At 42.5% G+C, this 66,660-nt stretch overlaps 2 protein-coding genes across 4 annotated transcripts; both read left to right on the top strand.

Annotated features, from left to right (window-relative positions):
• Positions 1–6,629: 6,629 nt before the first annotated feature.
• tdrd12 (tudor domain containing 12) lies at positions 6,630–32,173 on the top strand. Its single transcript, XM_064929000.1, has 34 exons — positions 6,630–6,653; positions 6,803–6,970; positions 7,229–7,365; positions 7,539–7,661; positions 7,801–7,856; positions 7,989–8,074; positions 8,170–8,392; positions 8,548–8,621; positions 8,732–8,844; positions 8,965–9,036; positions 9,131–9,185; positions 9,380–9,504; positions 10,757–10,895; positions 11,075–11,182; positions 11,585–11,770; positions 12,146–12,299; positions 12,330–12,523; positions 12,991–13,182; positions 13,840–13,968; positions 14,222–14,339; positions 14,564–14,703; positions 14,939–15,159; positions 15,434–15,515; positions 15,701–15,882; positions 16,110–16,317; positions 20,901–20,993; positions 21,233–21,408; positions 21,716–22,237; positions 22,582–22,649; positions 25,316–25,394; positions 25,583–25,696; positions 25,941–26,094; positions 26,352–26,412; positions 32,106–32,173. Exons 1-34 carry the CDS (start codon positions 6,630–6,632, stop codon positions 32,171–32,173), a joined length of 4,644 nt encoding a protein of 1,547 aa, XP_064785072.1.
• An 8,939-nt stretch (positions 32,174–41,112) lies between these two features.
• On the top strand, positions 41,113–65,433 carry LOC135509070 (ankyrin repeat domain-containing protein 27-like). Of its 3 annotated transcripts, none has more exons than XM_064929390.1 (27): positions 41,113–41,241; positions 49,455–49,574; positions 50,372–50,482; positions 50,833–50,989; positions 51,112–51,266; positions 51,570–51,629; positions 51,746–51,799; positions 51,970–52,035; positions 52,144–52,220; positions 52,460–52,581; positions 53,288–53,366; positions 53,533–53,671; positions 53,941–54,033; positions 54,248–54,366; positions 54,556–54,638; positions 54,813–54,928; positions 55,140–55,232; positions 55,523–55,720; positions 57,158–57,214; positions 57,611–57,727; positions 57,969–58,133; positions 58,378–58,572; positions 58,674–58,793; positions 62,533–62,706; positions 62,783–62,876; positions 63,075–63,156; positions 63,430–65,433. In XM_064929390.1, exons 2-27 carry the CDS (start codon positions 49,473–49,475, stop codon positions 63,824–63,826), a joined length of 3,225 nt encoding a protein of 1,074 aa, XP_064785462.1. In that variant the 5' UTR covers positions 41,113–41,241; positions 49,455–49,472; the 3' UTR covers positions 63,827–65,433. The 3 variants fall into 3 exon arrangements, with proteins under 3 accessions (XP_064785462.1, XP_064785461.1, XP_064785460.1); XM_064929389.1 differs by having other exon boundaries at positions 49,459–49,574; positions 58,375–58,572; positions 63,430–65,235; XM_064929388.1 differs by having other exon boundaries at positions 58,375–58,572; positions 63,430–65,235.
• The last annotated feature ends 1,227 nt before the right edge of the window (positions 65,434–66,660 follow it).

Raw genomic sequence — 66,660 nt, 5'->3', positions numbered from 1 at the left:
GCTGAATATAAGACTGTATCATCTGCATATAAATGGATAAGAAAACTTCCTACCGCCTGAGCTATGTTGTTGATGTAAATTGTGAAGAACGTGGGGCATAGGATCAAGCCTTGGGGTACTCCCTTGGTGACAGGCAGTGGCTGATACAGCAGATGTTTTGACTTTGTACGCTGCACACTTTGAGAGAGGAAGTTAGCAAACCAGGCCCTCAGACACCAATTCTACTTAGCTGGCCCACAAGAATGTTCGCTGAGCTGGATATGGTCTACCATATCAAAAGCTTTGGCCAAGTCAATAAAAATAGCAGCACAACATTTCTTAGAATCATGGGCAATGGTGACATAATTGAGGATCTTTAAGGTTGCAGTGACGCATCCGTAACCTGAGCGGAAACCAGATTGCATACACGAGAGAATACTATAGACATCAAGAAAGCCAGTCAGTTGATTATTGACAAGTTTTCCAACACTTTTGATAAACAGGGCAAAATAGAATTAAGCCTATAACAGTTTAATTGAAGGACTAACCTTGGTTACCTTCTAAGCAATGTGAACCTCCCCAGAGAGGAAAGATAGGCTTGACGATTATAGGGGCAGCAACCTTAAAGAAGAAAGGGTCTAAACCATTTGACCCAGATGTTTTTTTGGGGTCAAGTTTAAGGAGCTCTTTTAGCACCTCAGACTCAGTGACTCAGGGTGAAACTTTATATCAGGGCAGGGGAAAAGAGGGAGGAGCATCGAGGTTAGTTGTATTAGAAGGTGTGGAAGATTAGGAAATGTTTGATGGGCAAGGAGGCATGGCTGAGCCAAATAGGAATCCTGACTTAATGAAGTGGTGATTAAAAAGCTCAGCCATGTGCTTCTTGTCAGTAACAACCACATCATCAACTTTAAGGGACAAGGGCAGCTGTGAGCTACCATGCTGTGTTGTTGACTTTGGTCTCTATTTATGTAGTGTTGTGTTGTCTGTCTTGTCATGATGTGTGTTTTGTCCTATATTTATTACAAATATATAAAATATTTGTATCCCAGCCCCCGTCCCAGCAGGAGACCTTTTGACTTTTGGTAGGCCGTCATTGTAAATAAGAAATTGTTCTTAACTGACGTGCCTAGTTAAATAAAAGTTAAATAAATACAATAAATAGCGCCATCCTGTGGACTAGCAAGTACATTGAACTGTATACTTTTTTTCTCGATCCATCACCACGTTGCGGTGGTGATGATGCGCAGTCTCGACAACTACACGCTCGCGCTCGGAATCAGTTGAAACAGGTAAGAAACATAGCTACCCAAAACCTCGGACTGAATGCGATACTGTACCAAATACTATATATATTATTGTCTAGGCTTCGTTCTTCCTCATGACAGTGATGTTGGGCAAAATAGTGTGAGCTCGATATGTTTGAACCTGAACCTCATTGATTTGACCGACCATGAATTTATGTAGTAATGACTTTCAGCTGATAAGTTCATTCAGTTTCAAAACAAGTAGCAGCTAATACCAATTGTTTGTCATGCACGACAGCCACCATGTCACTAAATGTTTGTAAGCGATCATTCAAATACCTGTTTAGAAAATTACAGTGGTCTTTGGCACTGCAAAGTTGATCATTATTAACAATGACCTTTTTGCAACTACTCAGACTGCATTTCCCGATACACTTTCAAATCATTCAGCTTTCTAGCTAAGTTAGCTTAATCAGAGAAATGCACAACTAACAACCAAAAGCAGACGTTTAAATGTGAAATAAAATGTCAATTTAAGTTGCTAGTGTAAGTAAAGTTGCTACTATAACTTAGCTAGCTAGCAGTAAATATATGCGTGTCATTGGATGGCGCGCAAGATGGCGATCAGTGCAGATGATTTGTTTGGTAGCTGAAGGAATTATTGGATTCCCTTACCCAATTATGACCATTGGATTAGTTCTACGGTCATAAAACCCTGTATGAATATGGTTTATTTATCAAAGTGATTGATTACTTTCTGCAAGTTATTCACCTCTAAAACTTAAGTTTGCGACAACACTCGCTAGCTCCAAAACTAGCTTGTCAAACGTACATGGAAACTGACACAATTTGAAAGAAACTGAGAGATCTTCAGATGGACAATTAACCACAAAAGAGAGTATGATTTTCGGTAATCCTCTTCAGAATGTAACTGTGGGGGGAAATACTGCAATGGGTGATGAAAATGTGGTGAGCACAGACAACATTGCTCACAACTTGCGCCCCTCCAGTCCCCAGCTCAGGCCTTTACCTTATGACCCCGGAACTTCACTCAAGCCCCAGGGGAAAAAGATGAGAGGCCAAGAGGGTATGTCACTTCTTGGGATACAAAACCATATCGCAATGCTTTTGACAGCAAAGATAGATGAAAGGGCAAATGTCTTGGAGGTCATGGTTAGGGAGAATACAATGAAAATTGAGGCCATTAAAAAATCTGACTATCTTTGGAGAAGTGAAAGTTATCAGCCAGGAAAATGAAAAGAAGCTGCTGAACTCAAGCAAAAGGGGAATGAGGCGGAGGACATCAAATGCAGAGTTGACATCTGTGGAGCTGTCATTCCCGACTCAAAAGCCAAACTTCAGGAAAATGTAGACATCGTTTGGGAAGACTTATGGATCAAGACAAGAGACCGAGGACAACCATCGTCCCGTTCACCAACAGATCTACACAGGGTCTTTGGAGGCGAGCTAAGAATTGTGAATTCCTCATCAACCAAAAATTGAGGTTCACGGAGGATCTGACCTCAGTAGACAACGTGACGAGAGAAACTGTGGCTCGAAAGGCAGGGAAAATTGCATTTAAAAAAAAAAAATCGGTACAAGAGTGATCATCGATGGGAAAGAAATGCGGCCAAATCAGAACATTTGAGTGAAAGCTAGAGTCTAACTCAGACAGAACTGTCAGGCCAAAAAACTGATTACCAGATGAAAAGCAGTCTTTTATTATAAAAATGTACACAAACACTTGAATGAGAAAAGGCTGACCTGAGAACTGGTCAACTAGACACTAACTATAGATGAATAACTGCTTATTGTAAAGTCTACACAATGTCTCCCCCTTGTGGGAGTAAGAATACTTTGGTAACTTCATGACCTATATTTGTTAGTTTTTTTGTTGGAGAGGTTAATAATGGGATGGAAATCCTTTTGAGTTACATATCCTTAGGAAAAGCTTGTATTAGCATAACAAGGTTGTTGGTTGAAGTTTGTCTATCTCTTTGTTCAATTAATATCAGGCGTATTTATAATTTACCCCATGGTAAGGCTATTTTCCTGTATTGCAAATGGTTTAATGCAGACTTTTACAAGAGACTCATGCTTATTCTTCCGATCTATCTTTTTGGAAAAATCAATGGGCCGATATCTGGTTATCATATGGCAACAACCACTCTGCAGGTGTAGCAGTTGTAATAGGTGCATTTAAAGGGAAGGTTATCAGTAGTAAGACTCACCACTCTGGACGTTGGTTAATTTTAACAGTAAATTTCAACAGTGAAATGTTTTTTTAGGGAATATTTATGCATCCAAACAAAACAACAGGATATTATTTCAAGAATTTGAAGAAATTAAGAGTTAGGTGTATTTCAGGATATGAAAATTACCTTAGTTGGAGATTTTATCTAATGTGATGATTGACAGATATCCCTTCCTAACAGATCCAGCATAGGTTATTAAACTCAGGATTAATTATGTCTTGGATTAGTCGATATTTGGAGATGTAAATATTCTGATAAAAAGGAATTCACTTGGCATAACAAGGACATGTCCAGACAGTCAAGAATTAACTTCTGGTTGATTTCTAATTCATTAGATAATTCTGTAGTCAATGTATCAATTGAACCATAAATTCTTACTGATCATAAAGTTATATTCTTATCTTTTTAAATATGAATGGATTTGAAGTTAAACCGACTCGAAGTTATTGGAAACTCAATAGTAGACTGTTGGAAGATGATAATTTCAAGATGGATGCCAAATATATTATACAAGACAATTGGAGGAAAGCCCAACTATTTTAGTCTTATGGAAAATATTGGGAACTAACGAAGTATGAAATAAGAAAAACAGCCATGAAGAGAGGTAAAGAAATTAATGAACTTAAAAGTTTGAGGGAAGATTAACTTATTCATAAGCTCAATATAGATGGCAAAGAAAATGAAAACCCCAAAGATGTTTCAGTATTCTATGGTAACCTTTATACCAGTAATGCCTGTCCCAAATGCATCAGCAAGTTAAAAGATAACAAATCTCCAGGGAATGATGGCATTATCAGTAAATTCTATAAATATGTTCAGGAGGATATTATTGAATTTATATTTAATGTTTTTAAGGAAGCAATTGATTTAGGAGTCCTGCCTATTTCTATGACACAGGGCCTAATTTCTGTACTAACCAAACAAAGATTCTATGATGATAGAACATTGGAGACCAATCACAATGATGGAAAGCTACTTGCATCCATCTTTGCAGAAAGACTTAAATGTTTTGACCAAATCATTGACTATACCCAGTCTGGTTTTATGAAGGGCAGACATATGTAATAATATTTGACTAGTATTGGACTTGATAGCTTTATTTTATTTGTTGACTTTTACAAGGCATTTGATACAGTTAAACATTATTTTCTTTTTGAGACTTTGATTAAAAATAAATAAAAAATTGTCAATATTTTCAAAGTGTAATTAAGACACTTTAGAATAATAGTAACAGCTCTGTTAAATTATCCCATGGAACTTCACAAAGATTCGACATTAGACGTGAAATTAAACAAAGATGCCCAATTTCTCTTTTCTTATTTTTATTGGTCACACAAGTTATGGCACTTCACATGAATAAGAATAGTTTTAGGGGTATTCAGATACAAGACAAAGAGATAAAATGTTCACAATTGGCTGACGACACCATCATTTTTTGAAAGATCATAATGAAGTCAAGAAAGCTATTGAGTGTATTAATGCCTTCACACGTGTATCAGTTTTATCTCTGAATATTAGGAAATGTGAATTATTTGCGTTGAAAAGATGTGACTTAAACTCAGTATGTAATATCCCTGTAAAAGATGTGATCACATATCTTGGCATTACAGTTAGCAAAGATCAGAAAGAAAGGGCCAACTTAAATTTCTCTCCTATTGTAGAGAAAAATGGAAAGAGATTTAACTCCTGGTTATTAAGAGATCTTTCTTTATCTGGACGTGTACTTTTATCACAATCTGAAGGTCTGTCCAGATGAGTTTACACCTCCCTTGCCTTGGATGTTCCTCTGTCAGTAACTCAAATGGTTGGTACTAAATGATTTAACTTCCTATGGAGGAATAAACCTCATTATTTAAGAAAAGCGGTAATATGTAGCACCCAAGGTGAGGGAGGGTTGAATGCTCTGGATTTTAAAACCTCTAATATAATATTTAAGATTAAATGGATAGAAAACTATTTAAGAAATAAGGATTGCATCTGGAATATCATCCCTAATTTAATAATCCAACAAATTGGTGGTCAAGAATTCTTACTCAAATGCAACTTTGATATGGGTAAAATCACTATTAAGCTTGCAAACTTTACCTCTAACTTGGAACCTCATGTACAAACACAATTTTTCAATTGTTCACAATTGTTTATTTGGGTTAAACAATTATTGAATAGTGATGGATATATGATTATCCAGAACTTATTAGAACACACAATGTTACATTCACTCCTGAGGAGTATCAAATTATTGTTAGAGCTGTCCCTAAAGGTGCTATTCTTCTTTTCGGAGAATATAACAATACTCCAAGTGCAACTGTTGAGGATTGTGTAGCCTCAATACAATTAGAAGGAATTTACATTTTAAACTATAAGTGTAATAATATGAATATAACGAAATTATGTCAATATGTTACTATTCCCTCTGCTAAAATGTACTGGAATGCAGCCCTAAGACAAGTGAACTTGAACAAAGTTTCGTTGTTATCTGGTAAATATTGTATATCCAAGGTGAAAGAAGTATCATACAAACTCATTCATAGAATCTACCCTGGAAAGATCTTTTTATTATACACAGATTTAAAATAGCTATTGTTAACAAATGTGTATTTTGTGATTGTGACCCAGAGACTTGACCATTTATTTTGGGACTATTCTTATGTCAGAAGATTTTGGAGTGAGTTAGAAGATTTAATTTTTAAAAAGACTAATGTTAATCTGAGAGACTGATATTATGTTTTATTTTGAACCAAATGATATGGACCCTGATTTAAACAAATTAACAATGAAAGTTATCTTTCATGGAAGATTCTTTGTCAATAAAATGAAGTGGGCAGAGAACAAACCCCTCTTCACATTTTTTAAGATAGAATTGATATATTATTTTGAAATGATCAGTAAATGTAAAAGCAATACGCACCATGAAAGTATTTAACAAATTGCAAATGAATCTGGATATGTAATACACCTGTCTGTTAGGTTTATGTACTCTTGTTTGTATATTTCAGGTTTTTTTGTATTTGTTGGTCATAATAAAAAATAAAAACTATATGCGTGTAGCAAATTCAGATAAATTATGTCCATTTGCTAGCTACAGTAGTTTTCTGAATTTGAACCCTATGTCTTGCAGGTGACCAAACTGTCAGTGACTGTTGAAATCATGCTTGAAATAAATTTGTTGAAAGTAAGTAGCTATCTATGTGTGCTATTCCACACAACATTGCAACTAACATATCTATCTAGATTGCCAATGGGCTGTCTTCGTTACCTTGCAAATGTGTGTTGTTGCTTTACAAATTGAAAACGGTTTCACCACCATGTTTTCTTTGACAGGTGGAGAACCCGTCCTGTCTGTGGGGTCGGTTTGTGAAGGGTCCAGGGATAGAAGCGGTCGAGAATAAAAAAGAATATGATGATCTGCAAATGAAAATGAACCTTTTCTATCATGAGGTCAACCTACATGTGCAGAAGATCAAACTCTCAACTATAGAGTCGGGACAGGTAATAATCTGTGGAGAGAGTGAAGCATGATTAGAGCTCAATGTAATCTGTGGAATGTTTGTTTTAGTATCTTGAGTTTAGGGTAATCAACTTGAGTATATGGCACATGATGAAAGACATTTCTTGTTTTTGAAATGCTTTTACAGCTCTGCCTGACTGGCATAGCTCATGAATGATAAATTAATCTTATTAGTTGACTGACTAGTTACTACACTGCTATATGAAAAAATTGAGCATCATCATTGTAGTGTTCCCCAGGTGTGTGTGGTGTACTGGTCTGCCCTAAGGAGCTGGTGCCGAGCCATCGTTGAGTCTCTTTTCCTTGGCACCGTTGGAACCCAGGCCATGTGTTTCCTAGTTGACCACGGAGAGCGCGTCATCGTCAGCTCAGATGAGTATGTCCTAATTCACTTACTCACACATCCCCATTGTGCCAGCTGATGCAAAGGGCAACCAAAAAGGCTCTCGACTTCTGACAGTCTTTGGCCATCTTCTTGGTTTTGCACTTGATTAATGTATGTCATGAAATGTAATTGGCTGATCATGGAGCCCTTCCATTCTTCCCCAGGATTCGGGCTCTGTTAGATACGTTTTTGCAGCTGCCCTTCTGGGTTAGGAAGTTTCAGCTCGCTGGTGTTCATCCCATGACGCTGCACGTGTCTGGAGACTGCCTGGAGAAAGCTGAGCTCATGTAAGGGTGGACTGCAGTGCCGAATAAATTGATGTACTAAAATATGCATCAAAATTACTGTAATTATTTTGTACTATTAAAATCACCTTTGTTAGTAGTTATTACTACTCACCCTATAGAGCTCTTGTTTTCATTCTAGACCATCAATGCAATGGGACAGCTCTGCCACACGCTATTTACACAATCTCTTACAAGGTACGTATCCTCTCCTGCAAGGTCAGTTTCAGTAGAGATCACTGAATTGAGAAAGCACAGTTCGTAGTGCTGGAGTCTCATTGCTTTATATCAGTCCTAACTGTGTTCTCTGTTCGATTCTCTGATCTGAAGCTTCTACTGAGATGGAGGCAGTGTTGTGTGAAACACAGGCAGATTGCACTGCCATTGAGCTCTACTTGACCATCAAAAATGTCAAGGTATTGTACAACATACAATCAGTGGTGATGCCTCCCATAACTAGCGATCAGTTTTTCTATACAACTTTGAAGCTAAAAGATGGTTATCTCTCTAGATCTGTGTGAACGACGATCTGGTCTCAAAGAAGTTTGCGTACTTCACAAGCCAGAAGGCCCATCAAACCAGTGGAAAAAATGGTGTTGTTGATAGATCCCCAGCCGTCTTGGCTTGTGACATCTTTTCTGAAACTCAGAACTTCCTGGCTACTGACGGCTGTACCGTACGATCACTTTCAGATTTCCGGCTCCGGCAACAGGACCCAATCTTTCATAATCAAGGTGAATGCACCTTCAGTTATTGTGAAGTCTTCATTATGAACAGTTTATTATATGTCTTTGAAAAAGTTCCCGTTGTAAAATATCACTGCATGAACTTGAGGGGGAAACTCTTAGTAAGATTTTCTTAATTGAACCTTCTTTATTGATCTCTTTAGTGTCTGATCAGTGCCAGCTAACGGCATCTGTGAAAGAGGCATCGAAGACTTCCAATGAGATATCAAATCCAAAGGTGACTGACTATTTTACCCTCAATAAGGTGCAGCAGTTGGAATCATGGCACAAACAAAAAGTTATATCCTGTGAAATCAACACTTATGTTATTTACTTGTTGTTTTACAGAAAAGCCCAGAAAATGGAAGAAATCCCTTAGAGGGAGGAAAAAAGAAGGCAGCGCAGCCGCAGAACAAGAAATTCAAGACATTTTCAGAGATTGATGGCGACGAAGTCGAGAGGTTTGTTATATAGCTTTAGTTATTGTTTTTATTGCTCAACAGGTCATTTGGCAGTGGGGCTGCCTTTTGTAGTACGATAATGTCACATTGTTGTTTTTAATCATAGTGTTCTTCTTTCAGGGACGACGGGCCCGGAGAGGAAACCGACATGTCTCTTGACTCAGAACTGTTCAGAAATCTGAATCTGTTAAGGTGAGAATGCTTTAGTCTTCTACTTTCATGCTACAGTTCTAATCTGTTTTGAATGACATTTAATAAAATTCTTACTTGTTCTGGATCTCGACAGATTCAAGAAGTTTCTGAATCCTACTTCGAGCACTCAAAGGGCTGCTATTCCCAATGTGAGTTTCTGGATGATCTCGATAGCCGTTCTTGTTTTTTTTCACTTGCACAAGAACTCTGCTTCTACATGTTTCTAAGTTGGAGATTCCATTTTGGTTCACATATGTGAACCAAAATGGAATCTCCGCAGTGAATCTTGGGTCAAAAAGAGACTTGGACTAATGCTGTAAAGCACCTTTTGTTTAATTGTCAGACTGAGCTTATTGAACAGAAGGAGGAACGTGGTGTTCAGAGGATCTCTGCGGTCCCAGAGAAAGCAGAGGAAGAGCCGGTCACTGCACCTCAACAGATCGGACAACAGACTGAAACGGCTGTATGGTATGAACACAACCCTCCTGCCACTACCACTCACTTTCTCTGTTCTAATTAGAGGACCTAATGGAAAAAAAGTATTGTGACTTTAATCCTCAACAATTTTGGCATGTGTATCTTTGCAATGTGTATTTTAAATTGTCAAATAAACTGCTGCCATCCTTTCAACCATTCTAATGCTACCTCCCTTTTCAACCATGACTTTGCCCATATGTAATTTAGTGAATTTGTCAGAGTTGTTTTTAAAGCGCCATCTACTGAATGCTTTCATAGTAACGGTGAAAGTCAACCTGTGGATCAAAAATGCAGTGAACAAAAGTATATCACATTAAAAGCTAAGACAAGTGATATGTGTGTTTTCTCACAATTAAACTTTGTTGAATTTCTTGGGTGAAAGTTTGTCTTGCTTTAAATACTGAACATAATCGGAACATGCAACAATTTTCAAAGATTTTTCTGAGTTACAGTTCATATAAGGAAATCAGTCAATTTGAAATGAAATTCATTAGGCCCTAATCTATGGATTTCACATTAATACAGATATGTATCTGTCAGTCACAGAACTTTAAATAATGAGCCTCATGATCTTGTCACAGTATTTCTGTGCATTCGAATTGCCATTGATAAAATGCAATTGTGCTTGTTGTCTGTCCATAATTTATGCCTGCCCATACTATAACCCCACCACCACCATGGGGCACTCTGTTCACACCGTTGACATCAGCAAACCGCTCAGCCACATGACGCCATGCACGTGGTCTGCGGTTGTGAGGCCAGTTGAACGTTAAACTAGTTACTGCTACATTCTCTAAAATGACATTGGAGGCGGCTTATGGTAGAGAAATGAACATTACATTCTCTGGCAACAGCTCTGGTGGACATTACTGCAGTTAGCATGCCAACTGCATGCTCTCTCAACTTGAGACATCTGTGGCATTGTCTGACACAACTGCACATTTTAGAGTAGCCTTATATTGTCCCCCAGCACGAGGTGCACCTGTGTAATGATTGTGCTGTTTAATCAGCTTCTTGATATGCCACACCTGTAAGGTGGATGGATTATCTTGACAAAAGAGAAATGCTCACTAACAGGGATGTAAACACAATTTGAGAGTAGTAAGCTTTTTGAGCATATGGAAAGTGTCTGGGATTTTTTTATTTCAGGTCATGAAACATGGAACCAACACTTCTACGTGTTTCGTTTATATTTTTGTTATTAATGTGAATGTCTGTACTAAAGTGTAATCTGTGTTTCCAGTACTCCTAGTGACCTAGTAGACCGGACACAAGAGTTTGTCTTCACAGAGCAGCCAACCATTGAGGAGGAGCTTGTCTGCGCTCGGTTGTTGCAGTTGCTAAACCCTGACCCTCTGAACACAGATGTAGGCTCATCAGAAGTCACTGTAAGTATTGAATCAACCTTAATTTATACAAAAAGTTCAAATAATCATCAATGGACTGGATGCAGATATGCTCTTCACTTCCTTGGGTAGCTGTCACCAAATGTATTGACATGTTTTGTGCACATACAATAATATCTGCTGTCCATGACTGACTTAAGTGTTCCTCATGTCAGATCGTCCATACTGATCCAAGCAGGAGTGGGATAATGGTGCATTCTGCCTTTACTCTGGACCCCTGCACCAGTCTGGCCAATGCTCCAATCACTGACACCTTCCGGAGGGTTGGTTTGCTTTCAACTATGTTCTAACTTTCAAATGGAACGTATTTTGAAGGCACTGAGCGCTGTACATTACTCTGGATAAGAGCTCCCGCTAAATGACCATAGTCGATGTATTTACAACTGTGAAAATGTAATGTTAGGAATATGATAATGGAAGTTGAGATTGTTCAGTATAAATGTAATTAGTTGAACATTTGAAATGACTGTTCAACATTTTACCCTGAAAATCTTAGGCAATAATAATGTCCTGTCGCATGGGCAGCAGGTAGCCTAGGTTAAGAGCATTGAGCCAATAACTGAAGGTTGCTGGTTCTAATCCCCAAGCTGACTAGGTGAAAAATCTGTAAATGTCTAGCCTAGTATGTCATGAAGATTGGTAATGTGCATTGTGTTTCTTTTCAGATCTTGATGAGGAATAAGTATGCCGGCCCGTCTGTGGCTGAGAGTTACTGCTGGCCGGCGGTGGCCAGGGGCTGTGACACGGTCCTCATCTCCCACAGCGGAGACCAGCCCCTCACCTACATTCCCCCGTTCCTGGCCCACATGCAGCTCTCCTCTGTCTTCAGCGCCCTCTCTGCTCGCACCGGGGTGAGTTGAGCAAGTAGAGCACTAGACAGGAATGGTGTGATTTCCAGTGTTTCTCCTGCTATTATTGTGGTGGATAACTATCTCTGTTTGCCCCCTAATAAAATTGTCTGGCTTCAATTAGACAGTTGAAAATCTTAGTTTTGGTACAGGCCTCTGCAGCTCCGTTCATGGTGATACCACTCTATGTAGACAAAGTAGTCTGTAGAAATCTGGGTGTTTAATTGTTTTTTTAGGGTTCAATGGCAAACAGCAGTAACCTACCTAATTATTTTCAGTAAGTCATGCATGGTTTTCTGCTGACAAATCTGCATTTAAAGGATCCATTTGTGTTTATTCCATTTTATCTAATACCACATTATGTGCGGTCTCCTTCAGCCCATAGCGGTGATCCTGTGCCCGGGGTGGGAGAAAGCCCAGACTGTGATTGACCTGCTGGAGGAGAGCCAGACCTTCCAAGTCCTCCACCCCATGGTCATACTGTTGGGACTGGGAAAGGACGAGGCAAAGACTGTTAAGATCCAGAACAACTGTAAGACCATTATTCACAGGATCAGGACAGTTCGGTTTGACAGACAGGAGTATTACTACATTCCTCTCCTGCTGTGTTTTGTGTGTGTCTCTCCAGGCCAGGTGGTGGTGACCACTCCGTTCAGCCTTGTGCGTCTGCTGCGTTTGCACTGTTTCCTGTTCCTGCGGCTGTGTCACCTGGCGCTGGACGAAGTGGACCTGCTCTTTTCTAGAGCCCCGGATGAGGTGAGAGACACTGACTGTTCTTCAACTGTAGTTATAAACGACTACAAAAGGAGAGAACGGGAGATACACATGGTAAAGGGGCACAGACCTGAAAATAGCCAAGATGGGACTCAAACCCCCGTCACCAGGGGGTGATACAACTAGACCAGACTCCAGTGCTTTCAACTGCTTAAAGCAGTAATCCCGGTCATCTGCGCTTCAAAGGCAACACCTCACGGCACACCGCCTCTCCCCTATTTGACCTTGATTTTTTGTGTGTATGTACTGATATGTAGGTTGTGTGTGCCATTTTTTAAATATATGTTGTTCTGTCCTTGAGCTGTTCTTGTCTATTAATGTTCTGTATTATAGTTGTGGCTTTCGCAATAGCTAATGGGGGTCCTAATAAAATACCCCTGTCTCGTCTGTTTTCCTCCCTCGCCACTGTCTCCTCAACAGTTTGTCTGACTGTTCTCCCCTTTCCTCAGATGACCATCATCCTGCAGCACTTCCAGAGGGTGACAGCCAGCGAGGAGCGTGTGTCGTGCCCCAGACAGATCATCGCAGTGGGAAAGCGCTGGAGCCGCCCCCTGGAGGGCCTGCTCCTCAACCACATGAGCAACCCCACCGTTGTCGTCACGGTGATGGAGGAGGCCGCACTCTACGGCAATGTGCACCAGGTCAGTTTTGACAGGACTGACAACAAAATAATCTGAAAACCTACAAAGGTTGGAGGGTCTCCACCATCAGAGAGCTGGTTAAAGGGATAGTTCAGGCAAAATCTATATTTAAGTGGAATTACCCTTACTTTGAGTTGTCTGAAGGCCCATAGTTACAGAATCCGCAATAATCCATTGTTTACTTCTGCCGCAGCCAGGATCAAGCATAATTAGCCTCGTCCAAATTCATGAATGTAAACAGCCGGACCGATGTTAGCAAAGCTGCATCGCAAGCAGAAACTTCCTCAAAAACACTTTAAAGTAATGGATTATTGTGGATTCTGCCACTATGTGCCTTCAGACACAACTCAAGTTAAGGGTAATTCCACTCAAATATAGATTTTGTCTGAACTATCCCTTTAAGTGTGTCGCTGTCGCTGATTTGAAGGGCCTGTTGGTTGGATTTGTGATTGATTGAAACTATGTAATGGGGCAGTAAACCTGCTTTCATCGTATCTCATTTAGACTAGTCATTACTTTTAGTAAGGGAAGAAGGGTCCAAGAGTCAAACAAGGTCTAAAAGTCTCTCAAAGCAAAGTTTCACTTATGTATATGTTCTTCAATAAAACATTTTTAAAAATAGAAAGCCTTCTCTCATCTCTCTTCTGCCTCCCCAAGATTATCCTGTTGTGTCTGGACTGCACTAAGATCTCTGTCCTGCTCGGGGCGCTGGACTTCACCCCCGACGTGGCCCAGAAGACCCTCGTCATCACCAACTCTGCTGAGGAGGCTGAAAATGTCTTCAAGGTAACTACAGCAATCTATATCTCTCTAAATCTCTTATTTTGGCAACCTTATTTTTTGACGTCCTGTCCCCTGCTGGTACGGGGTACTATAGAATGAAAAAGACATTGCTACATTTCAAAACTTGTACGATTTGCATTTTGCAACCTTATTTTGGGGCATCTTGCCACAAGTGTACAGCACTAGAAAAACAAAAAATACATTGTTCATGTATATTTAGTCAACTAAATGTTTGTTTTTTGTATCTGTCATTCAGGCTGTTTCAAACACATCAGCCTTCTCCCTGAAGGTCCACGAGGAGTTAACCTACCAGTTTGACTTTGTGACTGAGCAGTGGAAGAAGCCAATTGGACCTGGCACTCATGTCATTCTGGGTGAACTGATGCACAATTGCATTTTCTTAGGAGTTGACAGTTGCAATGAATAAAAAATATCATACATCTTTCCATTTTATGGCATAGTCTGCCAGGTCAGCTCAGTTTGCTTGATTGAAAGTAAGCTTGTCTCTATTTTTTCTCCAATTTGGCCTTTGTCCAATCTGACCTGTTTTTCTTTCTTTGTCTTTCTGTTTTTCTTTCCTTGTCTTTCTCTCTACCAGTCACCACCAATGAGTGTATGAAGTCTTTGGGTATCTGTGATGCTACGTGTGTTGTGCACTACGGCTTCCCAAGCTCACCTAAGCTGTTTGGCAGCCGTCTGTTTTGCATGTCCCAGAACTTCCAGAACCTTTCCGACAAGGTAACGTTAGGACAAACTAATATGTTCTTTCTCTTGCTCAGTCCTGGATTCAGAGCTGAGAGAAGCGTGCACAGCTCTGAGTTTAGCGGGCAGATCTCAAGTCAGAAGATGGCCCTGAGTGGTCTTCTTTTACATAATTTATTCAGATGGCACCTGTGTAAGTGTATCTTCTTTGACTGTATGAGGATAGTCTACTTTGTGAATTCCTTTTCATATTGGATTCTGTGATTGACAGGAGCGTGCTGCAGAGAGCACGTCTCACCCTGCCAAGTCAGTGCTGCTGCTATCTGAGAGGAATGCCCGTCACGTAATCGGGGTCCTGCGCTACCTAAAGCGTACTGAGGCCTCGCTGCCTCCAGAGTTGCTGCACTTCGCCCAGGGAGTCCAGCGGGCCAAGGAGGAACAGAAGTCAGACAAGCCTCTGTGCAAATACCTCAAGAGCTTTGGCTTCTGCAGGTCAGTGCAGCTCAGATGCAGACAATACTCTGTCAAGAGCATTTCTCCATGGGACAATAAAGCTAGATTTGATTTGCTGTTATGCATGTTACAATACTCAGACATGAGCTGAACCTTGAATTTGGGTACTTTGAAAGATTCGTACTTGTTCTATGCACTTAAGAATAGAACTTTATAGTTTTGTAATTCATTGCTTTGCTCAAGGGCACAGCAGCAATAGGTGGCACCTGATATTCTTTATGTAGTGCTTAATGTGACTCTTGCTGTATTGCAGGGACAGCAGTGTTTGTTCTTATCGACACAGCATCAGCCCCATAACAGACCAGCCACTGCAACCAGACTCTGGAACTATTGTGGTGAGTCAGCACATTATATGATAACACTTGTTTCGGGGGTGTAGATATCAGGCAAGAACAGATGCCAAAGTTGGACATATCCTCTCAAGCTTTTCCAATGAGATCACAGGTGTAATATAGCTTAATATGCTATCCGAATGTATTCAAATTAATATAGATATTTTTTTCACTCTTACGTTTGAAAGGTTCTGCCCCTGTTCATCAAGACTGCTTCCGTCTACTACGGACGCATTGTGAGTAAGAAGGAGGACCGTTATGAGAGCCTGGCAGCAGCAATGACTACATACTACGCCGCTGAGAAGCTGGGTGCTAAGGAGGTTCTGGAGGGAGGGCTGTACGGAGTACAAGAGGATGAGGTCTACCACAGGTCAGAAAACAAACAACATTAATTAAGTCACTTTCATAACTGATGATGTATGTTATATGGCCATGAAGCAGGTTTAAACAACATGCCAAGTAATGGTTACATGCAGTGAAGTGTAGTCCAAATCCTCTGGGTGGGTCAAATGCTTTTGTCACATATCAACCCAATGCCACTCTACCTCATGTTCCTTAACAACTCCTCCCACTGCTCCTCTCCTACCTGTCTTGCAGGGTGCGGGTGACTTCGGTGCCGGACAAGGGTGAGTGGATGTTCTGCAGCGTGAGGGCTCTTTTCCTGGATGAGGGGCGTGAGCAGGAGGTGAAATCCCACCAGCTGCTGCAGCTGCCGGCCCAGTTCCACACACTGCCGCCACAGGCTTTGGAAATCATTGTCTGCAGGGCCATGCCCATCGACGCTGAGGTCAAATGGAACCCCAAGGTCTCTTACACCAGGCTACACTCACTGGGCTCTTTCTCACTCACTTTTTGGGAGCTCATCTTTAGCGATAGAACATTTAAATGATTAGAACCAATGACCATGAACTATATTACAGAAGCTAAAATTATGTGTTGAGAATTTTTAAATTAAAAAATATGTTTCACTATTATTTAACCAGGTAGGCCAGTTGAGAACAAGTTCTCATTTACAACTGCGACCTGGCCAAGATAATGCAAAGCCCTTGCGACACAAACAACACAGTTACACATGGGATGAACAAATGTACAGTCAAATAACACAATAGATAAACTTATATAAAGTGTGCAAATGTAGTAAGATTAGAGAGGTAAGGCAATAAATAGGCCATAGTGGCAGAATATGTGAAAGTAGCGATACTGGGGTGCAAAGGAGCAAAAAAGTAAATAGCAATATGGGGATGAGGTGGGTGGGCTGTGTACAGGTGCATTGATTGGTAACCTGCTCTGACAGCTGATGCTTAAAGTAAGTGAGGGAGATATGTCTCCAGCTTCAGTGATTTTTTTGCAATTCGTTCCAATCATTGGCAGCAGAGAACTGGAAGGAAAGGCGGCCAAAAGAGGAGTTGGCTTTGGGGATGACCAGTGAAATATACCGCCTGGAACGCGTGCTATGAGTGGGTGTTGCTATTGTGACCAGTGAGTTGAGATAAGGCGGGGCTTTACCTAGCAAAGACAGTGTAGTGTGTTGGAGGCTATTTTGCATATGACATCGCCGAAGTCAAGGATCAGTTTTACGAGGGTATGTTTAGCAGCATAAGTGAAGGAGGCTTTGTTGAGAAATAGGAAGCCGATTTATAGATTTTATTTTGGATTGGAGATGCTTAATGTGAGTCTGGAAGGAGAGTTTACAGTCTAGCCAGACACCTAGGTATTTATAGTGTTCCACAAGTCCGAACAGTCCAGAGTAGTGATGCTAGGCGGGCGGGCGGGTGCGAGCAGCGATCGGTTGAAGAGCATGCATTTAGTTTTACTTGCATTTAAGAGCAGTTGGAGGCCACGGAAGGAGTGTTGTATGGCATCAAAGCTTGTCTGGAGGTTTGTTAACACAATGTCCAAATGGCCAGATGTATACAGAGGTGGATCAGAGAATCACGAGCAGCAAGAGCGACATCATAGATATATACAGAGAAGAGAGTCGGCCCGAGAATTGAACCCTGTAGAACCCCCAGAGACTGCCATAGACTGCCAGAGGTTTGGACAACAGGCCCTCCGATTTGACACTGAATTCTATCTGAGAAGTAGTTGGTGAACCAGGCATGGCAGTCATTTGAGAAACCAAGGCTGTTGAGTCTGCCGATAAGAATATGGTGATTGACAGAGTCGAAAGCCTTGACCAGGTTGACCGAAGATGGCTGCACAGCACTGTCTTTTATCGATGGCGGTTATGATATCGTTTAGTACCTTGAGCGTGGCTGAGGTGCACCCATGACCAGCTCGGAAACCAGATAGCCTAGCAGAGAAGGTACGGTGGGATTCTAAATGGTAGGTCATCTGTTTGTTAACTTGGCTTTCAAACACTTTAGAAAGGCAGGGTAAGATGGATATAGGTCTGTAACAGTTTGGGTCTAGAGTAGAGGTCGACCGATTAATCGGAATGGCCGATTTAATTAGGGACGATTTCAAGTTTTCATAACAATCGGAAATCGGTATTTTTCAGCGGCAATAAAAAATTAACTTTTATTTAACTAGGCACGGCAGTTAAGAACACATTCTTATTTTTAATGACGGCCTAGGAACAGTGGGTTAACTGCCTTGTTCAGGGGCAGAACGACAGATTTTCACCCTGTCAGCTCGGGGGATCCAATTCTTGCAACCTTACAGTTAACTAGTCCAACGCAACAACGACCTGCCTCTCTCTCGTTGTACTCCACAAGGAGACTGCCTGTTACGCGAATGCAGTAAGCCAAGGTAAGTTGCTAGCGAGCATTAAACTTATCATATAAAAAGCAATCAGTCATAATCACTAGTTAGCTACACATGGTTGATATTACTAGATATTATCTAGCGTGTCCTGCGTTGCATATAATCTGACTGAGCATACAAGTATCTGACTGAGCGGTGGTAGGCAGAAGCAGGCGCGTAAACATTCATACAAACAGCACTTTAGTGCGTTTTTCCAGCAGCTCTTCGTTGTGCGTCAAGCATTGCGCTGTTTATGACTGTTTTATGGCTGGTGTAACCGAAGTGAAATGGCTAGCTAGTTAGCGCACGCTAATAGCGTTTCAAACGTCACTCGCTCTGAACCTTCTAGTAGTTGTTCCCCTTGCTCTGCAACGCTGCTTTGATGGTGACTGTTGCTAGGAGAGGGACGGAAGGTATACTGTTACACTGGCAATACTAAAGTGCCTATAAGAACATCCAATAGTCAAAGGTTAATGAAATACAAATGGTATAGAGGGAGAGAGTCCTATAATTCCTATAATAACTAAAACTTCTTACCTGGGAATATTGAAGACTCACGTTAAAAGGAATCACCAGCTTTCATGTGTTCTGAGCAAGGAACTGAAACGTTAGCTTTCTTACATGGCACATATTGCGCTTTTATTTTCTTCTCCAACACTTTGTTTTTGCATTATTTAAACCAAATTGAACATGTTCCATTTTTACTTGAGGCTAAATTGATTTTATTGATGGATTATATTAAGTTAAAATAAGTGTTCATTCAGTATTATTATTACAAATAAATTGAAAAAGAAATCGGCCGTTTTAATCGGTATCAGATTTTTTGGTCCTCCAATAATCTGTATCGGCGTTGAAAAATCATAATCGGTTGACCACTAATCTAAAGTGTCTTCCCCTTTGAAGAGGGGGATGACCGCGCGTCTTTCCAATCTTTAGGGATCTGTGACAATACGAATGAGAGGTTGAACAGGCTAGTAATAGTGGTTGCAACAATTTAGAGAGGGTCCAGATTGTCTAGCCCAGCTGATTTGTAGGGGTCCAGATTTTGCAGCTCTTTCAGAACATCAGCTATCTGGATTTGGGTGAAGGAGAAGTGTGGGAGGCTTGGGCAAGTTGCTGTGGGGGGTGCAGAGCTGTTGTCTGGGGTAGGGGTAGCCAGGTGGAAAGCATGGCCAGCCGTAGAAAAATGCTTCTTGAAATTCTCAATTATAGTGGATTTGTCGGTGATGACAGTGTTTCCTATCCTCAGTGCAGTGGGCAGCTGTGAGGATGTGCTCTTATTCTCCATGGACTTTACAGTGTCCCAGAACGTCTTGGAGTTTGTTACAGGATGCACATTTTTGTTTGAAAAAGCTAGCCTTTGCTTTCCTAACTGCCTGTGTATATTGGTTCCTGTCTTCCCTTAAAAATTGCATATCGCGGGGGCTATTCGATGCTAATGCAGTACGCAACAGGATGTTTTTGTTCTAGTCAAGTCTGGAGTGAACCAACATTTTTTGAACGGGGCATGCTTTTTTTAAGGTGGTGAGGAAAGCACTTTTAAAGAATAACCAGGCATCCTCTACTGATGGGATGAGGTCAATATCCTTCCAGGATACCCGGGCCACTTAGATCAGAAAGGCCTGCTCGCTGAAGTGTTTTAGGGAGCGTTTGACAGTGATGAGGTGTGGTTGTTGCCCGCGGACCCATTACGGACGCAGGCAATGAAGCAGTGATCACTGAGATCCTGGTTGAATACAGCAGAGGTGTATTTAGAGGGCAAGTTGGTCAGGATGATATCTATGAACGTGCCCATGTTTACAGATTTAGTGTTGTACCTGGTAGGTTCCTTGATGATTTGATTGTAGGATGGCCGGGGTGTTAAGCATATCCCAGTTTAGGTCACCTAACAGTACGAACTCCGAAGATAAATGGGGTGCAATTATTTCACATATTGTGTCCAGGGCACAGCTGGGGGCTGAGGGGGGGCCTATAACAAGCGACAACAGTGAGACTTATTTCTGGAAAGGTGGATTTTTAAAAGTAGAATCTCGAACTGTTTGGGCACAGATCTGGATAGCATGACAGAACTCTGCAGACTATCTATCTCTGTAGTAGATTGCAACTCCACCCCTTTTGGCAGTTCTATCTTGTTGGAAAAATGTTGTAGTTTGGATGGAAATTTCTGAATTTTTGGTGGCCTTCCGAAGCCAGGATTCAGACACTGCTAGGAAATCAGATTTGGTGGAGTGTGCTCAAGCAGTGAATAAAACAAACTTAGAGAGGAGGCTTCTGTTGTTAACATGCATGAAACCAAGGCTTTTACGGTTACAGAAGTCAACAAATGATGGCGCCTGGGGAATAGGAGTGGAACTGGGGGCTACAGGGCCTGGGTTAACCTCTACATCACCAGAGGAAAAGTAGGAAAAGGTTATGGCTGAAGGCTATAAGAACTGGTCGTCTAGTGCGTTGGGAACAGAGAATAAAAGGAACAGATTTCTTGGCGTGGTGGAATAGATTAATTTCTGGGCGTGGTGGAATGTGATTGCTGAGACTCATTGTGAATGCCAATTGCTATTGTTGGACCTTTACCTTTTTCAAAGTGTGTAACTAATGACTAGAACAACAAGTTACAATGACATTATTCTAATGGTGTGGTTTCAGGTCACCAGGGCCATCAGTCAGAAGATCAAAGGCTTGCAGCACCAAGCCAAGGTTGTTCTGTGTTTGGGAAACACGGTCTTCGTAGATCCCATGGTAGGTTCTTCTACTACAACTACAGACAGCTGAATTTCAACAAATCTTCAACACAAACACTTAATCCTTGTGCGGCAGGTAGCCTAGCGGTTAAGAGCGTTAGGCCAGTAAACGAAAGGTTGCCGACTAGGTGTAAAATCTGTCTGTGCAAGGCATTTAACCCTAATTGCTCCAGTAAATGGCTCTGGATAAGAGTGTCTGCAACATTTCTAAAATGTAAAAATGTGCTTTGTTCTCAGGTGCGGATGACACGACTACCAGGCCTGAAGACCTTCATAAATGAATACAACGTCCACGCTGAGATCCTGAGCACGGGGCTGGGCACCAGCAACCCTCAGCACCTGGACCTGCTGAATGAGCTCTGCCAGGGGGCTGGGCCTGGAGCCAGTGCTGGGGATGCCCCGCTCACCACGGTGTGAGTTCAGTCCTCTATGCCCATGGGTAACCAGGCTTTCGTGCACCATGGGACCTCCATAACACAAGACACTGTACACTGACATCCAACAGCATTCTCCACTTATAATACGGCACAATGTAATACAGCATGTTAAAATGGATGCTGCTACACCAGGGGCTGTGTGCAGATATGGGAGTTACGTCAGATAGGACATGGCGGTCAATCCTACATAAAAAAAAAAATCCTCAGTACTTAATGAGAGCACTGCATTACCAACCTATTACGATTGTGAATCGTCTGCTTGGTTTGTTTGTTTGTTTGTTAGGCCGGATGGCTCTGGGGTGACCTTGGAGGACAAGGTGCAGGCTGCAGAGGAGGCCCTGGTCCACAGGATGAGGGCAGCTGTTGAGCGCTTACACTGTGGCCAAGAGGTTTCTGTAGACCAGCCCCAGACCCAAACGTCTGTTCTTCATGCCCGGACAGACTTCTCCCAGTGCCATATGAAGGCCTCAGCAGATCTGCACCAGATGGACCAGAAAGTCTTTGCTCATGCACCCCAGCCTCGGATGAACGATGTCTTTATATACCCGTCCCAGCTCTCGCCCAAGCCACAGGAGGCCCCATTAGCAGCAGTTCCTGATCCGAGTGAGGCTCAACTACCAACACTCATGGACAGGACCCAGATACCTTCCCCTCTCCCAACACCTAGCGAAGCCCAGATATCTGCCCCACTCCCATCAACTAGCGAGCCACAGTTACCTGCCCCAACAACTGAGCACAACGACCCCAAAATGGAGCAGTGGAGGAGCCTCATAGCTAACCTCCAAGGCGCCACACAAACACGGAGGTTGGTGTTCTTCATTTTCACTGGGAAACAGGGGCTTCTTCCTTGCTGCTCGCTTACTGTTCTTAGTATTGTTTTTCTTTGATGCAGTCGGTCAATAAAAATACATTTTCTGATGTTTGATTCTTTCACTATACAGTGCAGCTCTGCACCCGACCCGTGATATCCCACTGGCCACAGACGTCAATTTAATGTCTTACACATTGGTTCAACATAATTTCATTGTTGATTTAGCTAGTGTTCTTAGGCTTACAACTGTGCTGAGTGCTCTAAATGGGATCAATGGCTAATGTTACATTGATCTCACTTCAACATGTGATGTTCACAAGACTTGTGTTGTCATGCAGGCATACAGCTCTACAAGGATTCACCCCCAAAGACTGGATTTCTGCAGTTCCCCGCCCCATTGAAAATGGTATGAAAACTATTTTAGTTTGATAGTGATCAACAATGTACAAAAAGTACATTTACTGTATGTCTGTCTGAACCATGACATTCACTATTGTTGAAAATAGAAGTTGATAATGATGTATAAAGACTCAAATATTTTGAGTAGTCTAATATGCCATTCACCATTGTTGTACCTCATAAGGCTGGCTCTTCATACTACTCCAAGCATGTCACATGTGCAACCAGAGGAAAAAAACTCTAGACCACCTTTACTCCACACACAGAGATGCATACAAAGCTCTCCCCCACCTTCCATTTGGCAAATCTGACTATAATTATATCCTCCTGCTTACAAGCAAAAACTAAAGCTGGAAGTACCAGTGACTCGCCCAATACGGAAGTGGTCAGATGACGCGGATGCTACGCTACAGGACTGTTTTGATTGCACAGACTGGAATATGTTCTGGGATTCATCCAATGGCATTGAGGAATTTTCCATCTCAGTTGTCGGCTTCATCAATAAGTGCATTTACGACGTCGTCCCCACAGTGACCGTACGTACATATCCCAACCAGAAGCCATGGATTACAGGCAACATCCGCATTGAGCTAAAGGCTAGAGCTGCTGCTTTCGAGGAGTGGGACATTAATCCGGACGCCTATAAGAAATCCCGCTATGCCCTCAGACTACCCATCAAACAAGTAAGCGTCACTACAGGATTAAGATTGAATCCTACTACACCGGCTCTGACGCTCGTCGGATGTGGCAGGGCTCGAAAACTATTGCGGACTATAAAGGGAAACCCAGACGCGAGCTGCCCAATAACGCGAGCCAACCAAACGAGCTAAATGCCTTTTTTATGCTCTATTCGAGGCAAGCAACACTGAAGCATGCACGAGAGCACCAGCTGTTCTGGGTAATAATGCTCTCGGTAGCCTGTGAGCAAGACTTTTAGACAGGTCAACATTCACAAAGCCACGGAACCAGATGGATTACCAGGACGTGTACTCAAATCATGCACAGACCAACTGGCAAGAGTCTTCACTGACATTGTCAACCTCTTCCTGACTGACTCTGTAATACCTACATGTTTCAAGCAGACCACCATAGTCCCTGTGCCCAAGGAAGCGAAGGTAACCTGCCAAAATGATTACCAACCCGTAGCACTCACGTCGGTAGCCATGAAGTGCTTTTAAAGTCTGGTCATGGCTTACATCAACAGCATCCTCCCGGATACCCTAGACCCACTCCAATTTGCATACCACCCCAACAGATCCACAGATGAGGCAATCTCAATTGCACTCCACACTGACCTTTCCCACCAGGACAAAAGGAACACCTATGTGAGAATGCTGTTCATTGACTACAGCTCAGTGTTCAACACCACAGTGCCCATGTAACAGTATAGCTTCTGTCCCTCTCCTCGCCCCTACCTGGACTTGAACCAGCCACCCTCGACGCATCTTTACCCATTGCTCCACAAAAGCCGGGGCCCTTGCAGAGCAAGGGGAACAACTACTTCAAGGTCTCAGAGCGAGTGACGTCACCGAAACAATATTAGCGCGCACCCTGCTAACTAGCTAGCCATTTCACTCCGGTTACACCCACAAAGCTCATCACTAAACGAAGGACCCTGGAGCTAAACACCTCCCTCTGCAACTGGATCTTGGACTTCCTGACAGGCAGCCCCCAGGTGGTAAGGGTAGGCAACGACACGTCTGCCATGCTGATCCTCAACACTGGGGCCCCTCAGGGGTGTGTACTTAGTCCCCTCCTGTACTCCCTGTTGACCCACAACTGGGTGGCCAAACACGATTCCAACACCATCATTAAGTTTGCTGATGACTCAAGTGGTAGGCCTGATCACCGACAACAATGAGGCAGCCTATAGGGAGGTCAGACAACCACCTCTCCCTCAGCATAACAACCTTTCCCTCAATGTGAGCAAGACAAAGGAACTTATCGTGGACTACAGGAAAAGGCGGGCCGAACAGGCCCCTATTAACATCAACGGGGCTGTAGTGGAGCAGGTCGGGAGTTTCAAGTTCCTTGGTGTCCACATCACCAACAATCTTATCATGGTCCAAACACACCAATGCAGTTGTGAAGAGGGCACAACAAAACCTTTTTCCCCATCAGGAGACTGAAAAATATGTCAAGGGTCCCCACATCTTCATAATTCTACAGCTGCACCATCGAGAGCATCCTGACCGGTTGCATCACTACCTGGTGTGGCAACTGCTCAGCATCTGACCGTAAGGCGCTACAGAGGGTAGTGCGGACGACCCAGTACATCACTGGGGCCAAGCTTCCTGTAATCCAGGACCTATATAATGGGCGTGTTAGAGGAAAGCCCATAACATTTTCAGAGACTCCAGTTACCCAAGTCATAGACTGTTTTCTCTGCTACTGCACGGCAAGCGGTACCAGAGTGCCAAGTCTAGGACCAAAAAGCTCCTTAACAGCTTCTACCCTCAAGCCATAAGACTGCTGAACAATTAATTAATTACCCTCTGTATATAGCTGTATATAGCCTCGTTATTGTGTTTTTATAAAAAATATTTGGTAAATAATTTCTTAACCAACAGTGCAGTTCAAGAAGAGTTAAGGGCTTGTAATTAAGCATTTCACGGGAAGGTCGACACTTGTTGTATTCGGCGCATGTGACAAAGTTTGATTTGTCTTATTCAGGTCATATGATCGATGAGAAGCAAGTCAACGGTGAGAAAGTCATCAGTGTTGTCAAGGTTGATGTTGATGCACCAAAAAGGTATTTGAAGTACACGTATCCCTTATATTTCTGAATAGTCAAATTAAGCTGATTTTCTATTTACGTATTGTGCATCAGTGTTGCATGGGGTCAATTCCATTTTTAAAATCAGTTTACTTAATAAATATATGAATTGACTGAACTGACTCTAATCCATCGCAGATTTACATTTAGTTAGTCTTTTTCAGTTTCCATCCACAGATCAAGTGGTTCCAGAGAGATGACACAGTCACACTGAACATAAAGCTCAGAGAACCAGTGGATCAGAGATGTGAATTCTTCCCTGACAGAGTGGTGTACAGGTCTGTCATGTGTCCTTTCAACCACCTGAACATACATAAAAAAATAAATAATAATCTTAAGTAGCTTGAGGCAAGTGCTGAGCTGTTAATGTTTCTATTCTATGTAAAAAACTTTTTTAAATAAGTCCCCGTGCAAGGTAACATTGTGTGTGCAGGACGAAGTCAACATTGGGGCTGTAATTCCCTGCATCACAAATGAGAGAAGCATTTAATTTGATATTACATCTCTAACTATTGCCTATAGTGCGTGTGTGAATGACAGGCCTTATCGTGCTGACCTGGAGCTCCACAGTAACATCACTGCAGAGAGGTGCTCCTGGGAGATGAAGTGCAATGAGCCAGTCATCAGGCTCGTCAAACAGGAGAGGGGAGACTGGAAGATGCTCCTCAAGCAAAAGGTAGTGCTTTTCATTAAAGGGAAAAATATAGTATGTCTATCTCCTAACCTCCTTTGTACAGCTAGCAATACCTGTAGGTTAACATACTTTGGATATTTTGCCCTTTTGGCATTTGAGAACTAAAAAAATACAAGACATGGCCTTCCAGATGAGGAGTTGTCAGAGTTTTGCTTACAGTAACAGAATGTTCTAGTGATGTCATGCCTCGTTGTTTATTCATAATGAATATTGATTAAGGTGAATTGTGATGTCCTCAGAGTGCTTTTGTTAGTTTGGATTTCGACCGATTTGAGGAAGATGAAAAGAAGACTTCAAATGGTAAGATTTTAGAATCATTTGCACTAAATTCCAGAAGCTGGAGTTATTTGCAGTCAGTTACAGTGGGGAGAACAAGTATTTGATACACTGCCGATTTTGCAGGTTTTCCTACTTACAAAGCATGTAGAGGTCTGTAATTTTTATCATAGGTACACTTCAACTGTGAGAGACGGAATCTAAAACAAAAATACAGAAAATCACATTGTATGATTTTTAAGTAATTAATTTGCATTATATTGCATGACATAAGTATTTGATCACCTACCAATGAGTAAGAATTCCGGCTCTCACAGACCTGTTAGTTTTTCTTTAAGAATCCCTCATGTTCTCTATTCATTACCTGTATTAACTGCACCTGTTTGAACTCGACACCTGTCCACACACTCAATCAAACAGACTCCAACCTCTCCACAATGGCCAAGACCAGAGAGCTGTGTAAGGACATCAGGGATAAAATTGTAGACCTGCACAAGGCTGGGATGGGCTACAGGACACTAGGCAAGCGGCTTGGTGAGAAGGCAACAACTGTTGGTGCAATTATTAGAAAATGGAAGAAGTTCAAGATGACGGTCAATCACCCTCGGTCTGTGGCTCCATGCAAGATCTCACCTTGTGGGGCATCAATGATCATGAGGAAGGTGAGGGATCAGCCCAGAACTACACGGCAGAACCTGGTCAATGAGCTGGGACCACAGTCTCAAAGAAAATCATTAGAAACACACTACGCCGTCATGGATTAAAATCCTGCAGCGCACGCAAGGTCCCCCTGCTCAAGCCAGCGCATGTCCAGGCCCGTCTGAAGTTTGCCAATGACCATCTGGATGATCCAGAGGAGGAATGGGAGAAGGTCATGTGGTCTGAGAAAAAAATAAAGCTTTTTGGTCTAAACTACACTCGCCGTGTTTGGAGGAAGAAGGATGAGTACAACCCCAAGAACACCATCCCAACCGTGAAGCATGGAGGTGGAAACAACATTCTTTGGGGATGCTTTTATGCAAAGGGGACAGGATGACGGCACCGTATTGAGGGGAGGATGGATGGGGCCATGTGTCGTGAGATCTTGGCCAACAACCTCCTTCCCTCAGTAAGAGCATTGAAGATGGGTCGTGGCTGGGTCTTCCAGCATGACAATGACCCGAAACACACAGCCAGGGTAACTGAGTGGCTCTGTAAGAAGCATCTCAAGGTCCTGGAGTGGCCTAGCCAGTCTCCAGGCCTGAACCCAATAGAAAATCTTTGGAGGGAGCTGAAAGTCCGTATTGCCCAGCAACAGCCCCAAAATCTGAAGGATCTGGAGAAGGTCTGTATGGAGGAGTGGGCCAAAATCCCTGCTGCAGTGTGTACAAACCTGGTCAAGAACTACAGGAAACATATGATCTCTGTAATTGCAAACAAAGGTTTCTGTACCAAATATTAAGTTCTGCTTTTCTGATGTATTAATTACTTATGTCATGCAATATAATGCAAATGAATTACTTAAAAATCATACAATGTGATTTTCTGGATTTTTGTTTTAGATTCCGTTTCTCACAGTTGAAGTGTACCTATGATAAAGATTACAGACCTCTACATTGCTCCAGGTCAACTATAAGTCTTTGCTAGGTAAAGCCTAACCTTATCTCAGCTCACTGGTCATAGCAACACCCACCTGTAGCACACGCTCCAGCAGGTGCAGTTGAAGTTTACATACACTTAGGTGGCAGTCATTAACTTGTTTTTCAACCACTGCACAAATTTCTTGTTAACAAAACATAGTTTTGGCAAGTCGGTTAGGACATCTACTTTGTGCATGACACAAGTCATTTTCCCAACAATTATTTACAGACAGATTATTTCACTTATAATTCACTGTATCATAATTCCAGTGGGTCAGAAGTTTACATACGCTAAGTTGACTGTGCCTTTTAAAGAGCTTGGAAAATTCCAGAAAATAATGTCATGGCATTAGAAGCTTCTGATAGGCTAATTGACATAATTTGAGTCAATTGGAGGTGTACCTGTGGATGTATTTCAAGGCCTACCTTCAAACTCAGTGCCTCTTTGCTTGCCTTTTTGCTCCTCTTTGACCTCAGAAAATAAATTGTAGACCTCCACAAGTCTTGTTCATCCTTGGGAGCAATTTCCAAATACTTGAACGTACCATGTTCATCTGTACAAACAATAGCACGGAAGTATAAACACCATGAGACCACGCAGCTGTCATACTGCTCAGGAATGAGACTCGTTCTGTCTCCTAGAGATGAATGTTCCTCTGGTGCGAAAAGTGCAAATCAATCCCAGAACAACAAAATTACCTTGTGAAGATGCTGGAAGAAACCGGTACAACAATATCTGTATCCACAGTCCTTTATCGACATAACCTGAAAGGCCACTCAGCACGGAAGAAGCCCCTGCTCCAAAACCGCCATAAAATGTGCCAGACTACGGTTTGCAACTCCACATGGGTACAAAGATCGTACTTTTTGGAGAAATGTCCTCTGGTCTGATGAAACAAAAAATAGAACTGTTTGGTCATAATAACCATTGTTATGTTAGGAGGAAAAAGGGGAGGCTTGCAAGCTGAAAAACACCATCCCAACCTTGAAGCACGGGGGTGGCAACATCTTGTTGTGAGGGTGCTTTGCTGCAGGAGGGACTGGTGCACTTCACAAAATAGATGGCATCATGAGGATGGAAAATTACGTGGATATATTGAAGCAACATCTCAAGACATCAGTCAGGAAGTTAAAGCTTGGTCGCAAATGGGTCTTCCAAATGGACAATGACCCAAAGCATCCTTCCAAAGTTGTGGCAAAATGGCTTAAGGACAACAAAGTCAAGTTATTGGGGTGGCCATCACAAAGCCCTGACCTCATTCATGTTGAACATTTGTGGGCAGAACTGAAAAAGTGTGTGCGAGCAAGGAGGCCTACAAACCTGACTTAGTTACACCAGCTCTGTCAGGAGGAATGGGCCAAAATTCACCCAACTTAATGTGGGAAGCTTGTGGAAGGCTACCCGAAACGTTTGACCCATGTTAAGCAATTTTAAAGGCATTGCTACCAAATACTAATTGAGTGTATGTAAACTTCTGACCCACTGGGAATGTGATGTAAGAAATAAAAGTTTAAATAAATCCTTCTCTCTGCTATTATTCAGACATTTCACATTCTTAAAATGAAGTGGTGATCCTAAGACAGGGAATTTTTACTAGGATTAAATGTCAGGAATTGTGAAACTGAGTTTAAATGTATTTGGCTAAAGGTTATGTTATCTTCCGACTTCAACTGTATATTTCACTGGTCATCCCCAAAGCCAACACTTCCTTTGGCCGCCTTTCCTTCCAGTTCTCTGCTGCCAATGACTGGAACGAATTACAACAATCACTTGATGCTGGAGTCTTATCTCCCTCTCTAACTTTAAGCAACAGCTGTCAGAGCAGTTTACCTGTACACAACCAATCTGTAAATAGCACACCCAACTTCCTCATCCCCATATTATTACTTACCCTCTTGCTATTTTGCAACCCAAAATCTCTACATTGACATCATCATCATCATCATCTGCACATCTGTCACTCAAGTGTTAAAGCTAAATTGTAATTGTTTCGCCTCTATGGCCTATTGCCTTACCTCCCTACTTTTCTACATTTGCACACACTGTACATAGATTTTTCTATTGTGTTATTAACTATACATTTGTTTGTGTTGCTCTGTGTTGTTTTTGTCGCTTTGCTTTATCTTGGCCAGGTCGCAGTTTTAAATGAGAACTTGTTCCTGGTTAAATAAAGGTGAAATAAAAATTTGCCATAGAGAGAACAAAATACTCTACATTTTTAAAGTATGTGGACACGTCAAACATCGCATTCCAAACTCACAGGCATTAATATGGAGTTGGTCCCCCCCTTTGCTGCTGTAACAGCCTCCACTTTTCTGGGAAGGCTTTCCACTAGATGTTGGAACATTGCTCCAGGGACTTGCTTCCATTCAGCCACAAGAGCATAGGTGAGGTCAGGCACTGATGTTAGGCGATTAATCCTGGCTCACAGTCAGTGTTCCAATTAATCTCAAAGGTGTTCAATGGTGTTGAGGTCAGGGCTTTGTGCTGGCCAGTTAAGTTCTTCCACACCTATCTCGACAAACCATTTTTGTATTGACCTCAGTTTGTGCATTGGGGCATTGTAATGCTTAAACAGGAAAGAGCCTCACCCAAATTGTCTAGAATGTCATTGTATGCTGTAGCGTTAAGATTTCCCTTCACTGGAACTAAGGGACTTTGCTCGATCCATGAAAAACATCCCCAGAACATTATTCCTCCTCCACCAAACTTTACAGTTGGCACTGCATTTGGGTGTGTCTTTTTCCTAACGCAGTTAAGCCAAAACCACTCCCAGTTATTCAGAGGGGCATCCTACAATTGTTTGAGAGGTCTCCAAGTTCGGAAGTGAATATCGCGACACAAAATTTGTCACTGATTAATAACATTTTCCCTTGTATTTCAAGATTGAAAAATGTAATAACATAATGTCGTGGACCGAGCTAGCCATTAACGTCACTTAACGCTCAAAGACCGATTCAATGGCTGTAGCATAGTGTTTGACTGAATGATTAGCGAATAAATATTTGAGAAATTATGAATAATTAGAATGTTTTTACCTGATAATAGTCTACTAATGATAACTTCAAATACAGAGCTAGTAACGTTGAGTAGCCTACGTTAACTTAGCTGACATTCAATAGAGGGAATTCACAAGAGTTCTCTGACATTTTTACAACTCATTCAAACTCTGAAAATAAATACATGGGCAAATGTTACCAAACATGATGATGATGATGATGATGATAATAGGCCTGCATTATGGTAGGCAGCTAATTTGTTAAATTACACTTTCCATCCTTACCTTGGAAGGTCTCTGCTCTGATCGCCTGTGAGTGAGAGAACTCTAGCTAGCCAATGGAAGCGTAGTAGAACGCCCCTCTGATTAACGGGGCGTGGTTTAGGATTAACTCTGTTGGGGTAAAAGAAAGACGCCATTTGGGCAGGTAGCGTTCTCCTGGCATATGCTGTAGCGTTGACTTCCCTTCACTGGATGTAAGGTGCCTAGTCTGGACCATGAAAAACCGGCCAGGTTTACACCACTCCTGCCGATGCTTGGCATTGCACATGGGGATCTTAGGCTTGTGTGTGTGTGGCTGCTCTGTCATGGAAACCCATATCAGGAAACTCCCGATGAACAGGGCTTGTGCTGACGTTGCTTCCAGTGGCAGTTTGGAACTCAGTAGTAAGTGTTGCAACCAAGGATAGACAATTTTTACGCGCTTCAGCACTCAGTGGTCCTGTTCTGTGGGCTTGTGTAGCCTACCAATTCGTGGCTGAGCCGTTGTTGCTCCTAGATGTTTCCACTTCACAATAACTGCAGTTACAGTCGACTGGGGAAGCTCTAGCAAGGTAGAAATGTGATGAACTGACTTGTTGGAAAGGTGGCATCCTATGATGGTGCCATGGTGAAAGTCACTTAGCTCTTCAGTAAGGCCATTCTACTGCCAATGTTTGACTATAGCGATTGCATGGCTGTGTGCTCAATTGTATACACCTGTCAGCAACAGTGTGGCTGAAATATCCAAATTTCACTTATTTGAAAGGGTGTCCACATACTTTTGCATATACAGTATAGTTCTGACTGACCACCTTGTTCTGTTGCTGGTGTTCCCCAGGTCTCTGCTTTGTGGGGCACACTGGGGAGGAAGGCTGCTACGTGAGCTCAGATAGTAGCAGTGACTGACTGCAGACAGACGGCCCTCATCGATCCTCCCTCCAATCATCAACTGAGAAGAACCTAGTGCCAATCCCCCCCAAAATACATACATTCAGCCAGTTAATTATTATACACTTTTCGTTCATGTCTGCTTGAAAGACACATCTCTTTGGCTATTTTAGCACATTTCATATGATAATTCCATGTTTTCAGGTTTTATTGTTTAAAGATTTTTTGATGTTATGCTATCAGAATCAACACAAGTGAATTGAGAATAATGATGGAGTATTCAAATCTGTTACGACAATAGTACATCAAAGTACTTACTACTTAGGAATTGACAAACTAGCAGATACCCATGACGTCCAGTCATTGTGTTAACGCTAGTTAGAATTGGCTTGCGAAACACCCTTTAACTTCCTTCATACTGGTCACAGATATAACAATGATATCCTCCAGTTCATATGACTCTGGGGAAGTAGATAAAGGGCCTCATTGCCAAAATCCTGAAGTAAAAAAAAAAAAGTATGTTAAAAAGCAACTTTCCTGTGTTAGAATGATGTGGGCGTACCTCAACAAAAGAATGGTGTGGGCGTACCTCAACAAAAGAATGGTGTGGGCGTACCTCAACAAAAGAATGGTGTGGGCGTACCTCAACAACAGAATGGTGTGGGCGTTTACCCGTCATAAAAAATATTCAAGCAAGTAGACTGCTGATTGGCCAGCTCATCATCCTCTATGAAGAAATGGAAGGCATTTCTGAAACTGTCTGAAGTGTCCCCCCCCTCCAATTTATGCTTTGGCCACATGAGTATAGGATGAGTTAACAAAATCATTTGGGTAAGAGTTAACTGAACTTTTAAGTGAGATTTTGACTGGACAATTACAATAAGCATTTTCTCATATAGTTGTTAGCTAAAACGCAAATCAGTTTTATTATAGGTTTAAGTTACGTTCAATTTCAAGAAAACAACTAACATTTGTGAACCAGTCCTTGTTTTCAAGCATGTGTCTACTTGACATAAATGTACAAATCGAAGCTACATTCTGGGATTCGAAAAACTGCTGCCATGTCACTGGTTTTGGCATACAGCTGAGGGATGGGGCTAGTAAAATGTAACCCCTCAAATTCATAGACTGCGTTCAAGGTGCAAGGACTAACAGTATATATGCCATTTACCAGACGCTTTTCTCCACAGCGACGTAATCATGCATGCTTCGTGCGTCATTATTTTACATATGAGTGGTCCTAGGAATTGAACCAACTATCCTGGTGTTGTAAGAGACATGCTCCACCAACTGAGAGGACCAGTCCATGACATCCAAGCTATACATGGTTTGTTTACATTATTGTTGTTTGTAAACAATGGTGTAATAAAACCAAATATTTTGGGTTATGATAAAGACCGATGGTTGTGCTTTGCTCATGAGGCGTTTAAAGCTCCATTATGGAACTTTTTTTTTTTTTCAAGAATCTTAATGACCATTAATCAACTTTCAGACGAACAATCTTCCAGACTACCTGCATTTTTGCTGTTATTTTTCAATTAAAGTGTAATGGTTTTGGAATAGTTGCTTTGTAAACTAATATAAATGATTTTACTTTCAATACATGGACTAATTCGGTATGACCCAAATCCCGCCAGAAGAACCGAAAGATTTTCTTCAGCCTTTAATAAAGCCTTCAAAATAAAAGTTAACAAAACAACAGCTACACTATCAGTAGTCTTCTATGCTAGAAATGAACCTTTCAGCAGTACAATGAAGTTCCAAGCTAAATATGAAAACACCCTTACGAAGTGTGGAGTGGGTTGTGTAGTAAAAAAATGTAAACACTTAGACTATCCATTTAATTTAGAGAAATTCCATCTAATCAAGCTAGCTGTAGCAAAAGTAAACAATGGATTATCGTGGATGCTGTCACTTCAGAGGTATAGAGCGATTGACGTTATATTATACTCAAGGTTTTCTTGAGCTCATTCATCCTCCTCCTCTCCCCTGTAACTATTCCCCAGTTGTTGCTGTAAATGAGAATGTGTTCTCAGTCAACTTACCTGGTAAAATAACAGATTTTTTTTTTTGGGGGGGGGGGGGGTTAGGGTCCCATTCTTGTCTGCAAATCATCTCAAGCTCTGTCAGATTGGATGGGGAGCGTCGCTGCACAGCTATTTTCAGGTCTCTCCAGAGATGTTAGATCGTGTTCAAGTCCAGGCTCTGGCTGGGCAACTCAAGGACATTCAGACTTCTCCCAAAGCCACTCCTGCGTTGTCTTGGCTGTGTGCTTAGGGTCATTGTCCTGTTGGAAGGTGAACCTTCGCCCCAGTCTGAAGTCCTCAGTGCTCTGGAGCAGGTTTTCATCAAGGATCTCTCTCTACTGTGCTCCGTTCCTCTTTTCTTCGATCCTGACTAGTCTCCCTGTCCCTGCCGCTGAAAAACATCCCCGCTGTATGATGAAGCCACCACCATGCTTCACCGTAGGGTTGGTGCCAGGTTTCCTCCAGACGTGATGCTTGGCATTCAGGCCAAAGAGTTCAATCTTAGTTTCATCAGACCAGAGAATCTTGTTTCTCATGGTCAGAGTCCTTTAGGTGCCTTTTGGTAAACTCCAAGCGGGCTGTCATGTGCCTTTTCACTGAGTGGCTGAAGAAAAAAAAGATGGGAAAAAAAAAAAAAGTCCATACAATTTTAGAATAAGGCTGTAACGTAACAAAATGTGGAAAAGGTCAAGGGGTCTGAATACTTTCTGAATGCACTGTAATTTGTGCATTAAACTAAATTGGTCTGCCTGTATAAACGCAGCCATTGTAGATTAATTTCACCCAAGCATGTAGATTGACCATTTAAAGGGTTAGTTCATCCAATCTGCAGTTGCTACATCCATTTTTGGACTTAAATATATGTACCCATTGATTCTTTAAGAATATAACTTAGAAGTCCCTTATGAGCTAAGTTCAACTGTTGTACCCCATCAGAACCCAAAATATAAGCTTGTTTTCCTCCAATGTTTGTTCACAAAGTAAATGTAAACATTTATATAACCTCAAAACAGGGTTAAACTATAATTTTAATATCATGGCTGGTCAGTCCTTGCAACAATAGCTCTATGAATTTGAGTGGTTGCATTTTTACATGCCCATTCCTCAGCTTTTTACCGAAACGGGTGAGGCGTAAATCTTGTTTCAACTGCTGATGGCAGCTTTAAAAGATGGTTCTGTTAGTGTTTTTGCCATAGTTTGATTCCTCTCAAGTTTTCTTCCATCTGGGCGTTTTTCCTTGCCTCTGTGCTTCTGCTTGTTCTTTGGAGGATTAGACTGTGTCACTGTGAAGCACTTGTAAAAAGTGCTTTCATTTTTGCATTTGTGGCACAAATCCCCTGCAAGTCATGGTACCTAAATTAGCATTTTTAATGCATCAGGTCAAAATCATCTAAGTAAATTAGTTGAGCTGCGCAATCAATGTTTGATAATTTAGGATGATTTGGACATAATGTGCCATAAAAAATGCTAATGTAAGTACTATGACTTGAATGGGATTTGTGCCACAAATGCTAAAACATTACCATTTGAAAACGGTGCCAAGGAAACTAAATCTTGAATTGCTGTCATACCTTGTCCATAGACTGCTTACAGGGAAAGAAACAAATGTTATTTTCTAACTTGCGACGGATTTCCTTCATATGGATTCTGTTTTTGTTGGTCAAACTCAGTTTCACCTGTTAGTCTAAGCCCTGTGTAAGGGGGGGAATATTATAGAATATTTAAAGAAGGTTATACCAAGGATCATTTTGCAATTTGATTTAGAATTTTAAGAGCCCTTGAAGTATAAAAAAAATACATTAAAAAATGATTTATTTGGCTTTACTTCTATTAGCCCATACAAATGAATTGAATAACAGGTCAACTACATGGAACAATGGATACCCCCCCCCCCCCCAAAAAAAAAAAAAAAAAAAAAAAAAATCTAAAGGAAGTTTTGTTCTGAAGTGTCTGTCATATATCTGAGAGCTACAGTATAAGAAAGATTAGGAAACAGTTTTATTTGTCCATGTATTTAACCCCTTATTTCTGGCACTAAACTGTTAACATAGTCGTGGCCAAAAGTTTTGAATGACACATTAATTTTCACCAAGTTTGCTGCTTCAATGTCTTTAGATATTTTTGTCAGATGTTACTATGAAGTATAATTACAAGCATTTCATAAGTGTCAAAGGCTTTTATTGACAATTACATGAAGTTGATGCAAAGAGTCAATATTTGCAGTGTTGACCCTTCTTTTTCAAGACCTCTGCAATCTGCCCTGGCATGCTGTAAATTAACTCCTGGGCCACATCCTGACTGATGGCAGCCCATTCTTGCATAATCAATGCTTGGAGTTTGTCAGAATTTGTGGGTTGTTCGTTTGTCCACCCGCCTGTTGAGGATCGACCACAAGTTCTCAATGGGATTAAGGTCTGGGGAGTTTCCTGGCCATGGACCCAAAATATCGATGTTTTGTTCCCCGAGCTACTTAGTTATCACTTTTGCCTTATGGCAAAGTGCTCCATCATGCTGGAAAAGGCGTTGTTCGTCACCAAACTGTTCCTGGATCGTTTGGAGAAGTTGCTCTCGGAGGATGTGTTGGTACCATTCTTTATTCATGGCTGTTCTTAGGCAAAATTGTGAGTGAGCCCACTCCCTAGGCTGAGAAGCAACCCCACACATGAATGGTCTCAGGATGCTTTACTGTTGGCATGACACAGGACTGATGGTAGCGCTCACCTTGTCTTCTCCAGACAAGCTTTTTTCCGGATGCCCCAAACAATCGTAAAGGGGATTCATCAGAGTAAATGACTTTACCCCAGTCCTCAGCAGTCCAATCCCTGTACCTTTTGCAGAATATCAGTCTGTCCCCAATGTTCTTCCTGGAGAGAAGTGGCTTCTTTGCTGCCCTTCTTGACACCAGGCCATCCTCAAAGTCTTTGCCTCACTGTGCATGCAGATGCACTCACACCTGCCTGTTGCCATTCCTGAGCAAGCTCTGTACTGGTGGTGCGCCGATCCCGCAGCTGAATCGACTTTAAGACACGGTCCTGGAGCTTGCTGGAATTTTTTTGCGCCCTGAAGCCTTCACAACAATTGAACCGCTCTCCTTGAAGTTCTTGATGATGCGATAAATGATTTATTTAGGTGCAATCTTACTGGCAGCAATATCCTTGCCTGTGAAGCCCTTTTTGTGCAAAGCTATGATGACGGCACGTGTTTCCTTGCAGGTAACCATGGTTGACAGAGGAAGAACAATGATTCCAAGCACCACCCTCATTTTGAAGCTTCCAGTTTGAACTCAACCAGCATGACAGAGGGATCTCCAGCCTTGTCCTCGTCAACACTCACACCTGTGTTGATCAGAGAATCACTGACATGTCAGCTGGTCCTTTTGTGGCAGGGCTGAAATGCAGTGGAAATGTTTTGGGGGGATTCAGTTCATTTGCATGGCAAAGAGGGACTTTGCAATTAATTGCAATTCATCTCATCACTCTTCATAGCATTCTGGAGTATATGCAAATTGCCATCATGCAAACTGATGCAGCAGACTAAAATTTATATTTGTGTCATTCTCAAATCCCTTGGCCACGACTGTATATACTTCCTTTCAATTTTTTAACTGGTTCCGGGGGGCCCTTCAGAGGAGTCTTGTGAGGCCTGTGTTCGTGAGAGTCTCACCTCTTCACAGAATGGTCATATTTGTGTGTAGTCCAAACTTGCGTTTGTTGATTACTAATGAGGCATTTGTTGATTACTGAAGAGGCATTTGTTAAATTTTGAAAAGGGCGCTGATGTTCTGGCAAAAATCTATCACGGAAACCTATACCCATGTAGCTTGTGTGATCTTGTTAATTAACATGTATCAAATTATATTGTATTTTTTTTGTCTCAAAATCCATGTAAAAGCTTTGTTTTTTGGTTAAATTAAAGTTCTTTGTTTCTTGAATTTCCCTGTTATCATTTGTTTATTACACTTAGAACTGGATCACCCTAGTAACTACTGGAACACCAAACATGTAACATTTCTACTCATTACAATACCTGTAAAGAGGTGAACGGGGTATGGTCGGTAAACATTGGTGGGCTCTCATGAATGGACATGCTTCAAAATCTAATAGCTGCTTTCCTACTTCCTCTTTTCACTAACACACATTTCAACATTGTACCGAAATCAGCAGGTGGCAGTGTAAGTCTGATATAGTGTTCATATCCCTTGACTTATTTTGCATTTTGTTGTAACAGCCTGAATTAAAAATGTATTAAATCAAAAAAAAAAATCATAATGACAAAGTTAAAACACTTTATTTTATTTTTGTTTTAATTTATTGAAAAGGAAATACAGATATCTCATTTGCATAAGTATTGACTCAGGGGTGTGAATACATGTTAGAATTTCAAGACTATTTTAGTCAACTGTAACTAGGCCACTCCGGCACATTCAATGTCTATCTCAAGGCCATCAGACTGTTAAACAGCAACCACTAACATTGAGTGGCTGCTGCCAACACACTGACTCAACTCCAGCCACTTCAATAATGGGAATTGATGGGAAAGGATGTAAATTATATCACTAGCCACTTTAAACAATGCTACCTAATATAATGTTTACATACCCTACATTATTCATCTCATATGTATACGTATATACTGTACTCTATCATCTACTGCATCCTTATGTAATACATGTATCACTAGCCACTTTAACTATGCCACTTTGTTTACATACTCATCTCATATGTATATACTGTACTCGATACCATCTACTGTATCTTGCCTATGCTGCTCTGCACCATCACTCATTCATCTTTATATACATATTCTTTATCCCCTTACACTGTGTATAAGAAATTAGTTTTGGAATTGTTAGTTAGATTACTTGTTGGTTATTACTGCATTGTCGGAACTGGAAGCACAAGCATTTCGCTACACTCGCATTAACATCTGCTAACCATGTGTATGTGACAAATAAAATTTGATTTGATGATTTGGTAAGCAACTCCAGTGTATACCCAGTCTTGCGTTTTAGGTTGTTGTCTTGCTGAAAGGTGAATTTGTTTCCCAGTGTCTGTTGGAAAGCAGACTGAACCAGGTTTTCCTCTACGATTTTTGCCTGTGCTTAGCTTTATTTTGTTTCCTTTTATCCTAAAACACTCCCTACCTATAATATGATGCAGCCACCACCATGCTTGAAAATATGAAGTGGTACCCAGTGATGTGTTGGATATGCCCCAAACGTGCCGACTTCCTTCTTTTCACTTTGTAAATTAGGTTAGTATTGTGGTGTAACTACAATGTAGTTGATCCATCCTCAGTTTTCTCCTATCACAGCCAATAAACTCTTAACTGTTTTAGTCACTGAGTGGTTTCCTTCCTCTCCATATCTTTGTATTGACTGGGTGTATTGATACACCATCCAAAATGTAATTAATTACTTCACCATGCTCAAAGAGCTATTCAATGTCTGCTTTTTTAAATATGTACCCATCTACCAATAGGTGACCTTTGCGAGGCATTGGAAAACCTCTGTTTGAAATTTACTGCTCGTCTGAGGGACCTTACAATTATCTGTATATGTGGAGTACAGAGATGAGGGAGTAATTCAAAAATCATGTTAAACACTTATTGCGCAGAATGAGCCCATGCAATTTGTAAGTTAAGCAAAAATGTTACACCTGAATTTATTTATGCTTGCCAGAAAAAAATGGTTGAATACTTATTGACTCAAAACATTTCAGATTTGTATTCATTTGTAAAAAAAAAAAAAAAACAATTCCACTGACATTTTGGGGTATTGTGTGTAGGCCAGTGACACAATCTAAATAAAATATATTTGAAATTCAGACTGTCACACCAAAATGTGCAAATAGTCAAGGGATGTGAATACTTTCTGAAGGTACTGTACATGCCTAATTTGGGCCCATTTTAAATATATTGAAAGGGCCCTCTATTACAAACTAATTGTTTACCACGGGTAGGTAGGGGACCTGTGACATTTGCTCCCAGTGGTTCCCAGCGCCTATGCAATTGAGGCCTACATTTTCACTGTGTTGCTGATTTAAAGCCCTGTTTCATGTTAGAATATAAAATACAAATCACTGCCCTTTTTGAATGGATAAGAAAAGAGTAAAAGGTCACGTACACATTTAAGTATTCCGATTGCACACTGACATTGCAACATTTTATTACATTACACTGTGAAAGAAACACTTAAACCTATGTTATTCTGCAAATCAAGTTCAAGAACGTGTTAGAGAGCAGTAGAGGCTTCTTTAGTATTATACTGTATGTATACAGTGTAACTTGGCTTCATTATGCGCAGTGGAGTGTCATCCTTTCGGTTGATGATTTGAGCCAGGCCGTTGAACAATTTGTCCCGGAGTAGCGGGATTGGTTTGCTGTAAATCGGCGAACCTTCACTTGATTGGTTGACAAAACCGCACTCGCGTTTATTTCCCTCATCAAATGAGGGATTTACCGTTCTCCATGCAGCAGGATATGATGCTGGCATCACGATCGCGGATTTGTTTTTATCTCAAAATAAGAGTCCCCTTACAAAGATATGCTGAATTTGGGTGTAGTAAAATGTGTGTAGTAAAAGGTCAACAACACGTCGTATTTTTCACTGCCCCATGAAATTACAACATATCTACAGACCATACCGAGCATTCCAAACCCCACTTTTACATCAGCACAATATATTTTTTCCTTATAATCCCAAAATTATCAACATACCAGTTTTAACATTTTATTTTTCAGGAGTGGGCTTAATAATAAATAAATAAAATAATCCTTCTTGCATTTGCTTACAAACACAATGCATATCGATGTTGATTAAAATATATATTTTGAATGAGTTAACCATGCAATGGATTGAAATATGGGCTTTAATTTGGAAGGGTTCCTCATTACGATAGTGACGTCACCTTTATTGCTGCTTTCAGAATAGTAGTAAATTATGGAGACTGGTGTTAGTGTTGACAGACATCGGTGGATCAGATGGTGACTTCTGTTTACTGCAAGTCTTTTGAAGAAGAGCATTTTGGAATGCGATTCCTCGGGGTTTAGCAAATAGAGGTAAGTTAGATGGACATATTGTGTTTGTATGAATGTAACGTTAAATGCAAGTCGATGTTGCTGTGAGCTAGCTAGCTAACTACTGCAGCTAGATAGCTGAAAGATAAGCAGCGTGTTATCCCTTGATCATGACTCAGTTCCATTAACACCATAAATCATTGGACGAATGCGTCTTCTGTACGGGGGAGTTTTGTTAAAAGCCCTGATGCTCGGTCTGAACATGTACACGCATTGCTTGTGGTACGGTTTTGGAAGCATAAGGATATTTCATAGCACAAATAATTTTATGAAAACAAAAGGTTAAATTGATACACCTTTTACATGGTTAGTGTTGCCACACAGCCATATCGCCATGTTATGGGTTGTGTTTACGAAAGAGAGACCACCTGTGATATCTAGCGTGCTCCGAACACCTGTGTAACGGAAGAAGGCCGCCAGAAATTTGTCACTGAAAAATGTCAGCTGCAACTGTGATAAACCCGTTAAAACAGTGTTTTAAGTGTTTCCATTTGCATTTGTGAAGTTATTTTGATGTGATCTGAAAATAAATGTATTTTTAATTTTATTTTTGTAGAAAAGTTTCACAATTGAGAATCTTTTCACGTTTTAGATGGAGTATTCAAGCATTTCGTTACACACGCAATTACATCTACTAAATATGTGTATGTGGCCAATAACATTTTATTTGTCTGTTTTGGCTGCCAGTCTACCTTTGTAAATAACATACGTTAAATTAAGGAGTAACGGTAGGCTCCTTTTAAGAGTACATCTTGGGCTAGCTAACGTGTTAATGTAGTTAAGAATACAAAAACCTGGCACTGAAACCTCTGCCCATGTAGCTTGTGCAGTCCACTTACTAAGTCTCTATTTGCAGGGAATGATCGATGTCCAATTGACAGAACATTGCTTACATTGCTAGAGTAATTTGTGCCCCTTGATCTGGCCAGCTATTATGGATTTCAATGCTGTCTTGTGAGCATTGTTCCAGGCCATATTTTTGTCCACTTCCAAAGCAAGTATTTTTATGATATTGAACTTTGACTGTCTCTTACAGCCTGAAAATTGCAAACACATGACACCCCTTACCTGCAATATATCAAGTGTAATTTCGCAGTATATATATCTATAATATAACCTATTCCTGGAATTTTTCAACCTGTGCACTATTGTACCCCTGGGGTTGCAATGGCGATTGCGTTGTCCGTGGATTAGTTGGCGCGGTATGCAAATTGTAGTGGGTTTAGGGTGTCGGGTAAGGTGGATATGATCCTTAACTAACCTCTCAAAGCATTTCATGATTATGATACAGTGGAAACAACATCCTCTATGCACGTCCTGATGAACTACCCAAACATTTCCCAGTCCTTGTGATCAAAACAATCTTGGAGCATAGATTCCGATTGGTCAGACTAACATTGAACAGTGCTTACCATGGGTGCTTCCTGCTTAAGTTTTTGCCTATAGGTGGGGAGGAGCAAAAATAAACAATGCTTTGTCACATATACCAGATAGGTACAGTGAAATGTATTGTTGTACAGGGTCAGCCATAGTAGTATGGCCGCCCTGGAGAAAATTGGGGTTAAGTGCCTCGGTCAAGGGCACATCAACATATTTTCCACCGTGTTGGCTCAGGTATTCAAACCTGCAAACTTTTCAGTTACTGGCCCAAGGAGTGACTTGTCATCCCGGAAGGTAGAGTAGCAATGATCCAGAGTCTTTGATTTGTGTGTAGTACAGGAGATGTGTTTGTCAATTTTGTTAGCATTTTCCTCATGTTTATTTTATTAAAGTCCCCAGCTACTATAAATGCAGCCTCAAGATATGCGTTTTCCAGTTTGTACAAAGTCTAGTGTAGTTCCTTGAGCTGTCTGGGTGTCTGCTTGTTGGGGAATATACATGGCAGTGACGATGACCGAATAAAATTATTTTTGGAGGTAATGCAGTCTGCATTTGATGGTGAGGTATTCCAGATCGGGAAAACCGAAGGACTTGAGTTCCTGTATGTTACCACAATCACAGCATCATGAACCATACACCACCACCTTTCTATTCCGGAGAGTTTCTTCCTGTCTATGTGATGGATGGCGAACTCCGCTGGTTGAATGGAATGGCCTTACAAACCAGAGGTAACTAATTTCTGTTTTTTATAACTATAAGCTGGTAAGCTCTATTCCTGACCATGAGGTCAGTCATGCATCATACCGGCAAGCCTATGCATTCAAGACGCCATGGTTTAACAGCGTCTTTGATGAGCACATTTTAAGACTGTCGTCCGTGAAATCTGATTTGTGGGGACATCAAATTGTATACAGTTTTGGCTTGTTATCCATGGGATACTAAATTAGCGAACTCTAAATTAGCCTAGTACATTAAATCAATTGCATTTATTTTTTCTGTTGGACAAGCACATGATCATATGATGCAGTGTCCATTTCAGTTGACTTTGGGGCTGACACAATGTTTCAAATTTACTCCAGTAATCTATGATACGTCGACAACATAGCCTATGTGCTTGTGCTTTCGCCTGGGTACACTTCTTTCCATGAAAACAACAGGATGGATGTTAGCTGTGTTGGGGAATTCAAACCAGAGTCCAACTCTGCAAACATTGCCATGGCTTTGGCAGAGGAAATGATGGGCCTATTCATTTCTTGTGCAATTGAATCAGTACGTTTTTAAAACCTTCTTGTTTGAATTGCAATCATTGTTACTGCTCGTCTTGAAGGAGTCTTGATCAGTGTGTTACAACATGGGACCTTCTATTGTAACATGTCGCCTTAGGTAGTGGACCAACCTGGTTATGTGCTCCACTTGGTATCATTTCCCTAGGATTTGATTTTTTAGGCTGGCCTATGTTTTGTCTCAAACATTTGTCATTTCTGGTAGCCAGACATGGGATTGCCTCCAGTCTATTTGTAAAGTGTACTTGACCGTTTTCACAAGTGTCTTTCATTATAGATAAAACAGGTTGAAGGCACTTGTTATCAAGATGAGATTTGGCACGATAAGTCTAATCCAATAGACTACTAACCTAAAACAGGCCTTAGACAGGATGTTGCTATTTTTAACTTTGTTTATTCTAGAGCTAGTCAAAACAAAGGCAAGAAAGTTAGACCAGTGTTGTCTTCAGGAAAGTGTTCAGGGTGCCTCTTCAAATTAGGTGATCCAATTGTTCTTTACTGGCTAGAGGTCAGTCTGTTTTTAACAGAGGAGGACTATACGCTGACACTACATTACAAAGTATGTGGACACATGCTCGTCTAACATCTCATTCCTAAATTATGGGCATTAATATGGAGTTGGTCCCTCTGTTGCTGCTATTGTATAAAAGCCTCCACTGCTCTAGGAAGGCTTTCCACCAGATGTTGGAACATGCTTTGGGGACTTGATTCCATTCAGCCACGAGCATTAGTGAGGTTGGGCTATTAGGCCTGGCTCGCAGTTAGCGTTCCAATTCATCCTTAAGGTGGTTGAGGTCAGGGCTCTGTGTGGGCCTGTCAAGTTCTTCCACACCAATCTTGACAAACCATTTTGTATATGGCCCTCGCTTTGTGTGCAGGGGAATTGTTATGCTGAAACTGTAAAGGCCCTTCCCCAAAATGCCACAAAGTTGGAAGCACAGAATCGTATAGCATGTCAGTGTATGCTGTAGTGTTGACTTCCCTTTACTGGATGTAAGGTGCCTAGACTGAACCATGAAAAACCGCCGCAGACCATTATTCCTCCTCCACCAAACTTTACAGTTGGCACTGCATTCTGGCCGGTAGTGTTCTCCTGGCATCTGCCAAACCCAGATTCGTCCATCGCACTGCCAGATGGTGAAGCGTGATTCATCACTCCTGAGAACACTTTTCCACTGCTCCAGAGTACAATGGCGGCAAGCTTTACACCACACCAGCTGACGCGTGCGTGCGGATGCTCGGCCATGGAAACCCATTTCATGACGCTCTCAACGAACAGTTATTGTGCTGACATTGCTTCCAGAGGCAGTTTGGAACTCAGTAGTGAGTGTTGGACCAATTATTTTTTTACGCTCTTCAGCACTCAGCGGTACGGTTCTGTGAGCTTGGGTGGCCTACCACTTCGCGGCTGAGCCGTTGTTGCGCCTAGATGTTTCCACTTCACAATAACTGCACTTACAGTTGACTGGGGAAGCTCTCATGGGGAAGAAATTTGACAAACTGACTTGTTGGAAAGGTGGCATCCTATGACAGTTCAGTGAGGCCATTCTACTGTAAATGTTTGTCTATGGAAACTTCATGGCTGTACTCTATTGTATACACCTGTCAGCAACAGTGTGGCTGAAATAGCTGAATGCCCTTATTTTGAAGGGTTGTCCACATACCTTTGTATAAACAGTGCATTTGAAAAATATTCAGATCCCTTGACTTTTTCCACATTTTTGTTATGTTACAGCCTTATGTTTTTTCCTTCATCTATCTACACACCACGCCCTATAATGATAAAGCTAAAGGTTATTTTTATTTTTTATACAGCTAATGTCAGGTCTGTCCAGAGATGTTCCATTGGGTTCAAGTCTGGGATCTGTCTGGGCCACTAAAGGACATTCTGAGACTTGTCCCGAAGCCACTCCTGCGTTGTCTTGGCTGTGTGCTTATGGTCATTGTCCTGTTGGAAGGTGAACCTTCGCCCCAGTCTGAGGTCCTGAATCTTGTTTCTCATGGTCTGAGAGTCTTTTGGAAAAATCTAAGCGTGCTGTCGTGCCTTTTACTGAGGAGTGGCTTCCGTCTGGCCACTCTACCATAAAGGCCTGATTGGTGCTACAGAGATGGGTGTCCTTCTGGAAGGTTCTCCCATCTCCACAGAAGAGCTCTGGAGCTCTGTCAGAGTGACCATCGGGTTCTTGGTCACTTCCCTGACCAAGGCCCTTCTCTCCTGATTCTCCCCTCAGTTTGGCCAGGCGGACAGCTCTAGGAAGAGTCTAGGTGGTTCCAAAATTCTTCCATTTTAAGAATGATGGAGGCCATTGTGTTCTTGAGGACCTTCAATGCTGCAGAAATATTTTGGAACCCTTCCCCAGATCTGTGCCTCGACACAATCCTATCTCGGAGCGCTACGGACAATTCCTTCGACCTCGTGGATTGCTATTTGCTCTGACATGCACTGTCAAATTTGGGACCTTTTTTATATAGATGGGTACAGTGCCTTGCAAAGGTATTCACCCCTTTGTGTTTTTCCTATTTTGTTGCATTACAACCTGTAATTTTAAATTGATCTGGATTTCATGTAATGGACATACACAAAATAGTCCAAATTGGTGAAGTGAACTGAATAAAATAACTTGTTTTTAAAAGAAAAAATGGAAAAGTGGTATGCATGTGTATTCACCCCCTTTGCTATGAAGCCCCTAAATAAGATCTGGTGCAACCAAATTACCTTTTCTGTCACATAATTAGATTGCACACATATTGACTTTAAGTGTCACATGATCCCTACCTGCCTACCTGCCTGCCTGCCTGTTCTGAAAGGCCCCCGAGTCTGCAAGCGGCACCATGAATACCAAGAACCTCTCCAAACAGGTCAGGGACAACGTTTTGGAGAAGTACAGATCAGGGTTTGGTTATAAAAAATAAAACTTTGAACATTCCACGGAGCACCAATTTTTAAATCTATTATTAAAAAATGGAAAGAATATGGCACCACCACAAACCTGCCAGGAGAGGGCCGCCCACCAAAACTCACAGACCAGGCAAGGAGGGCATTCATCAGAGAGGCAACAAAGAGACCAAAGATAACCTTGAAGGAGCTGCACAGCTCTGATCTCCGCTGTGGAGCATCTGTCCATAGGACCACTTTAAGCCGTACACGCCACAGAGCTAGGCTTTATGGAAGAGTGGTCAGAAAAGACATTGCTTAAAGAAAAAAATAAGTAAACACATTTGGTGTTGGCCAAAAGGCATGTGGAAGACTCCCCAAACATATGGAAGAAGGTACTCTGGTCAGATGAGACTAAAATGTAGCTTTTTGGCCATCAAGGAAAATGCTATGTTTGGCGCAAACCCAATAACGCTCATCACCTCGAACCATCCCCACAGTGAAGCATGGTGGCAGCATCATGCTGTGGAGACGTTTTTCATTGGCAGGGACTGGGAAACTGGTCAGAATTGAAGGAATGATGGATGGTGCTAAATACAGGTTAATTCTTGAAGGAAACCTGTTTGTCGAGAGGTTTGAGACTTGGACAGAGGTTCACCTTCCAGCAGGACAATGAACCTAAGCATACTGCTAAAGCAACACTTGCATTGTTTTAAGGGGAAACATTTACATGTCTTGGAATGGCCTAACCAAAGCCCAGACCTCAATCCAATTGAGAATTTGTGGTATGACTTAGAATGCTGTACACCAGCGGAACCCATCCAACTTGAAGGAGCTGGAGCAGTTTTGACTTTCCGAATGTACGGTATAGTGTATATAGTAGACAAAAGGACTTCCATCAGAAGATGTCTCAATGTAATATAGATATACGGTATAGCTTGACCAAACAGCATGAAAGGTCAGATGAAGGAAAATACTTTGTCCATTATCTTGAAGAAAACAGATGCGTCTTTATGCATACAGTTCACTGGTCACAAGTGTGAAGGAAGTTTTCCACAAACCAGGCTGGTTCAGACCCTGCAGACAGGTCACACGGCACATTCTTCAGGGTTTCAGGCCATCAGGCAGCGTCTGATAGCCTACCAGGCAGGGAGCACACAGGGAGATAGTGCTCCTGTCTTCACACTGAGCCTGAGCTACTGCTGATCTACTATGAAGCCTTGTCCGACTCCGAAAGAGGCTGGTTTAGTTTAAGATGAGTCCTCCCAGTCCCACTCTGCTGTTGTGAATGACCCCCCCCCCCCCCCCAGTGGCGTTATCTTTCCTGTGATTCGTAAAGATGATGTTGAGCTTTACTCGGCGCAAACAAGTGAGTAGCCTGATCTATTCTATCAGATGATGAGACTTTATATGGATTTCATATTCTGGTATTCTCCATTTTTGGGATGATGCTCACATGATGTATTTATGATGTTCCAATGGAATGTTTGGAGTTTTATATCAGAAGGAGACATAAGGGAAGATGTGATGCCACGGCATCATATGACCTGGCCAAATCTCATCTTTTTTTTTAATAGTTTCAACATGAGATGAGGCTTCTGTCTGAACATTTGAGGCTTGGGGAACATTTTGTAAAGGCTCGGTGCAGTCAAATGTGATTTTGTATTTATTTATTTCTACATTGAGGTTGGAATACTGTGAATTTGTGAAGATGCTGATGCCCTTTTTAGTGTTAGAGCTGTTTGAAAATAGAGATTTCAGGCCAACCTTTTTTGGTGGGATGGAGTTTTGCCCTGCCTGGTGACATCACTTTTCGGTAAATTAGCCAATAGACACAACCTCTGCCAATAACGACTTTTTTAAAAGTTTTCCCTCCCCACTCAGACCACTTCAAGACAGTCATAGCTAAATTCTTGCTCGAAAGTGCTCTTGCTAAGAAGCTATTTATTTATAATAAAGTAAGTTACTTAATTGTTACCCAGAAAGGGTTTGATATTGAGAGAGTGCTGCATTGAGCCCTTACCAACCTGTTGGTTCGATCCTTCCTGCTGTGTTTCTCTGAGAGACTGACTGCTTTAATAAAGGTTGATGTTTCATGAAGTTCTTTTAAACATGTCATATACACATACAGAATCTCTGGCCCTGGAGATGCACTTATGTGGGGAACCAGCTTTTGTAATGTAATTTCAGAGAATGTTAACGAGCTCAGCTGAGAGGCAGCTGGCTAGGGAGAGGGAGGAGAACAACCCTGGAGACAGGAACAATATTCTTGTTGTTCCTGTTGTGGTTTCAGACACTTCAGGAAAGACAACTCTCTCTGGACCTAGCTGTTTCGGTCTGTTTGTCTTCGGCAAACCCTTAACCTCGTCCCCAGGCTAATTGCTACCATAAATAGCCAACATATACTGCATGTTCGACAGAAATTTGACTGGTGGACTAAACCCCTAGCTAACCAGCCACTTGGCTCTTACCTTCATGTTAGAGTTGTTGACATGTTCTCTGTCCAGCCTGGGCTGAGTCTTCGTCCTTATGGAGCAACACGAAAGCATTTTTTTGTTGTTGTAATTGTCAGCCAGACAAAGTCACCTAATATGGAATCCTTCCCTCCTACCACATATTTACTGTTAACTGTCCACCTCTTTTCCTCCCCCCTGGAGCCAGAGATCCAGATCCTTATGGCTGTGTATGATGAGAACCTCCTGAAGAACCCTTTTTACCTGGCACTGGAGAAGCAGAGACCCGACCTGTGCAGCAGAGTGGCAGAGCTACATGGCATTGTGAGTGACTGACAGCTGTGGCTGTGGGGCCATACTATAGTACTCAGCCCTTTTTATATTGTGTATGTTACCAAACTATTGTGTTCAGGCTTGCATGATCATATACAGTAAATATTCCAGCTATAATGCACTACTCCCCTCTGTCTGAAAATGCAGGATTTAAGAGAGTGACATTTATTTTTTGTGAGCTGTGTGTAGACTTGGACCAGAATCAAACCATGTAAAGGTTCAACATATGGGGCTTGGCACCACACAGGCTGAAGATTCTCTTTATGGCAAGTCAGCTGCTAGGTTGAGATGTAGGGCACGAGAGCATCCATTTATGCAGAGATAAGAAGAACATTTTTCATAGTTGAGGGAGGCCATGTTATTGCATTGGAAAATGGTTTTATCTTGCCATTTGTAGAAAATGGCCACTTAGAAGGTTCCCAGCCTACTTGGTGGTTAGCAAAGAAATATCAAAAGGATAATATCTGGACCATTACTATGACTCACCACTGTTAGTGTTCTGGGAAGTTCTCAAAGGCGTGCTCTGTCTAGTAACCACCTCCTACAGTGAGAGGAGGAGCGGGGGCGAGAGAAAGCTCATGCAGACACTACAGTCATAGGTGTTGAATCGCATGTGGGTGGTAGGCCGTATCAGAGAAATAAATGCTACTCTCTTAAATGTGAAGTATCATTTTTTTACAGTCTGCTCAGGTGCTTTTTATTGTGGGTACTTCACCAATAAACCTTTTGATGAATCCATTCTGTCAGTCACGAGAAGCATTGTTGATGATGGTGTGGTTGTGCCCCAGGTTTTGGTGCCGTGCTGTGGAAGCATAACCCTTAGTGCTTACACAGCATCCCAGTTTGAAACCTACGTTTTACACCCATCTGGAGAAGGGTATCAGACTGTAGATGGGAAGGTAAGATCCATCTGCCAACGCTACAGTTCCTGTTGTATCATTGGTGCAACTACACAAAATATCATGCAGTTTCATTTTCTCTATACCACAGGAGGTTGGTGGCACCTTAATTGGGGAGGACAGGCTTGTGGTAAAGGCTAGAGTGGAATGGTGTCAAAATGCATTAAACACATGTTTCATTACATTTCATTAGCTCTGTTCCAGCCATTACTATGTGCAGTCCTCCTCTCAGCAGCCTTCACTGCTATATACCCATTTAGTTGATTGGTAACAGCCGCTATAAAGCAGAACGTTCTTGGTTAAGACATCTTGGTCAACGATACTACCTGTGTTTTTGTCCTGTCTGATAGGAGCTGACCATCCAGGACAGCTTGGTGAGACTGGGCTTAGGGTTCCAGGCCCCAGCCAATGTGCCCATCCTGTTTGAGGAGACCTTCTACAATGAGAAGGAGCAGAGCTACAGTATCCTGTGTATCGCCAGGCCCATTGACACCAACCAAAGCCCAGGTAGTACTGCTATCCTCCAAAGTGACAAAAGTTGATTAACTTAGTGTATGGTTTAGTCCATATTGAATCAGATACAGCCACCATCTCACTCTCACCTTTCTTCTCTCCCTATTTTCTCACAGTGGAGGTGGCCCCCAGCCCAGCCCCGTACTATCTGAAGAATGTGGAGGATGTCAGGGAGTTCCTGGGCCGCCATGTTGAGAAACTGGACAAGTTCATCAGCAGCTTTTGCCACTCATTTAAGGAGCAGGAAAAGAAGGGACTGCGACACCACATCGTAAGTACTGACCCTAAACGACACCTATCTGACACTAGACTGCTTTCGACACCATGTAGAGTCTATGCCCTGACCAATTGAGGCTGTTCTGAGGGCAAAAGGGGTACAACTCAATATTAGGAAGGCATTTATAATGTTTTGTACACTCGGTGTACAGTAATATGACACACTAATGTATAATATGAAATGGCTATACTATAGTAATGTACACTAATGTATTGTATGCTATAGATGTATCATAAGATGTTATATGACTTCTGCTGTGACGTACTGCTTTAACATGTAACTGTGCTCTCCCCTCAGGACTCTGTGAATTCTCTTTATACTAAATGTCTTCAGTGCCTGTTGAGAGACTCGCGCCTGGTGAGTAGCATGTTTTGATACGGAAAAACAAAACCCATTTTCAAATAATTTTCTACTGTTTGATGCGTATTGGACACAATCCTGAAGTAAAGCTGATTTGTTAAACCTCCTTTCAGAAATTGCTGGTCAAACAGGAGCTCCAGATGACTCTCCTCAAACAGGCGGTTGAGGTAGTTCTATCCTTGTCATCATCCCTCACACTTACTTTCAAATTTGACATGTCTGCTGCTTTTTGGACTGTTTCTTCATTCTGGTCCTCAGTGAAATTCTGTTGTGTGATGCTATAATGATGTAATATATTGTTATGTAAAGTTGTCAGTAAATATTTTTTCTCTTTTAGATGTATATACATCATGGTATCCATGATTTCATCTTTAATTTTGTGGGGACTCTTGAAGCCAGCCAGGTATGTAAATAAATACTATACAGTATTTGATAATGCTGTCATTTATAGGCCCAGAATTCCCATGCAGTGAAGGTTAATATCTATGTTTTATTATCACTGTTCCAACAGGATTCTGCCTTCAACAAAACCACCAGAGGCCTGCAAGACCTGCAGCAGAAAGACTTTGGGGTCAAATCTGAATTTAGGTAGTTTTTTTTCCACGTGGTTTCTTTTAATTTCTGCTTTTTATGATTACAACTCAATAACGTGAGTTATTGATCTCCATGATGTCAAGCAGGTTTATAGCAGTAGATCCCTATCAGGTCATTTCACCACTACTGTTGTTGTGTCTATAGACTATAGGAGTATGTTTGTCTTTCCACTCTCGTACAGTATCAATATGAACTTATCCTGTTATACTTCCATGTTATGTCTCCTCCTACAGTATAAATATCCCTCGGGCCAAGAGGGAGCTGAGCCAGTTGAACCGCTGCACCTCTCCTCTACACAAACTGCTCTGCCTCAGGAAGGTGTCTCTCACAATCATGCAGTCCCCCAGCCACTCGGGTATGTGTCTGTTTTTATGTCTCTCTGTCCATCCTACCTATGCCATTTCATGTCCCATCGGCAGCAGTTTACACAGTGTTACAGACTTGCATGGGACGGATTCCATTTTAAAGGCACATTTGCATTCCACTGTCAATGGGCTGATTGTTGTATCATCAAATAAAATGTTTTGCTTTCATCCAGAAATGCATAAAATGCATAAAAAGCTTATTTACCAATGTTTTATGTAGACATGACATTATTATAAGCAGCCTACAAGTCTTTCAAGGCTGGTCATTGTAACCCAGATCAGGATTTGTTGTCTGTTCTATTCACTCCCTCCCTGGTAATATAATAACTTGGTGTGTACACGGTCCACAGAACAGAAACTGTAGGGCCCTAATGTGTATGTCCAGTTTGTTTTGCAAATCCAACCTTGTTTGCCACATAACAACCAGACCCTGTCTCTGCAGAGTGCTGCAATCCGCTCCTAATTTCTGATGGCCAAACAACCAATTGACCAATTTAAAGCCTAAATGAGGACAGAGGCAGAGTGTCTGAGTGGTTACACTGACTTTGTGGACACTTTCCTGTTTTATGTCTTCATTTTGAAGAGCCATTTCTCCCTGCTGTATTCTCTAGTTGTAAACCTCACACAGTCACTGAACCTTAGACGCAACCACAGTCATTTAATAACTTCTTTCATTTCCCTTTTCTCCGTATGCAGTTAGCTTAGAGGCCCTGTGTGCAGACAACCTTCTGTCTGTGATTCTGTACTTACTGGTGAAGACGGAAATCCCCAATTGGTGAGTAAGGAGTTATAACCTAGTAATACCACTGACCATTAAATGGCCTGGTGACTACTTTAACTACTCATTTAATGAATAAGTGAATAACTTGGACCTAGTAATTAAATATAGTCATTAATTAATGACTAAAAGCCATGTTAAACTAACAAGCATGCTCTTCCAGGATGGCCAACCTGAGCTACATCAAGAACTTCCATTTCTGTAATTCCACCAAGGAGGAGCTGAGCTACTGCCTGACATCGTTCGAGGCCGCCGTGGAGTTCATCAGACAGGGAAACTTCGGCCTGAGCCAGGGCCGCGTGGTGAGCACAGTAGTACACAGGGTGTCTTTTACATGACATTAGTCCTGGCCTGCTTGGCTTGGCTCAGTATTGTGAAGGGGGCTTTATACACCACAAGCACATACGTTGTTGTAGCTGATATCCTATCCAGTCACATTGTTGACTTAGATACACCAACTTATCACTGCAATTCCTGTGATAGCAGGCCACAATAATGACTGAAAAATGATATTGAGAAAAACACTCCCCTGTGCAGAGTGAGTGACTATGGCTGTGTGTGAGGTTTGCAGGGCTTAGGGGACCTGAACGACAAAGTGCATTTCACCCAGAAGATAAACCTGCTCTCCCAGAACTCTGCTACCCCCATAGACTGTCTGTTTCAGGTGAGAACCCTGCCCCCCGACCTTAAGAAGGGGCGAAAGCTATACTGTGCATAAAGTTATGCTTCATTCATCAGATGGACATCTAATTTCATTCAGCATTTCATTTTAATATGAAAATGTTTGATTCACTTTATTTCTTTTTTTTAATCAATTGTGTGTGTTGATCCATTTGATTTATCTTTGCTGATTGTGTGTGGATTGATGGATCCTGCAGCACATAGCCAATGGTAACGAGGTAGAGGTCCAGCGTGTGTTGAGTGAGAACCAGAGTGACGGTGTAAAGGGGTGCCACCCCCTCTGCTCCTGTGACCACTGTGAGCTCCGTCTCTCTGGGTGAGTACCGCTCCCACACACACACACACACACAACTCATCTATCATAAAAAATTATATTCTCAGTAGGAAAAGTTATTTCTTTCACTACATCTCGGGATCTCACCTGAAACAATCATTTCCCCTTTCTGTCCATTTAATGGCTTAGGAGCTGAAAATGTGATTATTCTTGAACTCTGAATGCTTACAGGAGCCTGAATGACCCCTCCATCATAACGCCCTTCTCTCAAGACGACAGGGGATACACACCACTTCACGTCGCTGCTATCTGCGGTAAGAGATAGCAACAGGTTTCAGAGGTACATAAAGTAGTCCAGAAAACTGCCACCAGGCCACACAACAGGGGATTCCTGGTCTGCCACATTCTGTACTGTTCATCTCTTTCCATCTGTCTCCTTCATTTCCCACGGTCTAAATAAAATAAAAAGCCTGTCTTTGCCGTGGCAGGTCAGTCCCTGTTGATCGACCTGCTAGTGTCTAAGGGAGCTCTGGTGAATGCCACAGACTACCATGCCCTCTCACCCCTTCACCTCTCCTGCCAGAAGGGCTACCAGCGAGTCACGGTGAGCCAGGACGCTAGCAGGATGGCTCTAGCCTGGTCCCAGATCTGTTTGTGCTGCCTTGCCTACTCCTAAACAGATCTTGACCCAGGCTATTAGAGCTACACTAAAGATGCAAAAAGAATACTTCTGTTACAAACTGTATATTGTCTCTGACATGTTTATATTTTTCTCACATTCTTTTTGTCTCCATCTGTCTCTCTCTGTACTCCAGCTGCTGCTCTTGCACTATAAGGCTTACTCCGGTGCCCAGGATAATAATGGCAACACTCCTCTGCACCTGGCCTGTACGTACGGACACGAGGATGTACGTCAGTTTGGGGAGTCACTCTCCATTTAAAATCTGGATTTAAATGCACAGTTTATTCCAACAGCCTTGACTCTGCCAGTTTGTGTGGTAACCTGAGTGATAAATCTGAAGAAATGTAACCAGTCACAGTACATGGGATAGCAGTCACAGTATCTGTATTGATACTGCCCTAAATAAGTATATGGATGATGATTACAGGTGATGTCAATGCAGGGTGTCAGTCTTCTCTATGGTAGTTCAGAGGAGATTGTTCTCAGTCTAACAGTGTTCTCCCATCCGTGTCTCAGTGTGTTAAAGCCCTGGTGTACTACGACCTGCACGTGTGCCGTCTGAACATCCAGAATGACAAAGGCGACACTCCCCTGCACATCGCAGCCCGGTGGGGCTATGAGGGCATCATTGAGGTGCTGCTGCAGAACGGAGCCAGCACCACCATCAACAACAAGGTCAACGACTCTCCACTACAATGTGCCCTGAACTCTAAGGTGAGGAGTAGAGACCCCTGGTCACAGCTGCCTGTGCCTGAAACACACTTCCTACATGGGTACTTTAACACTAGGAAAGCAGAGCGTGTCATTGACAAAAACATTTTTCTTTTTTTATTACTCTGACATTTTTTGTAAGTCAGGTCCTTTTCCTGAATAAGTCTATATAACACTTATTTGTGTTCTAAGCAGTTTCAAGAGGATCTTATTTCCCCCCCCCCACTGCCCGTCATTCACTGGCAGTCATCCAGCACAGCTGATGATGTCCCATCGAAACTACACTACATGACCAAAAGTAAATGGACACCTGCTTATCGAAAATCTCATTCCTAAATCATGTGCATTAATATGGAGTTGGTTCCCCCCTTTCCTGCTATAACAGCCTCCACCCTTCTGTGGAGATTGGAAATTGGTGTTATGGACAGACTAATCTAAGTTTGAGGTGTTCGGAAAGAAGAACATTCGTGAGACGCAGAAAAAAAATAAAGATGCTGGAGGAGTGCTTGACGCCATCTGTGAAGCATGGTGGAGGCAATGCGATGGTCTGGCGGTGCTTTGGTGGTGGTAAAGTGGGAGATTTGTGTAGGATAATAGGGATCTTGAAGAAGGAAGGCTACACCATGCCATACCCTGTGGACGGTGCTTAATTAGAGCCAATTTCCTCCTACAACAGGATAATGACCGAAAGCACAGCTCCAAACTATGCAATAACTATTTAGGGAAGAAGCAGTGAGCACAGTCAACGGATCTCAACCCTATTGAGCTGTTGTGAGAGCAACTTGACCGTATGGTACGTAAGAAGTGCCCATCAAGCCTATCCAACTTGTGGGAGGTGCTTCAGGAAGCATGGGGTGAAATCTCTTCAGATTACCTCAACAAATGGACAACTAGAACGCCAAAGGTCTGCAAGGCTGTAATTGCTGCAAATGGAGGATTCTTTGATGAAAGCAAAGTTTGAAGGACACTTATTATTTCAGTTAAAAATCATTATTTATAACCTTGTCAACATATTGACTATATTTCCTATTCATTTTGCAACTAATTTCATGTATGTTTTCATGGAAAACAAGGACATTTCTAAGTGACCCCAAACTTTTGGACGGTAGTATATATGACATGTATTTTTTTGTTTGAATGTTGACATCCAAAAGACGGGGGGTCCCTCTTGGCCAGGCGTTTCTACTGTTAAAGATCAGGCTTGGCATACTAAACATTTTAGTTAGATAAATAGATCTATTCAGAAAAAGTATTAACAGAAGGGTGGGAATTGTGCTCAGGAAGGAAATCTTTCTGGATGTCCTAGCAACAGGATTGGCTTGATATATTTGCCTTGTCATTCAGTATTATTGTGATTTTTGAACAAGAATGAAATGTGAAAAGGTTGTATAAGAAATAGAGCGTGTGTAACTGAAGTGTACTTGTCTATGTGTCTTGCAGATTCTAACGCTATTGGAGTTGTCCCACAACGGCTCTCATAGAAGAGGGAACAATGACGTAAGTCAGATTTCATCACTTAGGAAGTGACAGAGAAGAGATGCAACTACAGTATTTCATTAGATACAATGATGGCTCTACTCCAGGCAGCCAGCCTGTTAGAACACCATTAACCAACATACTGTAGTTCCACTCTAGACTCTTCCAAATATATCTCTTCACTTGCTCTGCTAGGAGCAGCCTGTACTGCATGGGTGTCAAACTCATTCCACCGTTTTTGGTTAAGACATAGACAACCAGGTGAGGGGAGTTCCTTACTAATCAGTGACCTTAATTCATTATTTAAGGACAATGGAAGAGCCAAAACCACACTTGAGCCTCCGTGGGATTAGTTTATGAAACGTGCTGTACTGTGTGTGTGTGGTCAGCTGACTGACTGTGCTCTCTCGCTCTCAGTCCCCAAACCGTTCCCCCCAGGCCTCTGACTGCAGCAGCCGCCGCTCCTCTGTTTCCAGCACCACCTCCCAGAGCTCCGAGGCCAGACCCGACAGAGACCGGGTCCGACACAAAGAGGTTAGAAGGGAGCACTGAGGACCCCTGGGCAAGACTGACCCTGGCAATGCCTGAGAGGAGTAGCATCATCTTCATTTAAGGGGAAAAGGAATAGGGATGTGGTAGAAATTAAATGCACTATTTTTCTATATATTGAGGGAAGCTAATATTTTTTTGTGGGATGACTCTTTGTAATTTGTAATCCAGTTTGTAAAGGTCTGGCTGGTGTTCCAATATGTAGTCTCACTCTCTCGACTGACAGGTGGAGAAGTTGCTTCGTGCGGTGGCAGATGGAGACATAGAGATGGTGCGGTACCTGTTGGAGTGGTTGGACGAGGAACCAGAGGAGCAGCATGCAGGGCTGCCGTCCTGGACAGAACTGTGCCACCCACTCTGCCAGTGTCCACACTGTGGACCAACACAGAAGGTCAGGGAGCAACCCTGGCCTTTCATTCCTACTACAACTCCTTGGCCAAGCCCCTTTCTGATATATAGATGATATCAGTGAGCACACGGCAAACTTGACACATGGCTGGAAGCACTGAAGCTATTTTGAATGGGAAGTTAGATGTTGAAAGGAGATGATTTATGATGTTCCTGCAGTGCTGCCTAGTTAACTTGATGATGTTATTCTTTGTATTTTCCTCTGTGTGTGTTTTTGACACCAGAAGTTGGCGTGCCTGCAGGCCGGTGGTCTGAGTGTGAACAGCAGTAGTGTGGATGGCTTCACTCCCCTTCACGTGGCAGCGCTCCATGGTCACACGGCCCTGGTGTCCCTGTTCAGCTGCCACGAGGCCAATGTTGACGCACGCAACAGCCAGAGTGCCACGCCACTGCACCTGGCCAGCCAGAACAACCACGTACAGGTGGGCACTCCGCTGTGTTCGATTGAGCTTGCATGGCACATCTGAACAAATGGAATAGTCCCAAAAGCTCAAACCCCACCCATCTCATTAATCATGTTCAGGTAGTGACATCACTGCTGGAGTGCAATGCCAAGCTGAATAAGAAGGATCACTATGGCAACACCGCTCTGATCCACGCCTGCCTCAGAGGTCACCTGGACACAGCCACCATCCTGCTACAGGTAAACACACACACACACCGTCCTGCCGCAGGTAAACACACACACACACCGTCCTGCCGCGGGTACCCACACACACCCCTTCCTGCCACGGGTACACACACACACACACACCGTCCTGCCGCGGGTACCCACACACACCCCTTCCTGCCACGGGTACACACACACACACACCGTCCTGCCTCGGTTACACACACACACCCACACACGGTCCTGCCGCGGGTGCACACACCATGATTCCGGCGTCGACAGAGATGGCCGCCTCGCTTCGCCTTCCTAGGAAATGATGCAGTATTTAGTTTTTTTTACGTGTTATTTCTTACATTGGTACCCCAGGTAATCTTAGGTTTTATTCCATACAGTCGGGAGGAACTACTAGATATAAGAGCAACGTCAACTCACCATCATTACGACTTTCCCGACGCGGATCCTGTGTTTTGCCCACCACCCAGGACAATGGATCGGATCCCAGCCGGCGAACCAAAACAACGTCGCAGTATAGGGGCAGACGAAGCGGTCTTCTGGTCAGGCTCCGGAGACGGGCGCACCGCTCCCGAGCATACTACTCGCCAATGTTCAGTCTCTTGACAACAAGGTTGATGAAATCCGAGCAAGGGTAGCATTCCAGAGAGACATAAGAGACTGTAACGTTCTTTGCTTCACGGAAACATGGCTCACTCGAGACACGCTATCGGAGTCGGTACAGCCAGGTGGTTTCTTTGCGCATCGCATCTCTCTGGTAAGAAGAGGGACGGGGGTTATGCCTTATGATTAACGAGAAGTGGTGTGATCATAACAACATACAGGAACTCAAGTCCTTCTGTTCACAATCAAATGTCAACCGCTTTATCTACCAAGAGAATTCTCTTCGATTTATAATCACAGCCGCATATATTCCCACCCCACCCAAGTAGACACATCGATGGCCCTGAACAAACTTTATTTGACTATGTAAACTGGAAACCACATATCCTGCTGCTGCATTCATTGAAGCTGGGGACTTTAACAAGGCTAATCTGAAAACAAGACTCCCTAAATTCTATCAGCATATCGATTGTGCCACCAGGGCTGGTAATGCCCTGGATCATTATTATTCTAACTTCCGCGACGCATATAAGGCCCTCCCCCGCCGTCCTTTCGGAAAAGCTGACCACGACTCCATTTTGTTGCTCCCAGCCTATAGACCGAGACTAAAACAGGAAGCTCCCGTGCTCAGGTCTGTTCAACGCTGGTCCGACCAATCTGATTCCACACTTCAAGATTGCTTCGATCACGTGGATTGGGATATGTTCCGCATTGCGTCAAACAACAAATTGATGAAAACGCTGATTCGGTGAGCGAGTTTATTAGCAAGTGCATCGGCGACGTCGTACCCACAGCAACTATTAAAACAAACATTGCCAAACCAGAAACCGTGGATTGATGGCAGCATTCGCACAAAACTGAAACCGCGAACCACTGCTTTTAACCAGGCAAGGTAACCGGAAACATGACCGAATACAAACAGTGTAGCTATTCCCTCCGCAAGGCAATCAAACAAGTTAAGCGTCAGTATAGAGACAAAGTAGACTCGCAATTCAACGGCTGACACAAGGTATGTGGCAGGGTCTACAGTCAATCACGGATTACAAAAAGAAAACCAGCCCCGTCGCGGACCAGGATGTCTTGCTCCCAGACAGACAACTTCTTTGCTCGCTTTGAGGACAATACAGTGCCACTGACACGGCCCCGCTACCAAAACCTACGGACTCTCCTTCACTGCAGCCGAGGTGAGTAAAACATTTAAACGTGTTAACCATCGCAAGACTGCAGGCCCAGACGGCATCCCCAGCTGTGTCCTCAGAGCATGCGCAGACCAGCTGGCTGGTGTGTTTACGGACATATTCAATCAATCCTTATCCCAGTCTGCTGTTCCCACATACTTCAAGAGGACCACCATTGTTCCTGTTCCCAAGAAAGCTAATATAACTGAGCTAACCGACTACCGCCCCGTAGCACTCACTTCCGTCATTGTGAAGTGCTTTGAGAGACTAGTCAAGGACCTTATCCCCTCCACCCTACCTGGCACCCTAGATCCACTCCAATTTGCTTCCCACCCCAGTAGGTCCACAGACGACGCAACCACACTGCACACTGCCTTAACCCATCTGGACAGGAGGCATACCTATGTGAGAATGCTGTTCATTGACTACAGCTCAGCATTTAACACCATAGTACCCTCCAAACTGCTCATCAAGCTCGAGACCCTGGGTCTCGACCCCGCCCTGTGCAACTGGGTACTGGACTTCCTGACGGGCCGCCCCCAGGTGGTGAGGGTAGGCAACAACATCTCCACCCCGCTGATCCTCAACACTGGGGCCCCACCACTTGTGTGGGGTGCGTTCTGAGCCCTCTCCTGTACTCCCTGTTCACCCACGACTGCGTGGCCATGCACGCCTCCAACTCAATCATCAAGTTTGCGGACGACACAACAGTTGTAGGCTTGATTACCAACAACGACGAGACAGCCTACAGGGAGGAGGTGAGGGCCCTCGGAGTGTGGTGTCAGGAAAATAACCTCACACTCAACGTAAAAAAAACTAAGGAGATGATTGTGGACTTCAGGAAACAGCAGAGGGAACACCCCCCTATCCACATCGATGGAACAGTAGTGGAGAGGGTAGTAAGTTTTAAGTTCCTCAGCATACACATCACAGACAAACTGAATTGGTCCACCCACACAGACAGCATCGTGAAGAAGGCGCTACAGCGCCTCTTCAACCTCGGGAGGCTGAAGAAATTCGGCTTGTCACCAAAAGCACTCACAAACTTCTACAGATGCACAATCGAGAGCATCCTGGCGGGCTGTATCACCGCCTGGTACGGCAACTGCTCCGCCCACAACCGTAAAGCTCTCCAGAGGGTAGTGAGGTCTGCACAACGCATCACCGGGGGCAAACTACCTGCCCTCCAGGACACCTACACCAACCGATGTCACAGGAAGGCCATAAAGATCATCAAGGACAACAACCACCCGAGCCACTGCCTGTTCACCCCGCTATCATCCAGAAGGCGAGGTCAGTACAGGTGCATCAAAGCTGGGACCGAGAGACTGAAAAACAGCTTCTATCTCAAGGCCATCAGACTGTTAAACAGCAACCACTAACATTGAGTGGCTGCTGCCAACACACTGACTCAACTCCAGCCACTTTAATAATGGGAATTGATGGGAAATGATGTAAAATATATCACTAGCCACTTTAAACAATGCTACCTAATATAATCTTTACATACCCTACATTATTCATCTCATATGTATACGTATATACTGTACTCTATATCATCTACTGCATCTTTATGTAAAACATGTATCACTAGCCACTTTAACTATGCCACTTTGTTTACATACTCATCTCATATGTATATACTGTACTCGATACCATCTACTGTATCTTGCCTATGCTGCTCTGTACCATCACTCATTCATATATCTTTATGTGCATATTCTTTATCCCCTTACACTTGTGTGTATAAGACAGTAGTTTTGGAATTGTTAGCTAGATTACTTGTTGGTTATTACTGCATTGTTGGAACTCGAAGCACAAGCATTTCGCTACACTCGCATTAACATCTGCTAACCATGTGTATGTGACAAATAAAATTTGATTTGATTTTCCTGCTGCAGACACACACACCATCCTGCTGCAGGTGAAGACAGAGGCCAACTGTTACTCTTTACAATGTGTGTTCTATGGGCCTCCAGAGCAATGCGTCAGTGAACCTGTCCAACAACCAGGGGAACACGGCCCTGCATGAGGCTGTGAGGGGAGGTCACCTGGCTCTGGTGGAGCTGTTACTGCAGGCTGGAGCCCTGGTCCACATGAGGAACCGGAGACAGAGGACAGCACTGGACTGTGGCAAGGAGACTGGGGGCAAGGTGAGACTAGAACAGCTACTGTATGTTCAGTAGCAGATCCGAGGGGGAGAGAATAATTGATTAAATGTATCTACAGAACACTGAGATCCTGAGGATTCTTCAGAAGGCTTCTGGACTCTCCCCTGATGCTGAACCAATCAAACTGCTCTCTGTGCCCAAGGGGGCTTTGGGTAAGAGAGCCAGTATTGACACCAGCCACTTTTTCCTTGACCTGCTAGAGGGTGACAGTAGAGATGTGCCACAACCAACACAATGACAATTCTTCGTCACCATCTTCAAACTGTGGCTATCTTCCGATGTCTCTATCCTATGCCACAGAATGCATTCCCGTGGTATGCTAGTGTCTAACGCTTTTCTCCCAACCACAGCCCATTCATTTGTCCAGAGGTTCAAGCTCCATCAGCATAATACCAATGGAAGATGTCAGAAGCTGGCCCAGTCAATCAACAGGTTGGTCTCATGGAAAGGATGACTTGTGTCTCCTAGTGGAATATTTTAACATGAGTTTGCTAAATGTATTAGATGACCATGTGGAGTTTGTTTGTAGTTGAGTTAGATGTCAAATGTTTTTCTAGAAAGTACAGAGAAATGTTTTAAAGCAGAGTCAACAAAGAGGTCTACAATACAACTTTTGTCATAAACTTACATTTTTTAAGGAACTGCACTGAAACATAGCAGTTCCTTTTTAAAATGTAAGTTTATTAAAAGGGATGATGTTTGCAGAGTTCAGCAGATGAAGAAAGGTCTTCCCAGGGACACCAGTGTACCTTCCATCAACTCACCCACTGCCCAGAGGAGGAAGCTGAGGCGGGGGGTGACCCTGGAGAGCAGTGGGCCTTTCAGCATCTGCTCCAGCCCAGAGGGAAGCCCCCCGCCTGGGTACCACAGGGACAGCGAGAGGGTCCTGAGCCACTGTCACACCGTGGACACAGAGCACCCCCCATTCCCTCAGTGGGCCCGGGACCTGAGACACACAGGAGAGGTTAAGGTGAACACACATGTAGCCGAAGACCCATCACACACCGACACTCCCGGTGAGCCTGACATACACACACCTGACGTATCAAGTACACAGCTGATGGCCGTTCAAATACACACGCACAGCCAACGACCCCTCTAATACCCTACAAACAACCAGCAGCGACCCGTCACACACACCTAGCCAAGTCAATGAAGGAGACAAAGACCGAGAAGGACATGAAAAAGATGTCCTCACCAGATACAGATTTACTGTGGAAAAGATACTGTCCAGAGGCTGGGAGCCGACCCAAAGAGCTGGTAGAAGACCTGGTGGATAAATGGAGATCCTTTAAGGAACGGATGGATGTAGCAGACCCCAGACGGGAGAACTTGCACCAAGTGGTTTAACCAGAGATAAGTGGAGCCTAGTCCTAGTTACAGAAAGAGAGCTTCTATACTGACTGTTATTGAAAGCACTTTTTCACCTTGCCTTCAGGAAAAAGGGTAACAAGTCATGTTAATTCAACTTCATGCGAATGTCATTTCTGTTTTAGTACATTTTTTATTTATTTGGTTGCTCACTCTTCTAAAAGAGAGTAGATAGAACGTTCTAACAGTGACATTATAACATATCACGATGAAGAAAGTTGGTTTACTTGATAGGATCATCTGCATCTATGCTCCTCTTGCATCTGACAGGGTTTTATTTCAACATGTACAATCAGGGCTCTGTTTTTATTCCTAACAATTTAGTTTTTTTATTACACTTCTCAGGTTTGGATATAATTTTTAATTGACTGTGTTAGTTATTCCCTTTTTTAGAAAAACCATCAATTCCCCTTCTCAACCCATCTATAACACATGACCTCCCTGGTGTGACATCTGAATGACTATGCACAGTAAGGCCACACTTGTATCCCACTGAATGTCACACACAGTTTTCTTGGTTGCTCTGTAGGTAGAGGGAGCAATGTATATACATCTATATACAGTGAGTAGCTCAATTTGTTGACTCCAGAAATTGTACTGTAGTTGTGTTACTATATTCTCAAATGCAGTACAACTGCCATAGTTAATGTCTATCATCTTTACTGTATTCTGATGTAACACATGCCATGGAAATGGGTACATATGTAAACAAAAAAAACAACAAAAAAAACAATATATTGCAAAAAGTGCTTATTTATCATTCAGCAGAAAATTGTGTTTCACCTCTATGGCGGTTGATCCTGCCAAGCAAGGCCATATAGCATCGAGTTGGGTCCTATCGGGAGTTTGCACTTTACTCCTATCATTTTGTTTTCTGTCAACAACACTCTGAAATGTCTGTAGCTCTTTTTGAATTGACATTATTTTAAATGATTGTTTTCCAGCACATACAGTATATTTAACACAAACGACTAGCATCAATCAGCGTACGGATGTATTTTTATTTCAAGGTGACCGTTTTGGTATATGCATTAGTAGTTATCCACTCCAATTTCAATATTAATTTATGTACTAAAGTATTTTATTTTGAATGTTGAGGCAGTGAACAATAAATAAACCCATGATCTATTGTCATTTGGTCATGCAGGTGTTGGCCAGTTATTTAAAAAAACAAAAACATTTGTGCTTTAGGATCTATATGCTTGGTAAGTTTCTAATGTTATGACTTTTATACTGTTAAAATATTTTAGAGGGTCATTCTAGACTTGGTACGTACATTTTGGAGTGATACATTATATGTACCCATTTGATTCTTCAATAAAATGCCTCATGAGCTTAGTTCAATTGTGTTGCCCCATCAGAACCCAAAGTAAAAATATTGTCGTTAAACAAGGTTATAAACGAACACTATACACTACAGTATATAGGGGCGCGGAGGACGCTTTGTTAATGTTTCAACTGCTGATTGCGCTTTAAGGATGCCCATTCTACTCATTTGAATGTTATGCTATCCACCACTAGATGGCGGTGATTGTCCTTCAATGAGATTGGCCTTCCTCCACATGTGATCCAACAGCGATCCAGTGAGACGAGGGCCCTAGGTGCCACCAGGAGAGTGAGCAAGCAGAGACAACAGCTGAGCCTCTGTCTAATAATGTTGCTTTCTGCTGTGGCACCAGGGAGTCCATACTGCCCTGATAGGTCATGTATGTCACTGTCAACATGGTGTTCATGTCATCCAGGCAGACCCTGGGCGTTCTCTCTGCATGGTCCTCACAGAAGCGTACTCCGTGGCCGTCTGCTTAGGGGACATATGGGAGTCAGGAAGTACACTACTTTGGGGCAGGTGCCATTATGAGCTCCAGCCTGCCGGCTCACACCAGGGGACAGTTATGAGTGCAATGTGTCTTCCACAGAGCGGGAGAATACTCCTGGACTACTACAAAATGTTGCTCGTGTGCAGCTACTTCACCTAGACCATATTCTGTGAGGAATGCAGTAAGTGGGTTTTGCTTGGGTGTCTGTGGCTGCTGCATTATTTGGTGGCACTAGAGGGCACTTCAGGCAAAGTTAAGGCTACAGTCGTTATACCAGGGTTTCTAAACCATGGAGGACCAAGTTTGGGGAACATATATGTCTCAGTCTACCCTCCTGGAAAGCTACTGGGTGTGCAGGCTTTGCTTCCAACCTTACTCTAACACACTCGATTGTTTAACCCAATGTAAAATGTGAGGATGACTCACAAGGTCATTAAATGTAAAGCACTTTGAAACGTTGTTCTATTGAAATGGCTTACACATGGATTGTATTTATTTATTTTTCATATGAAAGGTACTGTATGTGCCTAATGTGGGAAGAGACTGCTTGTTTCGAGACACAACATTACCTCAGCCCTCAAAGACCAGAGACTGGGCCGTTCAACACAACGATCTGCGTCTGAAAACCAACACTGCGAGACCAGCTGCTTTTATAGAGGTCCTGGAGCGAGGGAGTAGAGAAGGGGAGAAGAGGGTGAAGGGACTGCATGGCAGGGGGCTAGGTGATATCAGATCCTAACATCTGGTA

Source organism: Oncorhynchus masou, chromosome 22 (genome assembly GCF_036934945.1).
Source record: "Oncorhynchus masou masou isolate Uvic2021 chromosome 22, UVic_Omas_1.1, whole genome shotgun sequence".
NCBI classification, from domain to species: Eukaryota; Metazoa; Chordata; class Actinopteri; order Salmoniformes; family Salmonidae; genus Oncorhynchus; species Oncorhynchus masou.
Note: the sequence above shows the minus strand (reverse complement) of the source record. Positions and strands in the feature narration are given on the sequence as shown.

Coding starts and splice junctions, on each gene's coding strand:
- tdrd12 (XM_064929000.1), top strand. CDS start 6,630: ATGCTTGAAATAAATTTGTTGAAA. Junction 10,896..11,074: donor CAGATGTAGGCTCATCAGAA/GTCACTGTAAGT, acceptor TCCTCATGTCAG/ATCGTCCATACTGATCCAAG. Junction 25,395..25,582: donor GATGTTGATGCACCAAAAAG/GTATTTGAAGTA, acceptor AGTCTTTTTCAG/TTTCCATCCACAGATCAAGT.
- LOC135509070 (XM_064929389.1), top strand. CDS start 49,473: ATGGCTGTGTATGATGAGAACCTCCTGAAGAACCCTTTTTACCTGGCA. Junction 54,034..54,247: donor CCATAGACTGTCTGTTTCAG/GTGAGAACCCTG, acceptor TGGATCCTGCAG/CACATAGCCAATGGTAACGA. Junction 63,157..63,429: donor CTGGCCCAGTCAATCAACAG/GTTGGTCTCATG, acceptor TGATGTTTGCAG/AGTTCAGCAGATGAAGAAAG.